Source organism: Triticum aestivum, chromosome 5B (assembly GCF_018294505.1).
Source record: "Triticum aestivum cultivar Chinese Spring chromosome 5B, IWGSC CS RefSeq v2.1, whole genome shotgun sequence".
In the NCBI taxonomy this organism is placed as follows: domain Eukaryota; kingdom Viridiplantae; phylum Streptophyta; class Magnoliopsida; order Poales; family Poaceae; genus Triticum; species Triticum aestivum.
Genome location: NC_057807.1, coordinates 560,496,162 through 560,568,250, shown reverse-complemented (window position 1 = coordinate 560,568,250; position 72,089 = coordinate 560,496,162). Strand labels below are relative to the sequence as shown.

The window sequence follows — 72,089 nt, the reverse complement described above, 5'->3', positions numbered from 1 at the left end:
GTGACAGACTGCTTAACCCCAAGATATGAATGGCAAAGCGATTATAAGATTATAAGAACAGAGCAATTAGAGAGTCCTTAACACCGAGATTCGAATGACAGAGACATCAAAATCATGCTGGGGAAAAACAGGCAAGGAAAGAAATATATACCCTGAGAGGGCGAGGTGGCTAGGGCTAGCCATGGAGGGGTATTTTAGCCCCAGAAAAAAATCGCTCGAATCTTCTGTCTGCGACTGCCTTGGAGATTTTGTGTCTGCTTTCCACCGTCTCGTGGTATCGTTGCTAATCGTCGCCAAAATTTATAAATAGACGGACGCGCGGTGTGTCTATCTCTAGTCAGGGCCGAGCCGACAAAATTGAAGGCCCTATGCGAAACTCTAAAATGGGCCTTATCTCGCTAAAAAATACTACTCCCTCCAATCCAAACTAATTGTCACAGCTTTAGTACAATTATGCACTAAACCAACGACAATTAATTTGGATTCATGGGAGTACATAAATTTATGCATATCTTCTTATGAGAGTTAAATACTCTTTTTTTTATTTTCTTCAAACGCTTTTGGTTACCAGATTCATGCTTTCCAAACGAAGACATGACTTGGATCTTGAAATACTAGGTGCCTAATAATAGATGAAAAGAACAAAAAATAGCTACCAAGATTATAGCAGAACTAAATAGCACGTGGGAATCGAAACTGACAGGCAAGGGTTCACGGGACGGGATCACCGGTTATTGAAGCGACGACGCTTAAAAAATCGGAGATCCGTAGATGGCCTGAAATTTCCTTGGCTTGAGATGAATCAGATCCTTCTTACTGGTTGCCGGCTGCCGATCGCCGTTCATGCCTTCGTTCCTGGTCCTGCCCTCCTGTTCCTTACTCCTGAAAAAGACCTGCAGCGTTGGAACTGAACCGCCTGACCGGAGTCCAGAGATTCGTGAGAAGGAGGACCGGAGGAGCCCTAACCTGCCGCATCGATGGCCGGCAGCGCCTGATGAAAAGAGGAACGGACACTTCGTCTCTTCGCTCGTATTGATCTCGATCGATCGCTGGGTTTTGTTTGAGGGGACGATCGATCGTTGGATGAGGAAGTACGTCTCGATCAATGGCTTCTTCAGGTGCGCCAGAGTCCAGACGCAAGGCAACAATGGCCCAGATCATAGACTGAAGAGGCCCATCTAAAGAATTTGGGGCTCGGGCCTGTCTCTAGTCCAACTCTATTACGACATCGCGGTATCATACATATTCGGAGGAGCGAATCAACCTGTGGTTGAGTTGGTTAGATGGACAGTGGTATTCCCAACCCATCAGGGTTCAAATCTTGGTGCTAAATCTTAAGATGATATGCCGGCTCAGTCTCTCGGAGGTGCTCATAAGGGTAGGGTGCGTGTGTGTGCGTTCATAGGGATGAGTGTATGCGCATGTATATGAACGTTTGTGTCTATACTGATGCTAAAAAAAAACATATCCGGAGGAGAATACTCAGATTAGGACATGGCGCTCCGCTGAGGCGGAGATGAGCCCGGCCAAAACACGGAAACATACGTCGTGTTGGAGAGGAAGACTCACCTGCGACGGCGGCACGCCTGCGGAGCAGGACGACAAGCACGCCGCAACGCCGGCTGCCACCCGGATCTGGGCCAAGCCGAGCCGGCACACGGTCACGGTGGAACGCCGGCTGACCGGCCGCCATTAGCAGTGGCCGCCGCTCCTTCACCGGCCCGTTTGGGGGTGGCGGCTTCGGCTGTTTCGCCATGGAACAGACACGGGCCGAGCTAAGCGCGATTGACACATAAATTTTGCACGGCCCCTTCGATCAGCCCCTGGCTAAAACGTAAAAATAAAATAAAATAATGCACAACATGGAGCCTGAAATTTTTGTGAGAAAAGGAAAATACTTAGTAGTATTTTTCATCTTTACAAAATAACAGAAACAGATGTACATATACTAGTACATATCGAAATGATCTACGTCCCTACACGCTCTCGTTTGATGTTTATTTTCACTCATGGTTACACAGAGAAAAATACAACATGTGGATATGGAAATAGCAAATGGTAGATGCGCAATTTCAAATCCATAGATTTATCTTATTTTTAGTACTGGCTAGAGGTTAAAATATGTTATACTGAAACTTGATGTATGTACTCCCTCCGTTTCTTTAGGAACGGAGGGAGTAGAATGTATCAATATATACATATAGTGATGTAGATTGAAAATACTTGAAAAAAATTAATGCCATTTTTGTTAAAAAAATTCAAAGTTCCGGACATTCCAGGACTCCATGGAGCCCTAGCTCAAAAAAGGCCGCACTCGCCAAAAGTTTGTATGCTGGCATGAAAATAATAGTTCACGTTATTCTTATGGGAAAAACTTACCTTCCGCCGGCCGATCGCACGCGCCCGTCCGCCGGCTCCGTGGCCATTCGATCTACTCCCTCCGTCCGGAAATACTTGTCGGAGAAATGGATGTATCTAGACATATCTTAGTTCTAGATACATTCATTTTTATCGATTTCTTCGACAAGTATTTCCGGACGGAGGGAGTATGTTTTATCAAACGGTCGAGAGCACTCCCGCGTCCGCTGGAGGCGCTTCCATTTCCCGCCACTGGATAACAGAAGGGGGTTTCATCCCGCAACAGCGTGGGCTCATGTGGCTAGGAGTGTGAGCGGCCAGATTTGGGAGGGCGGCGGCGCAAGGCGTTGGGCGACCGGGGCTTATCCAATGCGGTGCCGTCGACGACTGGCTCGGGATCGGCGACGGCCAACGACGACTCAAGCCAGTACGAATCAGAGATCCCTTCCCTCATTTTTCTGGCCGATGTGGCTATGGTGGTACTCCCTTCAATTTCTCCTCTGCGCCTTCCGGCCGCTATGCCGGCGGCTACACGGTGTTCTTTGCGGTGGCGCTTCCCATTGCGGTGATGATTCGATGGCATCGTATGAGAGAGGAAGTTTTTTTTCAGAGAGAAGGGTGAGCGGCAGAGTGTGTTGCAGGGTTTTTGAATTTTTGCACATGGGTGGCCATAGTGTTGCAGAAAGTTCAATTTAGCTAGTGCATGCCGGCGGCGGGCTGATTTTGGGGTGGGTTGGCGGTGGCGCCGCGTGGGGTGCATCTCTGTCGGAGCCAGGGCAAGACTGTGTTGTTTCTGCAACAGGACGCTTGTTGCGGGAAGTAACGAGTGAGCATGCGGTCTTGTTCTGCAACAGAGCGTTTGTTGCGGGAAGTAACGAGTGGGCATGCAGTCTTGTTTCTGCAAGAGCGCTTATTGCGGAAAGTAACGAGTGGGCATGTGGTCTTCTTTCTGCAACAGAGTGCTTGTTGCGGGAAGTAACGAGTGGGCATACACTCTGTTGGAAAAGGCAGTGCCTAGGAGGCACTTAGGCATGCCTAGGCGCTAGGCAATGGCCAAACACCTTGCCTAGGGCATAAATGAAGGTCTAGGCAGGGCAAGCAAGGAATTGCCTACCCAAGCAAAAAATCATGCCACATACTGCACTTATATGCCAAACCGGCTACCCCCTTCGTCCTTAAAAGAGTATACTTCGAACTTTGTTGGAAAGTCAAGCTTTTTTTATGTTTGACCGTAATTATACAATAATAGACCAACATTTATGCCATCAAATTAGTAGCATTAGATTCATGATAAAATATATTTTCGTCGTATACCTATTTGGTGTCACAAGCATTGACATATTTTTGCATAAACTCGGTCAAACTTTGAGATAGTTGACCCTCCAACAAAATTGGAAGTACACTCTTTCAAGGACGGAGGGAGTATAATCCAATGGCAGTAGACGGTTATTAACTTATTTATATGCCCTAAACTAATATCAACACCTATACAATAATCACAAATACACTATGAGTAAAACTATATTACCACCTAGGCCACGCCTAGGGCGCTTAGGCACCGCCTAGGCAGCGAAGGCCAACCGCCTCGCTTACGCCTATCGCTTTTTCCAACCTTGGGCATACATGACGCGGACACTACATCGGACGACTACTAGCTCGGGCATCCAACGACCGTCGAGGCGACGGATAATATCTAAACATCAACCGGCGGACGCGTAGCAGCGCCCTATTCTTATTACTCCACTCAACTCAAATTTCTTTTTTGAAATTTGAGTACCATCGAGAGCAGATGGCTTGGTCATATGGATGTTTGCTATCAAGATCGTTACCGCGGGAAGATTTCAAGATTCAAAATGGAGTTAAGGGAATCTATTGCAACACGCTCGCCTAAATTCGCTTACTGCCCTGTCCACAATTAGGGCCGGGCCATGTATTACGGCAGCAGTGCTTTGACCTAGGCAGCCGCCACCTCCAAAAACCTAAGGTTTTCTGCCTCTTGTCGACGTCGGCGCCGGTCCGTCCGTCTCCGGTGGCCTTAGGGCCATGGAGACGGAGTGGATCTCAGCCCTTGCCGGTGGGAGGGCTCCGTTTTTAGATCTTTTTTCAAGCTTTGTTAGGGTTTGTATCCTGCTCAGGAAGGCGAGACGGTGGCGCCTCCCTGAAGATGGAATAAAGGTCTTCCCGCCTAGCCCCCGTTCCGGTGATGCGTTTAGCATCATCGATGGGCGTGTGAAGGTGTGTCTCCGGCGGATCTGTCTTTGATGGATTTGCTCGGATCTGTTCATCGTTTGTGTTCGTTTGTGTGTCCTCAGGTTGGACCTTTTGATCTACACTCTTCATCTGCGGCGGTTGCTGTTCTGGTGTGTTGGTTCTATGGAGCGTTAGCACGACGACTTTCCGACTGTCTACTACAACAATGTTTGCCCGGCTCCGGCGAGGGAGGGGCGATGACAGCGGCGCGCCTTCGGCTCGCTTCAATGCTTGTAGTCGTCGCTAGGTGCTCTACGAATCTGGATGTAATTTTTTATTATTTTCAGTATTCGTTGTACTATCATGATTGAAGATGAATAGATTAGAAGTTTTTCCCGAAAAAAAAAACTTGCTACACACGTACAATTTGTGTACGACAATCGAAGCACCGCCATCCATCACGTCCATTGAGCCGAGCAGTGTCGTTGGATTACCTGTAGTACGAAAATCAGATCTTACACTATCGTACATGAAGTAGTTTCGTAAACCGACTGTCAGTCGTGAATCAATCTACAGTAATCTTCTTAATGAAACTAGATAACGTCCCGCCCATTGTTGTGAAAATTTATAACAATGAAATTATCAAAAATCTAAACCTGACGCCACGGCAGCTTCCAGCGTGTCAGATTCAGCGCCCCTGGGGTTACCCAGACCAAATCTAAACCTCTTTCGCCAAAAAAAAAAGACCAAATCTAAACCTAAAAGCCTAAGTTTGTCGAGCCGACTGAACATTTTGATTACTTTGTGGATACATTCTACCATCGCGCCAAGTTTGCTGAACCGTAATGTAATTCTGTCTACTTCATTTTGAATGTGAGACACAACACGGGGTACAATAGTGAAAAAAAAAGGAGCAGCTATATGTAAGTCCCCTAAAAATTTATTTTGGGTAAGTCGATTTTTTGGGCCATTAGATTATTGTTTCAATAGTTGTTCTTCTTTCTTCTTCCTCCAGCTTTCTTTACCCCCCACCCATTCCATCTACCACAAAATCGACTTACCTAAATTGTAAATTCAGTCAACTTGCATATAGCTATCGTAAGAAAAAATATACTTATCAGCAATTTATAAACTACAATATGTCTAGAAATGCACACATCTCTATTATTTGTCTTACATTCTTTTTTTCTTCTACTCTCATGGATAACTATATATCTTATGGACAATTTAATGTGCTAATATCATATCATAAAGTCTAGACTAGCTATATATGTGGAGGGATAATCCACATGCCACCTACCCTTCTTGAAGTATCCAACCGACCTGATCCTCTTTTAGTCACCCCCGGCGGCGTCTTCTTCATGTTATCTTCTTTGTAATATGTCTGGTCAGCAATGTCATTTGGGATTGAAAAAAAATACCTTGTCACAAGGGACAACATCCTTTGGACCTAAACGACAACGGCGCGAGTAGTAGATGCAGTTTCTCTCCACCCCTCCGTGCGTGTTTGCTGGCACGTGAACCGCCTTAGAGAATCTCCCGTAAAACAAGGCGTGCTCACCCAAGTTTTTCACCTCCATCCACTTGTGCTTGTAATGTGCATCTGATCCACTGGTACAAATGTCAATGAGCTTGAACACCTTGAAGAAAGGCTCAAGGTTTGGCAACCACGAGTGACTGGATGCCATCGCAAGCTTGCCCTATAGATCGAGGATGTAATTGGAAGAATCCATGAAGTAGCCCCATGAATGGTGTGGTCCATCCTTTGCATGGCTTAGTGGATGTTCCGCAATGATCACTGACGCACCATCCTCATTTACGCCAATGTCAAACTTGACGAGTGTCCCTCCATAGCATAGGCCATAGAGCTCGCCATTGCTGAAGGTGATGTCTACAAGCTCTAGCCAAGGGCATCTGTCCACCCACAGTCCGTGCAACCGACTCTATAGAGCGCAACCCCACAACTAACTGTCATGGCGGCGAGGATACATCTGTTTGAGGTTGGTGTCTCGGAGAACACAATTTTCGAGGCGACGACGTTGCCGCCATGGCCCTTGCCCTGACAGACTATTGTCGTCAGATTCTTGGCAAGCATCGCCTGGGCGCCAGAGAAGAGGTTCGCGATCCCGATGGAGCCCGGCGTGAACGAGAGCGAGAAGACCCAGCCGCCATCGTGCCCGCCCACGATCCGCCTCCCACGAGCTTGCTCAATGGCTGCAAAGCCACGACGGCGCCGTCCTCGAGGCAGTGGAGCCGCCTTATCATGTTGCCGTTGATCGGCGTCTGGAGCAGCCACGGGAGCGGCACGACTAGCGGCACCCCGCGCGCGGCGGCCCGCCACGACCGGTAGACGGCGGCGAAACGTGCTCGGACGCGTGGGGAGGCGACCATGTTGTAGATGATGATGAGGAGGTCGTCCGGGAATGTGGAGGACCAGCACAGTCGGCGCACGACCGTAGCCATGGCTGCGCCCGTGGGCACACGCTTCTTTTCCCGCTCAACGTTGCCGGTGCTGGCCCCCATCCGAGTTGACATCGTTTGACGCCCGCGGGTAGGGTGTGTGTGTGTCTCCTTTTCAGGGGCGGAACCAAAAAATTTGGCCAATGGGTTCACTCATTACCTCACCGTGAGAATTAATTTGGTACGAATTAATTAAGTGTAAAGTTTAATTTCGAACTATATTAGAACAAGAGTCTTTTTGACAAATTCTTACAACAATAGTGTAACAAACAGAATATGATGTTGATAAATTTAAAGCTAAAGAGTGCAAGACATACCAGTTGGATGAAATTATAAAATCACTTATTTTCATTTTATAAACATGGTAGTGCCCAAATAACTTCATAGCTTCATGGTCAGCTTCTCATCTTGCTGAAAATATTGGAAAAATTGACAAGTTAGTTTGACAAATTCAAAGTAAGTACCATCAAGCGAAAGAAGCATGTAAAGCCACTCACACTTAGTGTGTAGCTTTTCGATCTTTCATTATCATGAAAAGATCAAACACGTCATATGGCAGTAATTTATCTGTCAATTGAAAACTTTGGGAGAATGTTTGCAGCAGCGGCATTCGATGTACTGCTTAATTACATCTAACGGATGGCCTAGAAGTGCCAGCATCGTTATCTCAATCAGGTGATCAAATTCTTTTTGAGAAATATTATTGCATACCATAGTATAGACCAATCAAAGTTCAGGGAAAAATAATAAGAAAACTAGGGTAAAAGGTAATACCACGCAGCAGGGACAAAGTGATCTGATTACGTTCAGTTTGGACTTCAATTGCCAACCACCGCCGACGGCCGACTTACTGTTCTTGCCTTGCTGCCGGAGGCTGCCGATCTGGCGCCGCGATGGGGAACATGGAGATGAAACACCGAGGGGCCGGGTTGGGAAACGAACTGGGGGAAATGATAAGCGGCGGCGTGTTGCGTACATGGATGATATGGAATCGTGCGGTCAACTGTCGAGCCTGCTGCGTGGATTGTATCATATGGTATTGGGCTATTTTGTTTTGAGAAATAGCTGTAGGCTTTTTGTTGGGCTATTCATCATGTTATAATAAATTTGCCATGGGCTAAGAGGCTTCTTGCTCGTGCGTACTAGCTTTGATGGGTTCAAGCGTGCATTTGTATTGGGTTCATGCAGGTGAATACGTGTATACATGGGCGTGACGTGCAAAGATCGTTGGGTTCAAGTGAACCCAACGCCTACACGCTGGCTTCGCCACTGCTCCTTTTGCCTGCACGGCTCCCGCGGGTCTGCTGTCTGCGTGGTAGAGTCGGACTGCACAGATAGATACACACCACATGATGTGATCGGTATCTAGTATAGAGAAGATTCAGGACAAGACGACACAACGGAAACAAGGCCCAAAATCGCCAGCAACATGGCCCGCCGCACTCTCTATAAGTTAGTATGCTGGCCTAAAAATAAGGGTAGTGCTACCCATCGGCCGGGTGATGTTTAGAAAACATCCGCCACCTCGGTAACCATTGGATGACGAGCTCGACAAGCGTCTGATTTTCTCTTCATGAGCGTGCACTAGCCTTTGCAACAAGGCTCGTGTTGCGCTCGACACGTTGCAAGACGAGCCTTGTTGCGCTCCCGTCGAACCCTTTTGTTTTCTTTAAAACTAGGCACGTGTTAAAGAAACATAATGAAACAAGGCCCCTGTTGCAGAAAAAGAAACCTTCATTGTTGCCCTTTGCAACAAGAGGCTTGTTGCAATCGCTGAAAAACTTTTTTCTTTTCTTTCTAAAACATGGCCTATGTGGCAGAAACAAAACCAAACAGAGCTTCATTTGCGGAAATATCCTCTTCGCTGATAGAGTGGGGAAGAGTGTGTGTGGGTGCATGGGGTGGGGGCGCTGGGCATGCGGCCGTGACCACGTGAGCCATGGAAGGCTGGCAGAGATTGGCCTCCATGGCCATTGCAGCCATAGTCGAAGCTCAGACTTCCATTGGGGCTACGTCTCCAGAGTAGCACCATACTATGCAATGGTGGGGGCAGGTTTGATTTGGGGAAGATGTTTCAAGTACAGGAGGAAGATGGGTAAATGACAAGGCTGGATGTGTGGATGGTTGGTGGGATACGTGTCTGCACTGAGGTTGTGCCTATACACCATGGACCGCAACAAAAGACGTGTTGCGCTTCATGTGAGCGCAACAACATCCATGTTGCAAAACCGGCTAAGTAAGTCCACAGTTTGTTGTGTGCTGTCCGATCGAACCTCGGTCGGATAGGTGCAAAGACGGCCCATGCGTGCCGAGTAATCCACCGGTTGAGCGGAAGTGTTTTCCTAAAAAGAATAGTTTATGTTACTGTTATTACTCCAATCAACTCAAATTCTGTTTTTGAAGTTTGAGTACCATCGAGAGCGGATGACTTGTCATATGGATGACTGCTATTAAGATCGTTGCCGCAGAAAGACTTCAAGATTCAGAAAGGAGTTAGGGTACATGAATCTGTTGCGACATGCCCGCTTAAATTCGCTTCATGCCTGTCCACAATTATGGCGGGGCCATGTATAAACCGATGAATCTTGCTACACGTACAATTTTTGGATGACAATTGAGCACCGCCACCCATCATGTCCATTGAGTGGAGCAGTATCGTTGGATTGCCCGTTGAGGGAGTCCTGGATTAGTGGGTGTCCGGATGGCCGGACTATGACCTTTGGCCGGACTCCCGGACTATGAAGATACAAGATTGAAGACTCTGTCCTGTGTCCGGATGGGACTTTCCTTGGCGTGGAAGGCAAGCTTGGCGATACTATATGAAGATCTCCTCCCATTGTAACCGACTCTGTGTAACCCTAGCCCTCTCCGGTGTCTATATAAACCAAAGAGTTTTAGTCCGTAGGACGAAAAACAATCATACCATAGGCTAGCTTCTAGGGTTTAGCCTTTCTGATCTCGTGGTAGATCCACTCTTGTACTACCCATATCATCAATATTAATCAAGCAGGAGTAGGGTTTTACCTCCATCGAGAGGGCCCGAACCTGGGTAAAAACATCGTGTCCCTTGTCTCCTGTTACCATCCGCCTAGACGCACAGTTCGGGACCCCCTACCCGAGATCCGCCGGTTTTGACACCGACATTGGTGCTTTCATTGAGAGTTCCTTAGTGTCGTCGCCTTTAGGCCCGATGGCTTCTTCGATCATCAATTACGACGCGGTCCAGGGTGAGACTTTTCTCCCTGGACAGATCTTCGTATTCGGTGGCTTCGCACTGCGGGCCAACTCGCTTGGCCATCTGGAGCAGATCGAAACCTACGCCCCTAGCCATCAGGTCAGGTTCGGAAGTTTAAACTACACGCCCAAAGCGTCGCTCAGGTGCCCGCTCCGACCATTAGCTCGGAGCTGACTGCGCTAGTCGGGGATGGACGGTTGGACGCCACCCCAGGAGCTACAATCACTACGGCGATAGAGCCGAATACCAGCCTAGTCCTTTGCAAGGCCCGTGACTCCAAGATGCCGGATTCTGTTCCGGACTCCGAATCTTCCGCACCCCTTCCGATCGAACCCAATTGGGCTCTGATCATGGAGTTCACCACAGCGGACGTCTTTCAGCACTCGCCCTTTGGCGATATCCTGAATTCACTAAAGTCTCTCTCTTTGTCAGGAGAGCCCTGGCCGAACTACGGTCAGCATGGTTGGGATATGGACGACGAAGAAATTCGAGGCCCACCCACCACCCACTTCATAGCAACTCTCGACGATTTAACCGACATGCTAGACTTTGACTCTGAAGACATCGACGGTATGGACGCCGATGAAGGAGACGACCAGCAACCAGCACCTATAGGGAACTGGAAAGCCACCTCGTCATACGACATATACATGGTGGACACCCCCAAAGCAGGGGATGGCGAGGAAAAAACGGAGGATGACCCCTCCAAGAAGCAACCCAAGCGCCGACGTCAACGGCGCCGCTCTAAGTCCCGCCAAAGCAAAAACGGCGATTCCGGCACCGGAGATAACAACACGCCGGACAGTGCCGAAGATAACCCTCTCTAGCAGGACTCAGTGCAGGAGGACGAAGGAGCCAGCCCTCATGAGAGAGCGGCTGACAGAGAGGTTGAGGACGACAACTATATGCCTCCCTCCGAAGACGAGGCAAGCCTCGACGACGACGAATTCGTCGTGCCAGAGGATCCCGTCGAACAAGAGTGTTTCAAACGCAGGCTTATGGCCACGGCAAGCAGCCTCAAGAAAAAACAGCAGCAGCTTAGAGCTGACCAAGACTTGCTAGCCGACAGATGGACCGAAGTCCTGGCAGCCGAAGAGTATAAACTCGAGAGCCCCTCCAAGAGCTACCCAAAGCGCAGGCTGCTACCCCAACTTGAGGAGGAAGCAACTAAACCTACATCACCAGCGTACGATGCGCCCGATCGGCCACCCCGTGGCCGCGACAGAGAGGCCTTCAGGCCCTCGACCCAAGCCGCACCCCGGCACCACTCAAAACATACCAGAGTACGGGGAGACGCAACCGACCTGCGAGACATATTGGAGAACAAGGAAAGGCAAGCAAGATCGATCTACGGATCGCATGGGCGCCCCGCTTCACGTGACGCTAGCCGTCACGCCGGACAAGATAAGTACGGCCAGGACGAATACAACAGACCAAGCTCATCTGAGCTGCGTCGTGATATAGCCCAATACAGGGGCGCCGCACACCCACTATGCTTCACAGACGAAGTAATGGATCATCAAATCTCCGAAGGTTTTAAACCCGTGAACATCAAATCATACGATGGCACAACAGATCCTGCGGTTTGGATCGAGGATTATCTCCTTCATATCCACATGGCCCGTGGTGATGATCTACATGCCATCAAATACCTCCCTCTCAAGCTTAAAGGACCAGCTCGACATTGGCTTAACAGCCTGCCAGCAGAGTCAATTAGTTGTTGGGAGGACCTGGAATCCGCATTCCTTGACAACTTACAGGGCACTTATGTGCGACCACCAGACGCCGATGACCTAAGCCACATAATCCAGCAGCCAGAGGAATCGGCCAGGCAATTCTGGACACGGTTCCTAACTAAGAAAAATCAAATAGTCGACTGTCCGGACGCCGAGGCCCTTGATGCCTTCAGGCACAACATCCGAGACGAATGGCTTGCCCGACACCTAGGACAGGAAAAGCCAAAATCTATGGCAGCCCTCACGACACTCATGACCCGCTTCTGCGCGGGCGAAGACAGCTGGCTGGCTCGTAGCAATAACATAACCAAGAGCCCTGGTAATTCGGATATCAAGGACAACAATGGCCGGTCACGTCGCAACAAACACAAGCGCCGCATTAACGGCGACAATACTGAGGATACGGCAGTCAACGCCGGATTCAGAGGCTCTAAACCCAGTCAGCGGAAGAAGCCATTCAAAAGAAATCCTCCAGGCCCATCCAACTTAGACGGGATACTCGACCGCTCGTGCCAGATACATGGCACCCCCGAACAACCAGCCAACCACACCAACAGGGATTGTTGGGTGTTCAAGCAGGCAGGCAAATTAAGTGCCGAAACCAGAGACAAGGGGCTGCGTAGCGATGACGAGGAGGAGCCCCGGCCACCGAACAATAGAGGACAGAAGGGATTCCCCCCGCAAGTGCGGACGGTGAAGATGATATATGCAACCCACATCCCCAAAAGGGAGCGGAAGCGTGCTCTTAAGGACGTCTATGCGTTGAAGCCAGTCGCCCCAAAGTTCAACCCATGGTCCTCCTGCCCGATCACTTTTGATCGAAGGGACCACCCCACTAGCATCCGTCACGGCGGATTCGCCGCATTGGTCCTAGACCCAATTATCAACGGATTTCACCTCACCAGAGTCCTAATGAACGGTGGCAGCAGCCTGAACCTGCTTTATCAGGATACAGTGCGAAAAATGGGTATCGATCCCTCAAGGATTAAACCCATAAAGACAACCTTTAAAGGCGTCATACCAGGTGTAGAAGCCAGCTGTACAGGCTCGGTTACACTCGAAGTGGTCTTCGGATCCCCGGATAATTTCCGAAGCGAAGAGCTAATCTTCGACATAGTCCCATTCCGTAGTGGCTATCACGCCCTGCTCGGACGAACCGCATTTGCAAAATTCAATGCGGTGCCGCACTATGCATACCTCAAGCTCAAGATGCCAGGACCTCGCGGAGTCATCACGGTAAATGGAAACACCGAACGCTCTCTCCGAACGGAGGAGCACACGGCGGCCCTGGCGGCGGAAGTATAGAGTAGCCTCTCAAGGCAATCCTTCAACCCAGGTGTCAAACGTCCGGACAATGTCAAGCGAGCCCGAAGTAACCTACAACAAATCCGGCTGGCACGTTCCGAGCAAGCATAGCAGTGCGGCCCCAACCCCAGCCCTCGCCAGACGGTGATATCGGTACCACGCGTACATAATTCGCCTTAGAGATACCATGGGCATAAGGGGAGGGGCACAACTACGGCACGCCCAGAATGCGGCTCAACCACACTAAGGGGCTCCCTATTCCACCGTTTCCTTTTTATACACTTTCAGGACCCAACTATTCGGAAGGCCTGTCCGGCAACACACTCGCCGAACATACGATGCAACAGCCAAGGAGAAAACAAGCCGCGTCAAATGTCCAGGTGGTCTCTATAACGAGCTTAATACCTGTTTTACTTAAAATTCCGCAGCTTGCCCCTGGAGGGGGACATGTCAAATAAACCCATCTCTTGCTTATCGCACTACTTGTATCGTTCTGCTTTCGCAGCAGCCCTTTTTTAATAAACAATACATAGCTCTTATCTATTATTGTACTGATTTATTTTTTATATATACAAATATGTTCAGTCATGACATTCTGCAACCGTACACTTTGGTACGGCCAATACACCAGGGGCTTAAGCACCCCATAACATGGTGTGAGAAGACCGAACACTCTCATGAGTGCGGCACCACGAACTTATAGCTCCGAATCATGTCTTTGGTCAATAGTTGGGTTTGCCCGGCTCCCATGTTTTGGTACCTTACGTTCCGCAATGTTGGCTAAGGTAGCGTTGGGAGAACTACTGCGATTGTGCCCCAGTTGAGCTGGGTTAACACCTTAGTGGAGAAAGCTAAAACTGACAGTCATGATAGTGCAAGAGACCGGCCGCTGTTCGCGAGGTTTTTCGAGTCCTTAAAGACTTATGCCGCTTAGAGCGAGGAAACGGACTTATCCGGCCTAGGCGTGGATAGCGCCCCGAACTCGGTCTTTCGAATACTAGGGGCTTCGCCGAAATTTAAAATTATAAAATTATATGGCCAAGTGAGAGTGATAAAGCATTATAAGTCCGATGGCCTGGTTCGTTGTGCTGAGCGCCTCCCTAGATGGACCCAAGAATGAGAACAAGAGCGCTCAGGTTTATCCCGAACACCCCAGCACTCGTGGCATGGGGGTCGAAGCCGACGACTTGCATCTCTCAGATTTGATAAACGGCCGCACAGAAGGTAATATTTTAAATTAACAAGCGTTGCTTAACGCATATGAACAAAGTTTTCAGCGTATAGGATAACAGATGCGAGTCTACTCAAAAATTACATCTTTGGAGCATTCGTCCGCTATACGGCGAGCACCCTTCAGGATGCCCTTATAATATATCTCGGGCGTGCGATACTCCTTGCCCGGCGGTGGCGCGTCCGTCAAAAGCTTCTCAGCGTCCAGCTTGCCCCAGTGCACTTTAGCATGGGCAAGGGCCCGACGGGCACCTTCGATACAAACGGAGCGCTTGACGACCTCAATCCACGGACACGCGTCCACCAGCCGCCGCACCAGACCGAAGTAGCTCCCAGGCATGGCTTCTCCAGGCCACAGCCGAGCTATGAGGCCCTTCATGGCCTGTTCGGCCACCTTGTGGAGCTCGACCAGCTGCTTCAGCTGATCGCTCAGGGGCACCGGATGTTCGGCCTCAGCATACTAAGACCAGAACACTTTCTCCATCGAGCTCCCCTCTTCGGCTCGGTAGTATGCGGCGGCATCAGACACACTACGGGGCAGATTGGCGAACGCTCCTGGAGAGCTCCAGATTCGGGTAAGTAGCAGATAATTAACTTTTATATTCTTGCTTTGCATAAAGAATGCCTTACCCGTCTCTATCTTCTTCATCGCCTCGATCTCCTGGAGGGCCTTCTGGGCTTCGGCCTTAGCGTTTTTGGCACTCTCAAGAGCCAGGGCGAGCTCGGACTCTCGAGTCTTCGAGTCATGCTCCAAACTCTCATGTTTTTCTACGAGAGCCTGGAGCTCTTGCCGCACCTCCGCCACCCGCGCCTCCTGCTTCTCTCGCTCGGTGCGCTCCAGGGCCGCACTGTTTTCGGCCTTGGAGACCGCCTCCTTCAGGGTCACCACCTCGGCTGTGGCCCCTACAACATTTAAGTTGGTCCTATCATTATTTGCAACCAAGTATTTCTATATACATTTATATGCGGTATTACATACCCTCCTTGTCCTCGAGCTGCTTCTTGGCACGGCCGAGCTCGTTCTCGGACCGCTCGAGATTCTCCTTCAAGGCATTGACCTCCGCAGTCAGTGCGGCAGAGGTCAGCAGCACAGCCTGCATTCCCATATTGACATATTTTTATTAAACTCCCCCGTATATCTTTTTAGATCCTCAGCTTGGCTTTTCTTTCCGAACGCCGAACTGAGCATCAGGGGCTACTGTCTATGCGGTAACATTTTTTATATGTCTTTTAACACATACCTCAAAGCCTGTTAACAGGCTTGTACAGGCTTCTGTCAGCCCGCTCTTGGCGGACTGAACCTTCCGAATCACCGCACTCATAACAATGTGGTGTTCCTCGTCGATGGAGGCGCCGTTAAGCACCTCTAGCAAATTGTCCGGTGCCTCCGGATGGACGGGGGTCGCCGGCGTCGTAGGCTTGCCCTTCTTATGAAGGCGCCGCCTATTGGACTCTGGAACCATTGATGGTTCCGGAGCAGTGTCCGGCCCGGGGCCGGACTCAGATCCCTCCGGGGTTTACCCCCTTCGGGCCTGGAGTCCGGGAGATCGCCTTGCGGCACCTCTAGGACCACCTCCTCCTGGTTTAGCCCCTTTCGGGATTCCACCTCGGCGTCGTCCGCAGGGAGCAGGGAGGAGGCCGTCGGGAGCGAAGCGCTATTCACGTCCGACGAATTCAGGGAGCCGCTCGACGAATCGCCGAGCTGAGCTCTGGGCGGACTGCATAATTAAATTCGGCGTCAGAAAATGCCAAATAACGGAGAAGCGCCATAAGTTATTCGAATATCCGGATGCTTATGATTTTGCCAGGGGCTTGACCCTGGATGGCCATTCCTCCCCGCCGTCTTCGGCATCGGAGGCGTAGTCCGGCAGAAGGGTCTTCCCCTTCTTGGACCCTCCGGCCTCCCCAGTTGGGGCGGCCTTTCTTTTCTTTCCTCCCCCCGTTGGAGGGGGAGAGGCTTCTTCTTCTTCTTCTTCCACCTCCTCGTCTTCGGAGGCGGAGGGTGCGTCGGGGTTGTCGAGCGAATGCGACACCGCCAGGCGCCGGGAACTCTTTCGGGTCCTCGTGGCCTTCTTCTTGGCCTTCTTCTCCGGCACCACGTGGGGTGCCGGAACCAGCAGCCCTGTCAATCGGGCGTCTGCTGGGTCTTATGGTAAGGGAGCCGGACAGTTCATCTGCCCGGATGTCTCCAACCAGTTCTGTCACAAGAGAGGGAGTTTAGATCCCACATGGGGTCAGACTATGAAAGACGAGAATCCCGTAAAGGGTAGAGTAGCTTACCTCGCTGGCCTGGCGCCGCGAGCTAAATCCGTGATCTTCGGTAGCGGATGTGGGTGCCTCAGCACCCTTAAACAGCACCTTCCAGGCATCTTCATACGAAGTGTCGAAAAGCCCGCTCAAGGTTTGGTGCCGTGCCGGATCGAACTCCCACAATTTGAAGGACCGTTGTTGGCATGTGAGGATAAGGCGGATAAGCATGACCTGGATTACGTTGACAAGCTTGAGGTTCTTGTTCACCAGCTTTTGGATGCAGGTTTGAAGTCCGGTCAGCTCTTCCAAATCCCCCCACGTTAGGCCTGTCTCTTTCCAGGAGGTGAGCCGTGTGGGGAAGCCGAATCGGAATTCGGGGACCGCCGCCCATTTGGGATCGCGCGGCTCGGTGATGTAGAACCACCCCGACTGCCACCCCTTTATTGTTTCCACGAAGGAGCCTTCGAGCCATAGGACGTTGGCCATCCGGCCCACCATGGCGCCTCCGCACTCCGTTTGGCGGCCGCCCACTACCTTCGGCTTGACATTGAAGGTCTTCAGCCATAAGCCGAAGTGGGGCTGGATGCAGAGGAAGGCCTCGCACACGACGATGAACGCCGAGATGTTGAGGACGAAGTTCGGAGCCAGATCGTGGAAGTCCAGGCCATAGTAGAACATGAGCCCCCGGACAAACGGGTGAAGAGGAAAACCCAGTCCGCGGAGGAAATGGGGAAGAAAAACGACCCTCTCATGGGGCCTGGGGGTGGGGATGAGTTGCTCCACATCTGGAAGCCGGTGCGCGATGTCGTCAGACAAGTATCTGGCCTTCCTCAGCTTTTTGATTTGCCCCTCCGTGACGGAGGAGGCCATCCATCTACCTCCCTCTCCGGACATGATCAGAGAAGGTTGAGGTGGGAAGTGCGGGCTTGGGCATTGGAGCTCGAGCGCGCAGGGACGAATAAGCGAAGGAGGAAGAAGGCGTGAATGGAAAGGGCGGCTTCTTATCCCCTTATATGGGCGGCCAAAACTACGAGCCCCCACCGGCCTAATAAAACTCGCTTATCTCCCAAGCGCCACGGTTAATGGCGCGGTTGGGTTACCCACGCCCGTATTGATGAAAATCCTGGAATAAGGGGACACGATCTCTGCTTTGACAAGACGTGCCAAGGAAACCGCCTCGCTAAGCGCGCTAAGGTGGAACGGTAAAATGAATAAAAGCCTGGCCGTGGCGTGATGTCACGCTGCGGAATACGTCAACAGATTAGATTGGTGCAAATGTTATTCTCTCTATGGTGGCATGTGGAACTTATTTTGCAGAGCCGGACACTATTCTGGTGTTCAACATCTTCTACGAAGTATTCGGGGGAGGAACCTGCCTTGCAATGCCGAAGAAAACTTGCACGCCGGACTCGTCGTCATTGAAGCCTGGTTCAGGGGCTACTGAGGGAGTCCTGGATTAGGGGGTGTCCGGATGGCCGGACTATGACCTTTGGCCGGACTCCCGGACTATGAAGATACAAGATTGAGGACTCCGTCCCGTGTCCGGATGGGACTTTCCTTGGCGTGGAAGGCAAGCTTGGCGATACGATATGAAGATCTCCTCCCATTGTAACCGACTCTGTGTAACCCTATCCCTCTCCGGTGTCTATATAAACCGAAGAGTTTTAGTCCGTAGGATGAAAAACAATCATACCATAGGCTAGCTTCTAGGGTTTAGCCTCTCTGATCTCGTGGTAGATCCACTCTTGTACTATCCATATCATCAATATTAATCAAACAGGAGTAGGGTTTTACCTCCATCGAGAGGGCCCGAACCTGGGTAAAAACATCGTGTCCCTTGTCTCCTGTTACCATCCGCCTAGACGCACAGTTCAGGACCCCCTACCCGAGATCCGCCGGTTTTGACACCGACACCCGTAGTATGAAAATCAGATCTTAGACTACAGTGATGACAGTGGCTTCTCAATGAAACTAGATAGCGTGCCATGGGTGGTTGTGAGAATCCATAGCAATGAAATTATCGAAAATCTAAACCTGAGGCCACAGCAGCTTCCAGCGGGTCGGATGCGGACCCTTTGGGGTTATCTAGACCAAGTCTAAAGCTGAAAACCTAAGTTTGGGGAGCCGATTGAACATTTTGATTACATTGTACCCTCACGCCAAATTTGTTGAACCGTAATGTAATTTTCTCCCACTGTAGAAGATAAGTGGACTTGGTTATAGGATGCGAAAGGAGAATACACGGCCAGGTCAGTTTATAATGCACATTTTTGTGCTGCGATTAAGTGCAACACAGCCTGCAGCATATGGAAGTCTTGTGCACCGCTGAAAATTAAACTCTTCTTATGGCTTGTCGTCAGAGGTCATGTTTGGACTGATGACCGCCTCGCGGAACGTGGCTTGACTCATAAGAATGCATGTTGTTTTGCCATAATTCTAAGAAAATGTTCGACATCTTTTCACAGGATGGACGGTCGTTCAAGGATTGATGGCTGAGTGCAAGGTCAACAATTCAAGGATATAAGAGGAAGTCCCTAAACTCGTTAGTGCGTCTGATCATATGGAAAATTTGGCGTGAGAGAAACGGAAGGGTGTTTGACAATCGATTCACGGCTTTGCAAAGTGTCATCGATCAGATCAAAGCGCAAAGGCTAGGCAGTGGGAGACTGGGAAGTGGCAAGCTCAGGACGACTGATTCTTCTTTAGTTGATAGTAGTGTTGATCGTCTTGTTGAGTTCGGGAGTCATCATATCTTGTTCTGTTTTTTCGGTTGCTTGTTGCTTTGATTTGCTGGACTTGCAGATTGTTGTACTAGTCGTGTTGTATTTCATCTCTATCTTTAATGTAATACATGCAGCTCTCCTCATGGTTCAAAAAAAAAAAGTGTGAGGCACAACACAGGCGCAATAGTAAGGCTGGTTGTAATGGAGAGTATCATATACTAGTATCATGCATATGATACTAGTGTATGATACTGCCTCCCTAATGCATTGCATCATATATTAGTATCATGTAGCACTTCATTGTATCATATGATACTCAACCCTCTCTTTCTTAATTTAATTCTGTGACACCTCATCAAAATTGCCTAGTTGGCATGCATGATACTAGTTATGATACTACCATTACGACCAGCCTAAAAGAAAACTATTTGTTAGCAATTTATAAGACTGCAATATGTCTATAAAATGCACACATCTCTATTGTTTGCCTTACATTTCTTCTTTTCTTCTACTCCCATGGATAACTATATGTTCTTACAGACAATTGTCTATAAAATGCACACATCTCTATTGTTTGCCTGACATTTCTTCTTTTCTTCTACTCCCATGGATACCTATATGTTCTTACGGACAATTTAATGTGCTAATATCATAAAGTCTAGCCAACTACTCTCTCCGTTCCAAATTACTCGTCGTGGTTTTAGTTCAAATTTTGAACTAAAACCTCGACGAGTAATTTGGAACGGAGGGAGTATATATGTGGAGGGATAATCCACATGCCAGGAAATGCACCACCCTTGTTGAGGTACCCTACCGACCTGATCCTCTTTAAGCCACTCCCGGCTACGTCTTCCTTCATATCGTCTTCCTTGTAGTATGTCTGGTCATCGATGTCATTTGGGATTGTCAAGAATGCCTTGCCACCAAGGACGGCATCATTCGGACCTAAACGACAATGCCGTGAGCAGTAGATGCAATTCCTCTCGACTCCTCCGTGCATGTTTGCTGGCACGTGAACCACCTTAGAGAATTTGTTTCTCAAAAACAAGGCGTGCTCACCCAAGCTTGTCAGCTCCATCCACTTGTACTCGTAATGTGCGTCCGATTCACCGTTGCAGGTGTCAATGAGCTTGAACACCTTGAAGAAAGGCTCAAGGTTTGGCAACCACGTGCGAAGGGATGCCATCGCAAGCTTGCCCTGCAGATCGAAGATGTAATCAGCATAATCTATGTGGTAGTCCCATGACGGGTGCGGTAGATCCTTTGCATGGCTTAGCTGATGTTCGGCGATGAACATGGGTGCACCGTCGTCTTCATTCGCACCAATGTTGTACTTGATGAGTGTCCCTCCATCGCATAAGCCATAGAGCTCGCCGTTGCTGAAGGTGATGTCGACAAGTGTTGCACTTGGACATCCTCGTACCGTCCACCCACGGTCCGTGCAACCGAGTCTGCAGAGCGCGACACCGCAATTAAGTGTCATGGCAGCGAGGATACAACTGTTTGAGGTTGGCGGCTCGGAGAATACAACTTTGAAGGCGACCACGTGACCATGGGCCTGGCCCTCACAGACTATCGTCGTCTGTTTCTTGGCAAGCATCCACTCGGCGCCAGAGAAGAGGTTCGCGATCCTGATGGAGGACAACGTGAACGAAACGGCCCAGCCACCGTCGTGCCCGCCGACGAGCCATGTCCCCAGCCCCACAGGCTTGCTCAAGGCCACGACGGTGCCGTCCTCGGGGCAGTGGAGGCGCTTTAACCTGCTGTCGTCGTGCGGCGACAGTAGCAGCCACGGGAGCGGCGCGACCGGTGGCACGCCACGACCGGCAGACGGTGGCGGAACGTGCTCGGCCGCGCGGGGAGGCTACCATGCCATAGATGACAATGAGGAGGTCGTCCTGGAACTCCGAGGACCAGCACCTCCGGCGCACCGCCGTAGTAGCCATGGCTGCAGTCGTGATTACGCGCTTCATTTCCTGTTCATCGTTGGCCGCCGTCGACATCGTTCGACGCCCGCGGGCTTGCACAGGTCGATAGTCCGTGTCTCCTTTGGGGCCAATTGCTCATGTGCGACGTTTTTGATGTAAATTGGCTTGAGTGCGACGTTGTTCGAGCGAATGGCTGTGGTGTGACACATTTGAGCAGGTAAATAGCCCAGGGCCACATGGGGTGTTAAATGTGGTTAAATTGGTCGTCAACCAAGCCCATTTATGTTAGGACATGTGGGTCCAACTTAATTGCTCCTCAAAACAGCTGAACGTGCCTTGCCGCCCGATCGTGCCGGGCCCGCCACTCTGCCCCCTTTCCCCCCCTTCTTCTCCGGTGGCGGCGGATCTTGTGTTCTCGGTGGCGGCGGCGGAGCCCTCGTTCTCAACGGCGGCGGAGCCTTCGTCCTCAAAAAATGGTGAGTGAGAACCCTAGTCCCCCTCCCGTTCCTCTCTCGGCCCCGTAGATCTCAGCTTATTTCCTCTGTTTTCGCTTGTTGAATCGATAGGTTGTTAGGGGAGCCCGTGGGCATATTGAGATGGAGCCGCCAGATTCAACTTCGAATAGGTAATGCGCCTCTCTCCGATCCAATTTTGCATGCAATTAGGGCCTAGTCTGCTCTTTCTCACGGGCTCACACTGTCCGCCACTGACAGAGGGGATGCTGCCGCTCGGACCTTCGAATTGACGGTCAATTTCTCTCCATCAAAGGCAAAATTAGTTGATGGTAGCATTCAAAACATTGATAGAAACACAATTGTTAAATGGGAGGTTGAGTTTACAGAGATTGATCCACAAGTTCTACAGAACAAGGGAGAGAAGGCAGTGAAGAAATGGGTGGAAAAAATTGGGGAGAATGTTGTTTGGGGTCCAGAGCAAGAAGTATCACTGTTGCAGTTTGATGATTGGAAAGGAGAGTATGTGAGAATGGAAGATGGTGAATAGATTGTTGATGAAATCGATCGGCAAAACGGCTGGACAAGCAAACGATCTAATTTTTTTGCTGAGCTGGTTGATCTGAATATTTTTTCGAAGATTGGATATGTGCCATCACAATTGGTTGCGCAGATGGTAGATGATGATTGGGCTACACAGAGGCCATTGATTCCCATGTGTACTAAACTTGCAGTAATAGCCGAAGAGGGACAGGTGACTGGAACTGAAACTGAAACTACAGCAACTGTTGATTAGAATGTAGTTGAATTAGATGAGCCTACTGATTTGATCATTGCACCAATGCCTGACATTGAGATGGGCAAACTTTTTGGCATTCCAGTCGATGATAGAGATAAGCAGGAGGGGGCGAATCTAGTTTGTCTGCTAATGCTGATGAAGATGTAGATGGACAATTGATGGAACAAGCTGTAGATGAAGTAGATGATGCACATGATGATGAGCTGGTGCATGTGTATGACAAAGAAAACCCTGTCATTGAAGTAGGCAAGTTGTTCCCAAGCATTAAGGAGTTTATGATGTGTTTCAAGACTTATGCAGTGAAACATGAGTTTGATGCCAAGACTGTTTGAACTGATAGAAAGAAGTTTTATGCGAGGTGCAGAGGATTTGATGGTAGTGTCAAGCCTTACAAGTGGTACATATCTGCTAGACTGCGACCTGATGAAAGTACTATCAGGGTTAACCAAATCCCCAATCAACATACTTGTATTACAAGTTCACAGAGAGTATCAACCATGACATCAAAACTTTGGGTTGCAGAAAAGATCACCCCAATTTTAGCCAAAACACCAAACACTACTACCAAGAAACTCAAAGTAGACTTGGAAAAGATGTACCTCATTAAACTGAAACATACCACAGTGTGGAAGGCAAAACAAAGGACAATGAAAATTTTATATGGTGATTGGGCAAATACATTTAGGATGCTTTACAACTTCAAAGCAGAGGTGGAAAAGAGGTCACCTGGTAGTGTTGTGGAGATAAATACAGAGGTATCAGCCAAAGGTGATGTCAAGTTCTCCAAGGTTTTTATGGCTTTGAAGCCTTGCATAGATGGCTTCAAAGCAGGGTGTCGTCCATATTTAAGCATAGACTCATCATTTTTGGCAGACAAGTGGAATGGTCAGTTGGCAGCATGCAATGCTCTAGATGGACACAACTGGATGTTTCCTATTGTTGTTGGCTTGTTTCAGTCAGAAACAGAGGCTTCATGGACATGGTTCATGATCCAGTTGAAAAGATGCCTAGGGCCAGTGTCACATTTGGCTATACACATAGATGCATGTAAGGGGCTTGAAAATTCAGTGAAAAATGTCTTCCCACATGCTGAGCAGAGGGAGTGCTTTGGTCATTTGTGGATGAATTTGATCAAAAAATTTAGAGGAGAAGAATTTGGGCGCATGTGGCCAGCAGCAAGATCTTACACTAGACAAACACACAAATATCATCTTGATAAGATAATGGCAGCATGTGATGAGTTTGGTCCATGGCTGAACACCTACCATTCTTTGTTATGGTACAGGTCAGCATTCAACACTGCCATCAAGTGTGACCACATCAACAACAATTTGGCAGAGAGTTTCAACAACAAGGTGAAGGAGTTAAAAGATTTGCCTGTGCATGACATGGTTGACCAAATCAGGATCATGCTCATGCAGTTGTGGGAATTGAGAAGAAGGATAGGTGATTGTCTGCAAGGTGATAAGCTTCCAGCAGTGGTACAACAGGTGGTCAATAGGAGCAGAAGTCTTTCACATTTGTTTGTTGAAAAATCTTCACCTTGGGGTGCTGAAGTTAGAGATAACAAAACTGGAAGGAGACATGTTGTTAACACTGAATTCCATGATTGCACTTGCCTCGAGTAGCAACACACTAGTAAACCATGTGAGCATGCCATTCTTTTCTTAGCATCCCAACCGAAGATAAACATGCACCCATATCTGCATGAATATTATTCAGTAGCAAGATTCAAAGTTGCATATGCTACTCCAATTCCAGCACTTACAGATCAGTCTCAGTGGCCTGAAGTGGACATTGAATTTTCCATGTGTCCTCCCTTGACGAAAAGAAAGGCTGGCAGGCCTAAACAGAGTAGATTCAAGGCATGGTTTGAGAAAGGTGGGAGTAGTAAGAAGGGAAAGAAAGATGAAAAGCCAAAAAGGGCCAAAAAAAGGTAACAAAAACAGATGCAAGTTGTGCCAGAAACTTGTGCAGAGAGTGGGATCTGTCAAATGCCGTTACACTCCTGATAAGCCAAAGTATGTTCTTGTTTACTTGTCTGTGTTTTAATTTGGTGCTTTTTTCCAATTACTATATCTATAACATTTTCTGCACAGGAGGAAGCGAGCAAGTCAGCCCCTTGTTGTTGAACAGTGTTGGCCAACAAAAAAAGCAAGAGTCAATGATGGTAGAAAGAAGAGAAGTGTGCCTGAGCCTGAGCAGACTGAAGAAAATCCTGCTGCAGTCAACATTCAGACTGAAGAAACTGATGTGGAGGTGCACACCGAAGAAACTGAACCTGAGCGTGTCGAGGTTCAAACTGAAGAAACTGAACCTGAGCGTGTCGAGGTTCAGACTAAAGAAACCCATGTTGAGGTAAACACCAAAGAAACTGAAACTAGTGTCAACATTGAGACTGAAGACACTGATCACGAGGGTATTGGCGAGGTGTTGAAAAGACCAGTGAAGAAAACCAAGATGATCAGTGAACTTGTGTGTGTAGTAGAACCAAAAATAAGAAGGGCTAAGGCGAAGAAGGGCACACGACGTGGTAGGAAGAAGTAGAACAGAGAACAGTTTAAAAATTTGGGGCATGTAATAATATTTGTAACTTGGTGCGTACTGGTAGTCACTATGTATCCCCATATTTCTATTCGAACTTGTTTGTTTAAACCAGCCAAATAAAATTTAAATTTGAATTCAAATTTAAATTTAAATTTGGGCTATTGATGTTTTAGTGCTATCTAAAGTACCTCAACTGAAATATGTTTGCTTGCTGATCATTCCGAGCCCTTTTGGTAAGTTGAACTCATAGTCATGAAAAGTGTGTTTCAAATGACCTCCAAAGATAGGGTAAACGGCCTCATATTTAAGCAAGTTTTTTTGGCACCTTGTCTAAACCAGCCAAATAATTTTTCTACACATCTATTCTACCTATATAGTGTAAATCTAAAGTCTCACTATTTATTGAATTAATTTTCTATTATTTTCTTTTATTTTTGAAAAAACAAGGTTTAATAGAAAATTATATATAAAACAAGTTTAAAACATGAAAATGAGAAAAGTAAGTTCAGATCTTTCTTAGTCAATCCAAAATGAAGTTTTGGTAAGATTTTCACACTTTTCATTTTCAAAACCCCACCTACTCTCGGGTGCCCACTACTCTCTCCCTTGAACTCCATACTACATTGTTTGAGGAATGACAATTTTGTGAAGGATTTTTCGTAAAAATGTATGTAAACCATATTTATATTTTTTTTTCTCATTACTATACGACATAATAAGACTATGTGCGCAAGTTTTATATTTTTTTTATTTTTTTTTGAATTAGTTATGCTCAACCCTAATCAGTCAAAACCTCTCAAAACCCCTCAAAACCCCTCTCAAAACCCCGCACACTACCTGGTCGTCAATCGTTGTGCGTGGACGGTTGAGATCAGGCGCTAGGGTTAGCTACAGTGTGCAGCAATCCGCATGAGACACGCTGATTGGTTGACGCGGTGGGGTTTGGATCAGCCTCTCTCGTTGGGGCATCAGGACCGTTCATTTGAATCCAACGACAAGAGTTGACGCGGTGCATGGACCAAGCCTACGCAGTGCCCTTTCCATCGTTGCATGCGTGCCCGTGCCTACCCGCAGCATGCATGCCCACCCGCAGAACTACGCCCGTGTGTTGCATGCATGCCTCGACATAGCCCTGCTCCGCCACCCCTATCGACGCAGTAAGCTGTCGCATGCCTACCATTAGAACCGATGCAGCATCGCATCAAAGCATGCACCCGGCCACAATGCAGCAGCCCGATGAAGACAACCAAAAAGCCAACGCTGCATGGCATGGTGTGCACGCTTCAAGCTTCCTAGTTGCGATGGCTCCACAACTAAGTCCTTTCACGAGGACATCTGACGTGACAATTTCACGACAAGACCAGTTGTTTTATAGCTCATTGAGCTAATACTATTTCAAGAATATTATTTCAGGAAAGCTCAATGAATGGCATGACATGGATGATGAAAGTGGATCCCTCAAAATACTAAGGACAAAGGATTGGCTCAAGCTCGAAAGCTCAAGACTCTTCATTTTACATTTTAGTGATCCAAGATCACATGTGCATGGCGTGCTCCTCTTTGAGGACGCAATACTGGCATGGGGTATCGATGTGGGTATCGATGCAGTTCAAATGGCGTGCTGCCCGTTACAAGATGGGTAAAAGAAGGCGTCCATTATTGTCACGTCTCCCATCGACCGAACCTTGCCCTCTAGCCAGGCCCTAGCAAGATGAGCAAATTAATGGGCTACGGCATGCATGCACGGGCGGCACACGCAAAGAACCCGGGGAAGGCGTGTCCCCTTGACCCACGACGGCACAGACGCGTGCGTGAGCCCATCCCCCTTGACCCGCGACCGGTGGCACAGAAGCGTCACAGTCCGTTTCCCACGGACACGCTCGTGTACACACTTTCATGGGGCGCCACCAAACGCCGCCCGCCCATTAATTCTAGGGTTTCGACGGGGTGAAACCACGTCGCACTTGGGCTATTTAAGCCGGGCACTATCATCCTCTCCCTCCTCATCCATCATACCCCATCCTCTGCCTCCTCTGCCCTTCTTCTTCCTTCTTCTCCATCAAACCCGACCGAGCCCTCGAGCCACCCCGCCACCATGCAGTACGACGCCCCACCTACCGCTTCCCCCCAACCGTGCCGGAAAGGCTCTACCCGGTCGGAGTGTATCTAGAGAGAACCCTTAGGGTTTGGGCGATCTCGAGGTGGAGGGGCGCAAGGGAGTTAACGAAGTTCTTCCTTGCGGCCGGCTTCCGCCACCTCCCCCGCGGCTCTCCTCGGATGTACCATGTTGAGGAGGTCAACCACAACGGCGTTGTGGTTGGGCTCCTCGCCACGTTCACTAACCCTTTCGATGCTTTCCATCTCCTCGGGCGAGCGTATTGGGTTGGTTGTGAGTTCATAGCTTTCACCACCTACAATATCTTCACCGACTTCCAGAGCATCTACCCCAACAACGACGTTATGCACACGCTCCCGTACCCCATCAACAACGGGGAGGAGTGAAGGGCGGCGCCCGGAGGAGCGAGGTGGCGCTGTTCCCCGGGAGGAGGAGGAGAAGAAGAGCCCGAAGAAGAACCCGCGTTTGGTGCCCCCCCATGTATCTAGCTTATCGTATTAGTTTTTTTTAAGTAGTAATCGTTATGCTACTATTATTAAGTTGTATTAGTATTTTAAGTTGTAAGGCTATCATGGAGTTGTAAGGCTATCGTGGAACTATGGGTTGCAATCGTTATGCTACTATATATATTGTGTGTTTCGTGCTATTATTTGAAGATTGCTATGGGTTGTTCTTGCTTATTATTTGTGTATTGCTATGGGTTGCTACGAGCCCGGGTTGCTACACCTCAATCTCACCACACACACCATCTTCAAAATATTGGTCAAACCATGGACATGCAACTAGGAGCCGCATGCAAACCCACTATGGACATGCAACTAGGAAATGCAAACTAATTTACTTCATGCAACTCATTTAGTTCATGAAACCGTAGACATGCATAAAAACAATTAACACTTGGTTTTATTGCATCAAAAAATGATCCATCACAAAATTTAGTGCAAGAAAAAAGGCCAAAGTAAAAACAAGTAACATTTTATTTGCTGAAGTTAGAGGTGGGCTGGTGCCGCTACGCAGGTGTGTTGGTGCCCCTACGCAGGCGGGCTGGTCTCTATTTTGGGCATGGTTATTTTCTCAGGGCCCATTTTCTCACGGCCCAACATCTATTCGGCAGCCCAGTTTTGTTTTTTTACTAGAAACTGAATTTGGGTGTGTACTCTGTTAACTGAAGAACAAAAACAGAGGAAACAGAGCATGAACACTGAATAGGGCCCCTGAGAATATCATTACAATAATTCAAGCAAGTTTTGCTTCACACGAATTCAAGTTCATCTAACAAATGATCCCTGGCTAACTCAAACTACTGGGCACCCCTGAAACTAGCTGACTAACTAACTGAAACTATAACAAATTCTAGCGATTGATGAACATCAAGTAAAATAAACCCATAGCAATGACACAACCATAAAATGCTCCAGCCATCATATTTGCTTGCTGCTTCAAATTGATCAGATGCTTTAGTTGCTTGCCGATTTTCTTCAATTCACACTTCAGTTCTGCACTGTGCATCATCGGATCGGCTCTGTCCGCCAAATTGGGGGCTTGTTCCACGGCAAGCCGCCCCCCAAAATTGAGCTCTTGGGTTGGGGTTGATCCCTCCAATTTCAACCTTTCAACATATTCATCGAGCCACTCAAAATGCCCATATTTCTTCAGAACCTGAAAACAGGGGGCTGGCGGCGCATGAATCCTAGATCCACCACCCAGATCCACCGCCCTAATTCGAGGAAAAAAGAAAGAAATTGGGAGAAATTAGACCACAGAATTGGTCAAGAACACAGATCTAACCTGCCCCGGCTGTGGCTTGCTCAAACATTTCACAAACTCGCGCCCACGGTTGCCATTTTCTTCCCTCACACAAGTCAAACGCTTGAGAGGCTCCATGCGCGGGCAATCGGGGCATCTTGTCAACGGCAGTGGACCGTACTGCGTCCATGATTGGCGGGTGACTAAAGTCAAGCTAGACATCACTCGCCGGCGGCGCGCTTCGTTGCCGGAGCAGAGGAAGAAGAAGGTGGGAAAGGAAAGGGGCAGGGCAAGCAATGGAGGGGGGCGGGCTGGCTCGGGTCGGGGCACGCTGATGAGCACGGGCATGCTTGTGTGGATAAGTTGTGGGTCCCACCCGCATGCGAGTAACTGGTGGGTCCCGCGTGTCATAACTCAAATCGCTAACCCTCGTGTTTTTCATTTCACGGTTAAACAGAGCCATGTCGCATTGAAGCTATTTACACGCTTAAATGTGTCGCATCACAGCCATTCATTCAAACTACATCGCACTCCTTCTAATTCGCATGAAAAACGTCGCACAGGAGCTATTGGCCCGTCTCCTTTGTCTGCACGGCTGCAGGCCTGCGTGGTAGAGCCGGACTGCACAGATAGACACACGCCTCATGATGTGATCGGGCCATATAAATCTAGCCTAGAGATTCACGACAAGTACACGAGGCAGCGGGAACCAGGCCGAAAATCGGCAGCAACATGGCCTGCCGCCTCGCCCTCACCAGGGTACGTACTTCTTCCTTATCTCCAGCAAGCAAACATAAATATAGCCTTGTTCGTCCAATTTCACCGGGCTTTTGGTTCCTTTGGTATGCACCTGATGGCTTACCAATGCTGCCTGAAACCACGACGCACTGTCCTCCGGCGTCTCTTTCAGACTGATTTTGGGGCTGGCAGCCATAAGATTATGTTCTCCTGTCGTCTTGATTTCTGCGCGTGTTTCTGTTGCAGGCTGCGAGGCGGGTTTACGGTGCGGCGGCTGCTGTTCCTTCCTCCAGGGTATCTGCTGCAAAAACCATTGGCGCAGGTATGTAGACCTAGAGCTTCAAATCGATATACTTGTGTGGCAACTGCCAACTACCCGACAGACAGCGAGAAGATTAGCATGGCCCCTGGGAAAGGATGACAGGCAGAAGAAAAAAAGAACTAGTATTGTTTTCAGTTACCTGCATCCTGTTGGTTGGCTGCGGCCATTGCCATGGAGGAACTGATAATATAGGCTTCCTTCTGTAAAACTTATGATACACTTGGTGCATGCTTGGTGCAGGCGGAAACATACAGAGGAGATACGGAACAAGGCCTGCTCTTCGGAGAGCACAGGGGGTCGTGCAGGACTTCGAAGCCAAGAATCCGACGCAGTCTCCAGCTCTCTCCGACTACATAAAAGCCCTAGTCACCCTTGAGCTGCACACTGGAGGTTTCTTTCGCTGCCATTCTTCTTTTTGATTGATCCCACGCGTAACGTAACCGATGCGCATTTTGCTCCGCAACTTGCTTTGTTTACCTGCAGGCGAGTCATCATCGTTTGACACGGCGTTCAAAGACCAGTTGATCAAGGAGCTTTGGCCTACCTTGCGGACCATTGCGGCCACTGGCCTTGTGATCTACTACGGTAATGGTCTGGCTGACAGACTGGTTAAGCAGGGCACATTCGACCGATTGGATGACGTGAATGACGTGTCCATGAAACCAACCACGAGATTCAGTCATGTCAAGGGAGTCGACGAAGCCAAGGCTGAGCTCGAGGACATTGTTTAGTACCTGAAAAATCCCAAGGTGAGAGCGACACGTCGCCATCATCAGCTAGCAAACCCCTGCATGCAGGCAGCCTGGCTGGTGAAGTCAATTCAACTTTCCTTCTTTACTTTCTTGATGTTGATTCTATCATTGCTTGATTTCGCAGTATTTCACGCGCCTTGGTGGCAAGCTTCCAAAGGGCGTTCTGCTTTCTGGCCCACCAGGCACAGGGAAGACCATGTTGGCGAGGGCTGTGGCCGGGGAAGCCGGCGTCCCGTTCTTCGCGTGCAGCGGCAGCGAATTCGACGAGAAGTATGTGGGTGTTGGGGCTCAAAGAGTGAGAGAACTCTTCAGTGCAGCAAAAAGGTGATCCCCTTGCATAATATTCATCGATGAGATCGACGCCATTGCCGGTAGCTGGAACTCAGACATTTCAGAGTCGCGGAGCCAGACCCTGAACCAGCTGCTTGTTGAGATGGATGGCTTCAAGCAAAATGACGGGATCATTGTTCTCGGGGCGACCAACTTCCCCCAATCGCTGGACAAGGCTGCTAATAGACCTGGGCATTTTGACCGTCATGTCCAGGTTCCTAGTCCAGATGTCGAGGGTCGACGACAGATCCTCAAGGCTTGTATGGCAAAGGTACATACTCTGTCCAAAAAGATAAGGCGTCTTTGTAGTATTGACTGCAAGACTTTGACCTTTCTCTATGATGCTTCTTTTCAGGTCAAAGCCAAGGGTGTGAATCTGATGACCATTGAGAGGGGGACACCGGGATTCTCAGGTGCAGACCTTACAAATTTGGTGAATGACGCTGCCCTGAAGGCTGCCAAGGATAAGGCAGAAGCTGTTACAATGGATCACATTGAATATGCCAAGGACAAGATCATGATGGGCAGCGAGCGAAAATCGGCAGTGTTACCTGATAATTGCAGGCAGATGACTGCGTACCATGAGGGAGGGAGGGCCCTTGTTGCTATCCACACGGACGGTGCTCACACAATCCACAAGGCTACCATTGTCCCGAGGGGGAACACTCTCGGCATGGTGACGCAGTTGCCGGAGGAAGAAGATGTGTACAAAGTCTCAAGAAGAAGATGCTGGCCAAATTGGACATACTCATGGGAGGCAGGGTGGCTGAGGAGCTTATATTTGGAGAGAGCGAGGTGAGCTCTGGCGCCGTGTCTGATCTAAGCGAGGCGACTAAACTGGCCAAAGATATGGTCACCAAGTATGGTATGAGCGAGCTGGTCGGTCTTGTTTCCTGCGGCAACGACAGTGATGGTGGTGGCGGGAGGAAGGCAGCGACTGCGAGTGGGCATACGATGGCTCTGGCCGATGAGGAGGTGAGAGAATTGCTTGGCAAGGCTTACAAGAACGCGAAGAAGATAGTCACGGCGCATAGCAAGGAGCTTCATGTGCTAGCCAATGCCCTTCTCGAGCACGGAACTCTCACCGGAGACCAGATAAATGAACTTGTATTGTCAACTAATTAAATGAGAAAACAACAGAGACGCAAAACAGTTTTGTCCTAACAAGTTGTTTCTTCTTCTTTTGATCCTTTAGCTGCATGCCAACAAATGCAAAGGAGATGTACGATCTGGATGTCTCTGACTTTTTGTTTCAGACAAGTCTGAAGTGTTTTGCACTTTTGCATATTGGTGTGTTTGAAACTTTGAATCATAAAAAAAACTGCTGCTATGGATCTCAAACATGAATTTGACCCCCCCCCCCACACACACACACCCTCCCCTTCGCCCTCTGAGATTTGTATTTCAGAGTTGAATAGGATTTCTGTGACTGAGCATAAGGATAAATAATTGCAATTTCAGTCCTAGCTACATACATTTTCCCAGCTGCAAAAGCCTGTATAAAGATATCATTAGGTGCTTTGCATAAACGTACCATGTGTTTGTAACTATACCTGCTAACCTATGTCAGCTTGTGCAAAATAATTCTTACCGAGTTATTCAGCTTGGTGAGAGCGAGGTGACTGCTGGTGCATTGGCTGATCTAAGCCAGGCGAAGCACTGGCAATAGTCATGGTCACCAGGTATGCTATGAGTGGGTGGGTCGGCCTTGTTTCCTACGACGACGACGATTGTGGTGGCGGCAGGGGAGGATCTAGTGGGGGTGCCATGTGTATTATAGGTGCAAAAAAAATTACCTACTAGTCTTTTAGTATAATCTTCTGTGTGTTATAAATTCCAGGGTTTTAACAGTTGTCTTCTCGCAAAAAAAAAAGGTTTTAACAGTTGTCGGCAGAGTCAAGAAACACCTCCTTCACCCTAAAAGGTGAGAGGCCAAATAGTTCTGACCTAAGGAGATTATTATCTTTTTAAGTTTTTATTATGTATGACTTTTGTTTATTAAGTCTGAAGAGAATGATGTGTTTTGAATCAGTGCAACCTCCTGCATTTTTGTATCTAAAACACGAATGTACACCATGGATTTTATTATTAGAATTTCTGTGATTGAGCACAAGGGTATATAAATGCAATTTCAGATCAAAAGCTATGTAAGAATATCATAAGTTACTTGCATAAACGTAGCATGTGTTTGCAACTATACCTGTAACCTACGTCAGACTGCAAAAAAAAAAAAATCCCAGCGAATTCTTTCATCTTGGTGAGAGTGTAGCACCTCATTCGTTTCGCAATGAGCTTTTCTTCCCATCAGGAACTTCTCAATATTAACACTTCTGACCACAGCTTCTACAGCAGTGTGACTGCAGCGTACGTGCTGCAGATGGGCCTCAGATTCGACCATGGCGCAAAAACAGCAGCTGCCGGTTGTTCAGGTCAGCACATTTTGCTCACAAAAATGCCCCAAGTATATACGATTAAGCCACAGTTCTAGCTGAGATGCAGGGAAGCAGCTCTACCTTGACATCTCCAGCAATCCCACGGTTTCAGCAGAGATGGAACAGCTCGAGACGTGTGACGCTTAATCGCAAAGTGATGCGTGGCTGGAGTTGGACATCATCAAGCATAATCGTATGCTACATGTTCACAGCTTCTGTTCAGTGGAATGACACAGCTTCTGTTCAGTGGAATGCCACTGTACCCTTTACTGTAATCCTCTCATTCCTCTGATCCCAACTGCCAGACACCAGTTTCAACCTCAGCTGCAAGAATGGCCAAACTGTTCCGCTGACCCTTCTAAGGTTTGTACTCCCAATATATCACCTATGTCTACCAGTAGTCTCTGCAAGAGCACGAACCTTGATCAAAACGATGAAAATGAGTCGGATCTCTGACAATTATTCCCCTGTTTTCCCTTGCTGATAGCAACTTCAGTGTTTCATGGCTTTCCCAGGATATCCTCTGGTTCTTCATAATTGTTACAGGAGCAGCAGATGGCAAACTGGACAGCCCAAGAGCCACCGCCAGCAGTTCACCATGTCTGGCGAGTGAGGTCTCGCCATCCTTTCTGCTCTGGAATCCTAATTCCCAAATGTCCGTTCCACCACGCTCAGTCTTCTGTTTCACACTGACCAGCAATTCTTCTAATCTGGCATGAACTGCATTATTGTGTGGGCAGGAGTTATTTCCATCAGTAAAATGATGGATGGATCCCCCAAACTCGGCCCAACTAATCCCGGCTTCCTTACTCATGCCTCGCTCTCTCATCAGGCCTCTCGTCTTCATAGCCAATGAGATTTTGCCGGCACCCATGTAGAGGTTGTACAGCACCACATATGAAGTAACAGCGAAGGGCTCGAGTTCCATTAATTTCTCTCCGGTTTTTATACCCCTCTCTTTGTCCCCATGGATTCTGCATGCACGCAACAGTGCATGCCAAAGTATTGGGTCATTTTCTGATCCAGACCCCATTATGAAATCTTCAGCCTCAGATATCTTACCAACACGGCCAAGGAGGTCAACTACGCAAGCTTTGTGCTTCGTATTTGGGGAACAGCCATAATCTGATAGCATGCTCTCATAGTGCCTGCATTACAAAAAGACAGATACTTGATGAATTGTGAACATTGTTGAGAAATTGGATAGAAGTGCCAGGAATAGAGGAGACCTCCCTATTTCTAACGTTCCTTTAAAGCACATTATTCAATTAGCATCATACACTTAAGTTCTGAGCATACATAATTTTGTGCAGGAAGGGTATGTCAAACTTGAACCCTCCACCTTTTGCATCCGGGCTTGGGACCGGCATTGGCGGTGTTACTTCATGTCTGATGATCACACCAGTCCATGGACATTGGTAATTAGGAAAGGTATAAATATAGTTCACATGAGAAACTGAACGCAAGCTACATTTCCAATCTGGAGGGTAGGTACGATATCACAATATAAGTAACCCCTAGGTTTGGCGCAAGTAAATAGCTAATTTAACATGTCTTTTTGGTGCAAGAATGTGGGGCATTTGGCAAATCGATTTTTGGAGCTAGACTTGGCTATGTTGCATTGCACAACACAATTCCCAGACTATCATATCTCCCTTGCTATGGCATATACTTTCTGTGTAGGATGAGTTGAATATTGAACGCTTAATGTATATTAGAAAGGTCCTTAATAAGTTGCTACTAGCATATATAATACACATGAGGATACTAAAAATTCACAGGAGGAAGACAAAGCACTTTTTGAGAAACAACAAAACAGGCAGATCAATCATTACTTTGCAAGAGTATGTACCTGAAACCTTCCTCTGCCAGCCCCTGCTGGCTGCAAGCAATGAGAACGGCAAGCAAAGCATTATCATTTATCACGACACCACAATCCTTCATCTTCTCCAGGAGCACTAGAGCCTCGCCTTCATGGCCATGGACTGCGTAGCTCAAAATCATTGCAGACCATGAGAATATATCCAGACATGTAATCAGCTCGAATGTCTTCTTTGAAGCCTCAACATCACCTATATTCCTATACATAGAAATCTGAGAATTGCCGCACACAGTGAACTGAGCGAGTCCAGATTTGACCGTATAACAGTGTATCTGCTTACAGGTTGCTGGTAGACTCAGAGCAGCACAAGCATTCATCACACTCGATAAGGTGAACTGGTCTGGCTCTTTTCCAACAGAAAGAAACTCTAGGAACAGGCCTAGTGCCTTCTCAAAATTCTCATCATGCACGAATGCTGTAATCATGGATGTCCATGTGACGACATCTTGCCTGGGAGTCATCTGGAAGCATCTCAGACTGTCACTTACTGACCGTGCTTGGGAGTACAAGTTGATCAGCGCATTTGCTATGAACTCATCGTCCTGAAACCCATTGAATATAACATGAGCGTGTATCAGCCTCCCACAGTGCACCGCATTGGTCAAATTGCAGACTTCGAGCACACTCTTGAAAGTAAACCTGGACAGTTTTACACCCATCCGGAGCAAGTCTGAGAAAAGCCTGACAGCTTCGATTCTAATCTCAGGGCAAGGGTCATTACCTAAGCGAGCGAAGCCCGCGATCATGGCACCGTAAACCACTGCATTCTGATTCGGGGTGCAGTCAAACACCTTGATCGCCTCCTCAAGTCCACCGTTCTTGGCATACATGTCCACCATGGCACTCCCGACGAACATATCCAAGTCCAAACCAACCTTAACCACGCAGCCATGCAGCATCCTCCGGACATCCTCGGAGCCCTGGAGCTCGGAGCAAGCCTTGAGGATCCCACCCAAGGCAAAGCTATCCAGCTTCACCCCTGACCGGTGCATCCAGACGAGCACGTGCACGGCCACCTCCGGCCACCCCATGCACACGTACGCTGACAGCAGCAGGTTCCAAGACGCCTCGTCCCGCTCCTCAGCCCGGTCGAACACCAGCCTCACGTCATCAATCATCCCGCACTTGGCATACATGTCAATGACGGAGTTGGTCAGGAACGCGTCCTGCGCAAGCCCACTCACCACGGCCAGCCCGTGCGCCGCCCGGCCGTGCCTCCAGTCCCCAGCCCTGCCGCACGCCGCCAGGACCGCGGCGTAGGTGAACCTGTCCGCCCGGACGCCGCCGCCCCGCGCGTCCCGGAAGGCGGTGCGCGCGAGGCGCGCGGAGGACCCGCCCTGGCTGGAGTAGCCCGCGATGAGGGTGTTCCAGGACACGGCGTCCCGGCGCGGCATTCCGTCGAACAGGAAGCGGGCGTGCCGCATGTCGCCGCCGCGGCAGTAGGCGGCGAGGAGGTTGTTGCGGAGGAAGAGGCCCGGATGGAAGCCGGCGCGGAGCATGTGGGAGTGGGTCAGCCTGGCCAACGGCAGCGACCGCGCCCTCGACGCGGCCCGGAGGAGGCCCGCGTAGGCCGACGGGTCCAGGGGAGGGGCCCGGCGGCGAGGTGGTGGCGGAGCCTCCGCAGGAGGGACGCGGCGACGGGGCGGCGGCGGCGTTTGGGATGGGGGCGGGGGCGGGGACGGCTGCTGCCGGAGAAGACGGTGGCTGGGTCTCCGGTGCGGGAGCAGCATCGGTCGTGTGACGCTGACAGCTGGGCCCCCATCTCACTCACTCGAGAGACATTTTATTAACAGCCTCCAAACTACTGTGGAATCACACCAGGGTTAAAACGATTTACATTAAGCTCGCAGCTACGAGCTAAGAGCATCTCTAGCGGACCTCGTAACACTGCGAACCTTAAACCCCCGGATAAGGATCGAGAAAACCGCGGTTTAAAGACCGAAATCGGCTGCGGTGGAACAGAGCCCGCAAACCCGAGCGGTAAAAGAGAATATTCTCCGAGATCCTCGCCGCGCCGCCCATCCTCGCCACGCCGCTCGTCCGCCCGCTCGTGCGCGCTCGCCTGCGCCACGCCGCTCAGATTGCTGACCCATGCCCGCCAACCGCCTGCCACACGCGCGGCGCCGTGAGAAATTGGATGGGGCACTCTCGAGCTGGTTGGGATTGAGGCGAGGAAACGTAAAGAGAAGGCCAGACTTCGCTGGAGCCACAAGAGATTGATGGTTGGAGCCCTCTGGTACGGACGGCGGCGCGCGTGAAGAGCGGAGAATTTCGGCCAGTTCCGGCCAGTTTGTGGCCTGTATACTGCCCTCCAAACAGTATAAATATAGGTTTAAGGCTCACGTTTTCGGTGGCCTGTAAATTGTTTACGATTCAGCGAACATTTACAGGGTCTGTTCTGAACACAAATTTGATCCAAAACCATAAATCCACTGAAATTTTACAGGTTTGGCGTTTTTAAGGTGTCTACTAGAGATGCTCTAACTTATGTTACACATGGCAACTATAAGATTCTTGTCACACATGGCAACTTTTGTTTATTTTTCTTACGGTCAATTTCAAAGCACTATTCTACCAAAACATGGCAATTTTTTGAATTTTGTTATTTTAGTATGCATCTCTATGATTTTCAATACATGTGGCAAAAAAACCATTGAAATATATTTTTAACACGAAAAATTCAGAAATTTAATTTTGGTTACTTTGGAAAATTTTATTTTTGAACATGCAAAGTTTGTGTGAACAGAACCATTTTATGTATTTTTCTGTGTTCTGTATCTTTTCTCATTGTCTTTTTTTTTTGGTTTTGGACATTTTTTTGTGCAACACTAGGCTAATGGGTTGTACGTGGCCTTTTTTTCAGCTTGGGCCGGTTGGGTTTGTACATAATAAGTTAGGCTAATAGCGACAGCGAATATGATGGGCTAGAACGGGAATGACGGGGGTGGTTAGAGTTGATTGGCTAAGATTTGGTTAAGTGACGGATTTTAGCCCCGAACAGAGCAATGGTAGACTCATAGGCAGTTTACGGGGGATTGACGGGGTGGTTAGAGTTGATTGGCTGAGATTTGGTTAAGTGAGGCTAGCCCACCGGTGAAAATCATAGGGGCCAATTAAAGTAGGGCACGCAGACGGGTCCATAAAACCTCGTTGTTTCTTTCCGTATGTGTAGTATTATCTCCGTGAACGTATTCGTTCGATCGGATCGATTGATACAACCTAACGATTCGTTCGGTGTGGGAGCTCTCAGACTGACAGTCAGGTGAATATAGCTATTATAGCGGTCTGCCGAGAGCATGATGTCAAATTTATGGGAGCTTGACACTAGTAGAAAAAGGCCCATTTGTCTCGGTTCCAGAACCGGGACTAAAGGGTCGGGACTAAAACCCAATACCTTTAGTCCCGGTTCGCTTACGAACCGGGACAGATGGTGCTTCACGTGGCCGCTGCGGCGAGCCCAGGCATAAGGGCCTTTAGTCCCGGTTGGTAACACCAACCGGGACCAATAAGCATCCATGCGTCAGGAGCTCAGGGGTTTCATATATTGTGTTAGCTAGCTAATAGAGAAAAGTGACCTTTCTTATCTCCGTGCTTGGTCGACGCTGCGTACTATATGTATATAGAGGACTCGACACGCTAGCTAGTAAGCAAATGAAGGAAACCATTAAGTACACAAGATCGTCATGAACATATACAGAGAGAAGTGATCGACCTCCTCCTTCTCCGAGAGATTGGTCGAACAACAAGTTTTTGTATATCTGTCCGATGCTACTAGCTACATATATAAAATATAAGATCTCTTACAATCCCTAACATCTGAAGTCAAGTGCCACACGGTATTCTCCGACTTTATTGATGATGTGGTCAAGAAAGAATCCCGCCAATTCCTCTTAAATTGCTTTTATGCGATCACGTGGTAGGATTTCATCCTGCAGCTGCCAGATCTAATTTAAAGAAGGGGGTCAATACATGTGTATGAATGAAACTCAACACAAATGATGGTAATAAAATAAAATTGTGAATATTTTTGCTTACACACTTCATATTGTTTTCAGAGTAGCCCCGCTTATTAGAGGCCGTCGTGTTGTAGATGAACTCGCAAACGTAGTATCCACAGAAATCATTTCCGGCTTCCTGCCACAAGCACTTTCCGAGAAATAGAGGTCAATCAAACTAATAAGCAAGCACATGATAAATGGTATTGAGGAAAATAGCTAGAATCAATGGGAGATGAACAGAACTAGGTAGTAGTACTTACTTTCGGGAGTTTAAATCGCAGCTCGGTCGGCAGTCCCGGAGAAATTATGGTGAACTCTTTCCAAACCCTGCCAGACAAAGAAAATAATTACTTGATATCAGGAAATGAACAAAGTTGCTGATATGGTGCGATAATGATCGATTGAACTTACTTCTCGAGCATTCGAGTCATGTCCGCATACTCCTCAGGATCTTTTCATCTGGAGTCTAAGACGGTTACTTCTCCCCGCTCAAGCTTAATCTCTAGGAGAATAAAGTGGAAACTGTGCACGCATGCATAACTCATCAGTTACAATACTATAACCTCGAGTAATAAGGGAAACCGAATGTGCAGAAGACAGTAACACTCGCTGGAAGTTGTGAGGAAAGAGTATTTTATCTTTGCTTTGATTTTTGAGCAACGATTGTAGCAAGTTGTCCTCGGTTTCTGAGACATTGTGTTTAACCGTCCATTCATGTATGACATTTGGGTTAATAAACCCAATGTCATAGATTTGTTTTTTTCACCATTCAACGATCTTCAATCTGCATAATATAGTGAGGATAATTATATATACATGCAATGAAAGAGCTGAGCTATATATAGAGACTTAATTAGAGAAAGTAGTACTTACAGACAGTAGCAAGCCACGAGTGATTTGTCAAGGGCCTTTAGATTGTAGAACTGGAAAAACTCGTCAAATCAACAGTTAACAGTTCTTGTCCAACGAAGTCGTGGTCATCTTTAATTCTCATCGTCAAAGCATCCTTCACAGACTCGCTGCAGGTTTTCATGTACCATTGATGGAATCTTCGCATCATCGTTGTTAGAGGAGGACTTCCATCTTTGACGAGAGGCTTCCCGTACTGGTATCTGAATTCGTCCACCTCCATTGTATCAAAATGTGCATCGTCGGGCAGGTAATCACCAGGATTGACACCGGGCAGCATCCCCGGCAGATTTGCGACGATATCGCTAGACACCTTGAGCGGGGGGCACGATTGGTTCGCCTGTTCGCCGAGCTGGGGAATTTTTTCCCACTTCTTTGTTCTTCTAACCTTTTGTCACTTGAAGTAGTTCCCGATCGGAGCGCTTCTTGCGCTGCCTTTTTAAGAGCATGGACATGGTTGTCACCCGGCGGAGGCGGTGGTGGTCGCTTAAGGGCATCCAAAGTGCGCTTCAATTTCACCGGATCTATCTTCTCCTCCGGAGGTGGATGTTTCTTTGCAAAAAAAGTCCTCCACTTGGGCTTTACAGATCTTCGTGTTTTCCTCCTCGGTCATCTCGTATGGTAACTTCTCTAGAGGCTTGAGAGATGGACCGAATATGTATTGCCTCCCGCCTCTGGCTGTACTGCTAGACGTCGGAGTGGCGGCGTCTCACTTCCATTGCTGCTAACGAGTAGTAGAAGGAGGCGGAGTGCTCCGACGCGCCAGAGCAGCCGGACCGGTGGCTTCTATCTTCCACCGTTGCTGACGGGGCGGAGGAGGAGGCGGGATGCTCAGACGCGCCGGAGCAGGAGGAGAAGGAGGCGGAGTGCCGCCCTCACGCACCGGAGCAGCCGGAGAAGGAGGCGGAGTGCCCTGATCACTCACCGAAGGAGGAGGAGGAGGCGGAGTGCCCTGACTAGCTGGAGGAGGAGGAGGAGGAGGAGGAGGCGTCCCATTCGGAAGCTTGATGTGCTCCTTCCGCCATAGACATGGAGTCTTCAGAGCAAGACCCAGCTGAGTATCCCCTTCACCTGTAGGGTGGTCAAGCTCGAGCTCCTCAAATCTCTTCATTACTTCATCCACCATCACAACAGCATAGCCTTGTGGAATCGGACAAGTTGTGTTGGGTTGAGGAGGTGCAACAGAGCCGATAGCCGCCTTGACTTTGAGGTGCTACCATTGCGTCATAAGCCGGCAATGTGGAGCCTCCGTGATAGCATCCACGAGGTAGCTAGGAGTCGTGAAGTCAGGCTGCTGAACAAGCTCGGTGGAAGCCATGCTGCTTCTCCGCTGAGATGGCGGGGTAGCTTATGGGGTAGCTCCGGCACCTCGCTGGCTCTCAACTTGTTCCTCTAGCTTTCGTACCCTTGCATTCAGCTTCTGCAGTTCGGTCTGCTCCAGTTTCCTCTTCCTCTTCCGGGTTTTGTAACCGCCTGCGCCGGGAAACCCAACCTTTCACGCAACAGAGCCTGGCGTGCCTCATGTTCATCCAAGGTGGTTAGGATTCCCGAGGGCCTCGGTGAGCTCGTCATTCTCTCTGACGGGAACGAACGTCCCTTTCCGCGCTGCGGCGATACACTTCTGAAGCTTCTTGACGGGTGTTGCAAGTTGCTCATCCGTCCAAACGCACTTCCCTGTTTCAGGGTCCAAGGTTCCCCCAACCCTGAAGAACCAAGTCCTTGAACAGTCTGGCAAGTTCAATGTCTCTGGTTCGACCCCTTTAGCAAGTAGGTCTTGCTCAGCCTTGTCCCACAGCCGGGCTTTGAGGTATCCACCTGACCTCGTGCGATGGTGAAACTTCTTCTTTGCAACATTGTTCTTGTTTGTCTCTGACATCTTTTTAGTCCTGTCTGATGTCTTGTAAGCCACAAATGCGTGCCAGTGATCTCTTATCTTCACAAATCGGCCGGTGAATTCTGAAGTCTTCCCTTTGTCGACATACGTTGATTTCAACTCATTCTTCCACCTCCTGAATAGATCTGCCATCTTCTTAAAGCATGAGCCTTGACCAATGGCTCTATAACTGGCTTATCCGGATCCTCCTCTAGCAGTAGGGTGAAATTTGCCTTCAGCGCTGTCCAAAGATCATCTTTTTGTCTATCGTTGACATAAGGAACTTGAGGGTCTGTGTTCTTGCGTTGATTCCATAGCTGGATGCTGATCGGGATCATGTCCCTAACAATAGCCCCGCACTGAGCAGAAAATGCTTCCTTAGTCCGCCTGGGTTCAATCGCTTGGCCATCGTTCGCGATTGTTGTGATCGTGAACCTTTCATCCTGGCGTAACCTTTTCTTTGGGCCTCGTCTTGTTACTGAAGTTTGGCTCAATCCAGAGGGCTATAAAAGAAGAAAGAAGAGTTAATATGTGTACATACCAAAACAATTAATACATCAATTAGCCAGTCAGCACAGGCTTAATTAATATATATACCTCGTCGGACTTTGCAACACCTCCCTCCTCCGTTCGGCCACCGGAGCTGTTATCACAGCCATCATGATCATGTCCTTCATCCTCCATTGTTCGATCACCGGAGCCTTCACCCTCTCCTTCCAGACCATCGGTGTCGTTGAGATATGACATGACATCACCTCCATCGAGGATTATGTCCCCCAACATCTGATCTGTTTCCAAGTCTCAGTGCTCCATAGTTCCTGCAAATATTACAACATGGCAATTAATATACAAACATGACAGATGGATATATTAGTGGCAAACATAGACCTAGCTAGCTCGATGCTTCTATTGTTTGGGGTGGCCTCGACAACGCTTCTAGGGTTTGGTCGGGCGAGAGGGGGTAGGAGACCGACAATGTTTCTTTTCTAGGGCTTGGGTGTCCTCAAGAGTTGGTCGAGCGAGAGGGGGTTGATTGACATCCCCCTCTCTACCCCTCGGTGATCCTCGACCCCTCGGCGACCCTCGACCCTCTACCCTAGTTCCCGGCCCTCGACCGCTCGACGATCCTCGACACCCTCATTCCCGATAAAAAATAAGAAGAGGAAGAAGAAGAAAAAAAAAGAGGATAAGAACAAGGAATAGGGAAGAAGAAGAAAAAATAGAAGAAGGAAAAAAAAAGAGGAGAAGAAGCTTATTTTTTTAGAGCCGCTCTAAAATGCTAATGGGGGAGGGGGGTATATCGACAGCGACGACATACATACATGGAAAAAAATGTTATCGGGGAGGGGGTATATCGACCCCCCTCATGTCGAAGTTATCGGGGAGGGGTATATCGACAATGACATATACATACATGGAAAAATGTTAATGGGGAGGGGGTATATCGACCCCCCCTCCCTCATGTCGAAGTTATTGGGGAGGGGCTATATCGACAACGACATACATATAGCCACATACATATAAAGAAATTGTATGAACATCCATACATACATAGCCACATAAATACATGGAAAAAATGCTATGAACAAAAATAATACATATAGCCACATAGCCGCAAGGTTAAGTTGCTTTTTCATGCATGAAAATGCCATAAACAAATTTTTTTGGATTTTTCTGATAATTTTTCATATATAATTTATTTCATTTGGAGTTATAGATTATTTTCTATGATTTTTCAAAGTTTGCAATATTTTTTGAAATTTATAAATCATTTATGATTTAGCTAAAATCCCAGGGTTGACCCAGGTCAAACCAGACTAGTGGGATCCACTAGTGAGTGACCCAGAGCTAATCCCGGTCAAACCTGACGTTGACTAGGGTTTGACCTTGCTGTCGGGACCGTTGTCAGTCCCTAAAGGCCTCGCCACATCGGCTCTCGTCAAAGCTCGGCCGGCGGCAACTGTCGGTGTACAAAAGTAGGGGCTCCCCTTTTGACCCCTTTACTTGTGCATGGGCAATCAGAGCCGCGCCCACGACCAAACTGAGCAGGGCAGGGAAGGAGGCCAGAGCACGAGACAAACAAGGCAACGCCAAGACCCAAAGACTACGAAGAGCAAAGGGGCGAGGTAGACTCCCCCGGCAAGGCCCTTGCCGGGGCCGTCTCTGCGGCCCCAGCAAGAACCTTGCCGGGGCAGCTTTCCCAACACCAACAGAGTGAGCCACCCTTGAGCCTAAGGGTTCCAAGCGCTGCCAACAACTACATTGGGAGCAAGGCTCAGGAGGCACCTCTGTGGCGGCATGCAGATCTTCGTCAAGATCATAAACACACGAGATCAGATAAGGATCATATTGTATTGTTGCCATCGAGGATAACAAGATGTTGTTTTTATCACATTGCATGAATTTATCCCTCTACATCATGTCATCTTGCCACTACTAGGGAAAACCTTATACACAGAAATTTAGCAACAGCGCGGGTCAAAAAAGCGCGCTAGTGCTATATAGCAGTGGCGATTTAAGAGAAACCGCGCTACAGATACAAACTTAATAGTAGCGCTGGTAGTCGCGAAAGCGCTACTACTAATATTCCCATTGGCAGAATGATAGGCTACGCATAGCAGTAGCGGGCTTAGATGAAACGCGCTACCGCTAGGGCATAATTAGCAACGCATTTCCAGGGAAGAGCGCTACTACTAACGGAAATAAAATAAGATGAAAAACAAATATAAAAGTAAATGAAAATGAAAGAAATAGAAAAAGGAGAAAGGAAAAAATAAAATGTAAAGCAAAATAAACGAAAAAGCAAAAAATCGGAGGAAGGCATAGCAGCAGCGTGTGTTTGTAAGAGGCGCTATAGCTAACGTAGCTGCAGCACATGTCCTAGACCCCCGCTATAGAAACAGAAAAGGAAATTAAAAAAGGAAGAAATTTACATAGCTATAGCAGCAGCGCTTTTTGCAAAAACCGCTATAGCTATCTTAGAGATAGCGCGTTTTGCGAAACGCGCTACCGCTAAGTTTGACTTAACCAAAAAACCGTTTCCCCCCGGCCACTTCTCCCCCAAATCCCTCAACCCACCCCGCGCGCCGCCGTCTCCCCGATTCCCCGTCGCCCCACTTCGCCGCTGACGTCGACGCCACCAGAGCCGTGCGCCGTCGACGACACCGGAGCCGCCCCCAACGCCACGAAGCCGCGCGGCCTCGTCAACGCCACCGGAGCCGCCGTCGACGCCATCTTCCTCGCCGTCACCGGAGACGCCCCTGCCTCCCTCGCCGTCACCGGAGATGCCCCTGCCTCCCTCGCCGTCACCGGAGACGCCCCTACCTCCCTCGCCACCACTGCCTCCGTCGCCACCACCGGAGCCATCATCTGTAAGCCCCCACCTGTCCTCTCTCTCTCTCATGCATAGGTTAGCCAGTTTAATTAGGTTAACTATCTAGGTTAGGGCAAAAATTTAGTTAGGGCTTTGACAGAGAAGTAGTTAGGTTAACTAGTTTAATTAGGTTAATTATCTAGGTTAGTGCAAAAACTTAGTTAGGGCTTTGACAGAGAACTAGTCAGGTTAACTAGTTTAATTAGGTTAATTAGTGCAAAAATTTATTTTAGGCTTTGATAGAGAACTAGCCGCGTTAACTAGTTTAATTAGGGTTAATTATCTAGGTAAACTAGATTAACTAACTAGGTTAAATAGGTAGGTTAATTAGGTTCGTTGGATTAATAAGCTAGGTTAAGTAGATTGGCAAAGGTTTTTGATTTTTGAAAAGACCACTATTTTTCAAGGAAAAGAATTTAGGCAAATTTTATTTTTCATTGAAGTGGTCATGTTATATCTTTTCATTGAAGTTGTTCGATTGTGCCCAAGTGGCTTTGTTGTTTCCAGGGAATGATGCTGAGTGGCCTATGTGTTGCCGGAATGTTGATTCATTTCTGTTCCGGCAAATTTCAGGTTCTCGATTTGTCCACTTTTTAGCAAAGGTCATGCCGAAATTTCCCGTGAATTTCGGCATGACTTGTGCTACAAACTAGGACATATCGAGTGCCCAGGATTTGCCGCACCAGGAAGGAGTCAACATTCCTGCAAAACAATAGTCCTTTTTTATGTCATTATTCATTTTATTAGGTCTAGAATTAATTGACTAGATTTAATCATAGGAAACATGGCTAGCAACGATGAAGGACAGGGTTCTGGTGATTGCGACGACGTCTACCGGGCGGTAGACGAATTTTTTAGCCTTACCGATGATTAACAGATGTTGTTGCTGGGCGCACCGGTGGCATCGGGGACTAAGACCGACACGCAGACCGGTGCTGAGACCGACACGCAGACCGGTGCTGAGACTGAGACCGGCGCTGAGATTCAGACCAGCATCGAGACCGACGCTGAGACCGGTGCTGCGTCGGGGAGCGGAGCCAGTGTAGAACCGAAAGCAAAGAGGCAACGAGTTCCTAACAAACTCATGACTACTAGACTGGTGGACGATGGCAATTTTGAGCCAAAGGCGCCCGAGGAAGCGCGCGCGTGCTACGGCAATCAAATAGGCTGCATCATACGGACAACCGCCACCATCAACGATGAGAATCTAAAGAAGATAGAAAATATGAGGAGCTCCCTCCTAAAGAAGTTTCACCAGATATTCTTGTTCCCGGGCCGGAATGAGAAGGATTATGAAGATCCAGACAAGGATCCGGCAATGAAGAAGATAAAGAAACACGCCATGACCAAGTTTAGCAACGCGTTGGCCGCCTGGAAAAATCGAGTGAAAGCAAAGATCAACGATGGGGAACCCTACTCCGAGATTGTAAAGGATAGTCCGACAATCACGGAAGAGCAGTTTCAAATATTCAAGGAGGCTTGCGAGGCCGAAGGTACCAAAGAAAAGTCTAAGTACATGAAGGGGCTTCAAAAGAGGAACATTGGGACCCACCACCTCGGAAGTTGTGGTTACAGGGGAAAGAGGTCCAAATGGGCCAAGGAGGACGCAGAAGCCGCGAGTCTGGGCATCCCAGACCCCTTGGAGGATTTCACCGTCCCGCAGGAGCATGACGTCCTGAGGGCCCGGCACCGTTGGGACCCAGTGAAGAAGGTTTACGAGACAACACCGGTCATTACGGAGTTCATGAGATTGCTGGTAATTTTAGTTTCTGATCAATTCGACTGCACATGTTAGTCATATTTGTAAATGATCCTTGTGCCTTTTGCAGAGAGAGCAGCACCGGATTGCGGCCGAAAGCGACTCGCCGTCTGAGGCATTGGCGAGGCCCAAGTGGGACACTCCATTCAACCGGGCGTTAAACATATTGAAACAACAACCGGTGGATACTCGACCGTCGTATGGACGCGTGCACGGTGTCGGAGACGGCGCACGTGGAAGAAGTACTACCGTGAGACCACGGAGGAGAAAAAGGAAAGACGGAGGTTAACTGAAGAAAGCATCGACAAGAAGGTTGAGATTGCGGTTGAGAAGAAATCATCTCAGACAGTCGCAACAGCGGTAGCTGCCGCAAAACAGGCAATTGCAGATATATCTACTTCCTTGGTGACGGGCGTTTACACTTGGACAAGGCAAAATCCAGAAAAAATGCAGAGGACTTTCCCCTTGCTGACTTCTTGGCTGCACCTGCTCCCGCACCGGCTCCCGCACCTGCTCCCGCACCGGCTCCCACACCTACTCCCGCACCGGCTCCCGCACCTGCTCCCGCACCGGCTCCCGCATCGGACGTGCTCGGTGGTGCCTCCTCTTTGGCTAAGCTCGACGCCCTCACGGTATCTGCCACACCGGCCCCCTTCAATATAAATGTATAATCTCCCGTTTTCGTTGCCTTTCGGATGTCTCACGTCGCAGACTTTTCTTTGCAGGCCGATGAAACCCCGTGCACCATATTGTACACCATCGGCGAACAGAAGGTGGACGTGGGGAAGGGGACGATAATGGAGCCGAAGGAACCATTGTTCCACAGCCGGTCGATCCCCCCGAACGTCTTCAAGGTTTCCGTGGCCAGTGTCAAACCGGGCCACGAGAATTTGCCTCCTCTAATACTAGTGGGGGATGACGACGAGTCCCCGCGGCGGCTTGGTGATTGTTGCAATGGGTGGGTCCTATTGTGGCCAAAGAGTCTGCTTCGTCTGGAGGCGGTCGGGAGCACACCCACGAGCACGCAGCCTCAGCAAGGTATGAACATCAACATCCCACCTACCCAATTAGCGTCGGGTGTCGGGTTGGGTGATAGCGGACGGGGTAAGCAGGTGGCTCCATTAGTCGATGATGACGTCGCCATGGATGAGGATGAGGATGACAATGGCGCTGAACAGTATGTCTATACTGGCGCCTCCTCAGGGTTTGAGCATCATGAGTCGGTGCCTGAATTACCGTCTCAACGTATTATTGACGACCATCCGGTGGTAAAGAAGCCTAGGAAGAGAGCGAGGAAAGGCAAAAAAGCTGATTCTATGATCCAGCCGCCTCAGCAGCCTCGGCTTCAGGACCGTGTAGATATCCCCGATGCTGATAAATGGCATATCCCCGGTCGACCAATCCTACTTGAAACAGCGCTACGGGCCAGATTCGGCGATCTAAGGAGACTTCATGACGATGTGTTGCGGGTAGAGAAAGGCCTCATCGCCTCGAAAGATCCAGGATACCCACTCTACGTGGTTAACATTCCGCGGCAAATGTCGTACGTCGACGGCTTCCCCACGGATAAGTTCTTCCTCCGATTCGATTACATATTCGACATGTTTCACGTGAAGAAGCTGGATTTTACGTTTGTCCGCCTTTATGCCTTGCACATGAACTACATCATTGGGGTTGAGCAGATACGTTTTATCTATGTCGCTGACCCGTACTACATGCACGAGGGCTTCTTGGGAGTCTGTGCACAACATCGTGAATACGCGAGGGATTACATCGTCAGTTTCATGCTCGCCAATAAGGACAAGGAGGCGATTCTCGTGCCTTATCATCCCGTGTAAGTCATCCACGCTGCTATCCTTCCTTCGATTTCAATAATTCATTTGCACGGTGGAGGCTAATTAATTTGAGGTGTACTTATTTTGCGCAGCGGCGGGTGTGCCGTCCTCATCATCCTCTACCCCCGATTCTCCCACGCTCTTTACTTGGACTCGTCGAAGAACATTCACAAAAAGGATTACACCCACATCAAAGATGTTCTCGACAGTGCTATGTTTTACTACCAAGCAAGGGGTGGAGAGGTTAGGGACAAGAAGAGAAGGGGCGGTAGGGCCGCCTTCAGCCATAAGACCGACTTCTGCTGCATCCAGCAACCGAACGATTCTCTTAATGATGGATTCTATGTCCTACACCACATGCTGGACTACAGACGGGATCACCAGAACCTTCACATGGCACCTAGATCTGGCGATGCCCATATTCTGCAATGGGCAAAGGACATAGGAGATATCGAGGATCATCGACTTCGAGCTGAGTTCTATAACATCTAGCGCGAACTTGCCAAAATCATCATGAATGAGGTCGTCGGAAAAGCAGGGATGTTCCATGCAGAAGGACAAATGTCGCAGGAAGACGTCCGAACATGGATAGCCTCTCAGCATCTCGACATGAAGCCTTTCACTACGCTTGATGACTATCTCCCTGACATGGATGGATGGCACGACATGATGGAGTGATTGTCGATATATGACAATGTGTCTGTTTAGTCCATACTTTCTTTTATGACAAAACATTGAGTTATGCACGATGAAACTTTATTTGTGATGTAATTAAACCGTCCTCCTCCTCGACTAGCAAAAATCACTCTAGTTAGGTCATTTTGGGTATGATGAACTTTGTTATTTATGCTTATGATATGTTGTTTCTATTTTTGCCAAGTCTGTCTCTTTCTGTTGCTCAACTATATATGTTGCATATCATCGACTCATGTGACGATGCAGGTGCATAGATCATAGATGGCGAAGAAGTGCTACGCCAGGAGTATATATACGACAAGTGGCCGGAGTGTCAGGCCCAGGTGTACCGATTTTTGGTTTCCGAGCGACACGTAGTACTTAGTTTAGGTTCACGCTAATGCGAGAGAGGGATACGAACTCATGTACTCAAAGTGATAGCTATTCTCGCGTATATCATTGTTTAGATGGATGACGATGTATTTGCAAGTAATCGAGACTTGTATCGCTATTTTCGAGATTGACGACGAGAGACCACTTTGTGTTGGATGATGATTATGATCATGACATGATTTGATGAGACTAATTGTATGTATATGCTATGATTACATTTGTATGTGGATGATATGCTAAAGATTATTGTATAAAGCCTATTCAAATACAAAACAAATAAAAAACAAATATGCAGGAAAAAAAAACTAATAAAACTAGTAGTAGTGAGGGGGGGGGGGAATTTAGCAGTAGCGCCGACTTACCAGTAGCGCTTCCTGCTGAAAAGCACTGCAAATAATATCAGTAGCGCCGTTTTCCAAAGAGCGCTACAGCTATTCATCAGTAACAGTAGCGTGGGTCAATAGGCGCTACTGCTATACGTTAGCTGTAGCGCCTTATTAGTAGCGCCAGTACCCGCGCTACCGAGAGGGCCAAAACCCGCGCTGCTGCTAGGCTTTTCCCTAGTAGTGTGCTTAAGGCGTTACTCTGTTTTTATGAACTTAATACTCTAGATGCATGCTGGATAGCGGTCGATGAGTGGAGTAATAGTAGTAGATGCAGGCAGGAGTCAGTCTACTTGTCTCGGACGTGATGCCTATATACATGATCATACCTAAATATTCTCATAACTATGCTCAATTCTGTCAATTGCTCAACAGTAATTTGTTCACCCACCGTAAAATACTTATGCTCTTGAGAGAAGCCACTAGTGAAACCTATGGCCCCGGGTCTATCTTCATCATATTAATCTTCCAACACTTAGTTATTTCCTTTGCTTTTATTTTACTTTGCATCTTTATCATAAAAATATCAAAAATATATCCTATCATATCTATCAGATCTCACTCTCGTAAGTGACCGTGTAGGGATTGACAACCCCTTGTCGCGTTGGTTGTGAGGATTTATTTGTTTTGTGTGGGTGCGATGGACTCGCGCGTGGCCTCCTACTGGATTGATACCTTGGTTCTCAAAAACTGAGGGAAACACTTATGCTACTTTGTTACATCACCCTTTCCTCTTCAAGGGAAAACCAACGCAATGCTCAAGAGGTAGCAAGAAGGATTTCTGGCGCCGTTGCCGGGGAGGTCTACGCAAAAGTCAACATACCAAGTACCCATCACAAACCCTTATCTCCCGCATTACATTATTTGCCATTTGCCTCTCTTTTTCCTCTCCCCCACTTCACCCTTGCCATTTTATTCGCCCTCTCTTTTTGTTCGCCTCTTTTTTGCTTGATTTTTGTTTGCTCGTGTGTTGGATTGCTTGTTTGTCACGATGGCTCAAGATAATATGAAATTGTGTGACTTTACCAATACCAACAATAATGATTTCCTTAGCACTCCGATTTCTCCTCTTACCGATACTGAATCTTGTGAAATCAATGCTGCTTTGTTGAATCTTGTCATGAAAGATCAATTCGCCGGCCTTCCTAGTGAAGATGTCGCTACTCATCTAAATAGCTTCGTTGATTTGTGTAATATGCAAAAGAAGAAAGATGTGGACAATGATATTGTTAAATTAAAGCTATTTCCCTTTTCGCTTAGAGATCGTGCTAAAGCTTGGTTTTCGTCTTTGCCTAATAATAGTATTGATTCTTGGAATAAGTGCAAAGATGCTTTTATCTCTAAGTATTTTCCTCCCGCTAAGATCATCTCTCTTAGAAACGATATTATGAATTTTAAGCAACTTAATCATGAACATGTTGCACAAGCTTGGGAGAGGATGAAATTAATGATACGTAATTGCCCTACTCATGGTTTGAATTTGTGGATGATTATGCAAATTTTTTATGCCGGATTGAATTTTGCTTCTAGAAATCTTTTGGATTCGGCCGCGGGAGGCACTTTTTTGGAAATCAATTTAGGAGAAGCTACTAAACTCCTAGATAATATTATGGTTAATTATTCTCAATGGCACACTGAAAGATCTACTAATAGAAAAGTGCATACGATAGAAGAAATTAATGTTTTGAGTGGAAATATGGATGAACTTATGAAATTATTTTCTACTAATAGTGTTTCTTCTGATCATAATGATATGCCTTTGTCTACTTTGATTGAGAATGATAATGAATCTATGGATGTGAATTTTGTTGGTAGGAATAATTTTGGTAATAATGCGTATAGAGGAAACTTTAATCCTAGGCCTTATCCTAGCAATTCCTCTACTAATTATGGTAATTCCTACAACAATTCTTATGGAAATTTTAATAAGATGCCCTCTGAATTTGAGACTAGTGTTAAAGATTTTATGAATTCACAAAAGAATTTCAATGCTTTGCTTGAAGAGAAATTGCTTAAAGTTGATGAGTTGGCTAGGAACGTTGATAGAATTTCTCTTGATGTTGATTCTTTAAAACTTATATCTATTCCTCCTAAGAATGATATCAATGAGTCTCTCAAAGCCATGAGAATTTTCATTGATGAGTGCAAATAAAGAACCGCTAGGATGCGTGCTAAGAAAGATTGCTTTATGAAAGCGTGTTCTTCAAATTTCTATGAAAATAAAGATGAAGATCTAAAAGTTATTGATGTGTCCCCTATTAAATCTTTGTTTTTCAATATGAATATTTATAATGAGGGGACTGAATATGATCCACCTTTACCTAGAAGGTGTTCCAAAAATTCGGAGTTTTTAGATCTTGATGCTAAAATTGATAAAAGTGGGATTGAAGAAATCAAAACATTAGATGTTAATAAACCCACTATTTTTTATTTCAAGGAATTTAATTATGATAATTGCTCTTTGATAGATTGTATTTCCTTGTTGCAATCCGTGCTAAATTCTCCTCATGCTTATAGTCAAAATAAAGCTTTTACCAAACATATCATTGATGCTTTGATGCAATCTTATGAAGAGAAGCTTGAGTTAAAAGTTTCTATCCCTAGAAAACTTTATGTTGAGTGAGAACCTGCTATTAAAATTAATATTAAGGATCATGAGTTCTATGCTTTATTTGATTTGGGTGCTAGTGTTTCCACTACTCCCAAAACTTTGTGCGATTTGCTAGGTTTCCGTGATTTTGATGATTGCTCTTTAAACTTGCACCTTGCGGATTCCAGTATTAAGAAACCTATGGGAAGAATTAATGATGTTATTATTGTTGCAAATAGGAACCATGTGCCCGTAGATTTTATCGTTCTTGATATAGATTACAATCCTTCATGTCCTATTATTCTTGGTAGACCTTTCCTTAGAACGATTGGTGCAATTATTCATATGAAGGAAGGGAATATTATATTCCAATTTCCATTAAAGAAAGGCATGGAACACTTCCCTAGGAAGAAAGTTAAATTACCATATGAATCTATTATGAGATCCACTTATGGATTGCCCACCAAAGATGACAATACCTAGATCTATCCTTGCTTTTATGCCTAGCTAGGGGCGTTAAACGATAGCGCTTGTTGGGAGGCAACCCAATTTTATTTTTAGTTTTTTGCTTTTTGCTTCTGTTTAGGAATAAATATTTGTTCTAGCCTCTGGTTAGATGTGTTTTTATATTTTAATTAGTGTTTGTGCCAAGTTAAACCTATAGGATCTTCTTGGATGATAGTTATTTGATCTTGCAGAAATTTCCAGAAACTTTCTGTTCACAAAAATAATTGTTAAAAATCACCAGAACGTGATAAAATATTGATTCCAATTGCTTCTGATCAATAAACAAATTTTATAGTCCGTCCTATTTTGGCTGATATTTTGGAGTTTCATAAGTTTGCGTTAGTTAAATATTACTACAGACTGTTCTGTTTTTGACAGATTCTGTTTTTCGTGTGTTGTTTGCTTATTTTGATGAATCTATGGCTAGTAAAATAGTTTATAAACCATATAGAAGTTGGAATACAGGAGGTTTAACACCAATATAAATAAATAATGAGTTCATTACAGTACCTTGAAGTGGTCTTTTGTTTCTTTTTCGCTAACGGAGCTCACGAGATTTTCTGCTAAGTTTTGTGTTGTGAAGTTTTAAAGTTTTGGGTGAAAGATTTGATGGATTATGGAACAAGGAGGGGCAAGAGCCTAAGCTTGGGGATGCCTGTTGCACCCCCAAGATAATGTAAGGACACCATAAAGCCAAAGCTTGGGGATGCCCAGGAAGGCATCCCCTCTTTCGTCTACTTCCATCTGTAACTTTACTTGGAGCTATATTTTTATTCACCACATGGTATGTGTTTTGCTTGGAGCATCTTGTACTATTTGAGTCTTTATTTGTTATTTTACCACAATCATCTTTGCTGTACACACCTTTTGAGAGAGACACACATGATTCGGAAATTACTAGAATACTCTTTGTGCTTCACTTATATCTTTTGAACTATATAGTTTTGCTCTAGTGCTTCACTTATATCTTTTAGAGCATGGTGGTGGATTTGTTTTATAGAAACCATTGATCTCTCATGCTTCACTTAGATTATTTTGAGAGTCTTAAAATAGCATGTCAATTTTCTTTAATTAATATCATGAGAAAATTGATGCTTGATAATTGTTTTGAGATATAAAGGTGGTAATATCATAGTTGTGCTAGTTGAGTAATTGTGGAATTGAAAAATACATGTGTTGGAGTTTGTGATTCCCGTAGCATGCACGTATGGTGAACCGTTATGTAACAAAGTCGGAGCATGAAGTATTTGTTGATTGTCTTCCTTTGTGTGGCGGTCGGGATCGCGCGATGGTTAACTCCTACGAACCCTTCCCTAGGAGCATGCGAAGTAGTACTTTGCTTCGAGGGCTAATAAATTTTTGCAATAAGTATATGAGTTCTTTATGACTAATGTGAGCCCATGGATTATATGCACACTTACCTTTCCGCAATTTTCTAGCCTCTTCGGTACCGCGCATTGACCTTTCTCACCTTGAGAGTTGGTGCAAACTTCGCCGGTGCATCCAAACCCCGTGATATGATACGCTCTTTCACACATAAACCTCCTTATATCTTCCTCAAAACAGCCACCATACCTACCTATCATGGCATTTCCATAGCCATTCCGAGATATATTGCCATGCAACTTTCCACCGTTTCATTTGTCATGACATACTCCACCATTGTCATATTGCTTTGCATGATCATGTAGTTGACATTGTATTTGTGGCAAAGCCACCATTCATAATTCTTTCATACATGTCGCTCTTGATTCATTGCATATCCCGGTACACTGCCAGAGGCATTCATATAGAGTCATATTTTGTTCTAAGTGTTGAGTTGTAATTCATGAGTTGTAAGTAAATAAAAGTGTGATGATCATCATTATTAGAGCATTGTCCCAAGTGAGGAAAGAATGATGGCGACTATGATTCCCCCACAAGTCGGGATGAGACTCCGGACTAAAAAGAAAAGAGGCCATAAAAAAAGAGAAAAGGCCCAAATAAAAAAATGAGAGAAAAAGAGAGAAGGGACAATGTTATTATCATTTTACCACACTTGTGCTTCAAAGTAGCACTGTGATCTTCATGATAGAGAGTCTCTCATTTTGTCACTTTCATATACTAGTGGGAAATTTCATTATAGAACTTGGCTTGTATATTCCAATGATGGGCTTCCTCAAAATGCCCGAGGCCTTCGTGAGCAAGCAAGTTGGATGCACACCCACTTAGTTTATTTTTGAGCTTTCCATACACTTATAGCTCTAGTGCATCCGTTGCATGCAATCCCTACTCCTCGCATTAACATCAATTGATGGGCATCTCCATAGCCCGTTGATTAGCCTCATTGATGTGAGACTTTCTCCTTTTTTGTCTTCCCACATAACCCCTACCATTATACCTTATTCCACCATAGTGCTATATCCATGGCTTGCGCTCATGTATTGCGTAAGAGTTGAAAAAGCTGAAGCGCGTCAAAAGTATGAACCAATTGCTTGGCTAAAACCGGGGTTGTACATGATATGAATATTATGTGTGGGGAAGATTGAGCATACCAGACTATATGATTTTGTAGGGATAACTTGCTTTGGCTATGTTATTTTGATAAGACATAATTGCTTAGTTAGTATGCTTGAAATATTATTATTTTTATGTCAACATTAAAATTTTATCTTGAATCATATCAAATCTGAACATTCATGCCACAACTAAGAAGAATTACATTGAAATTATGCGAAGTAGCACTCCACATCAAAAATTCTGTTTTTATCATTTACCTACTCGAGGACGAGCATGAATTAAGCTTGGGGATGCTTGATACGTCTCCAACGTATCTATAATTTTTGATTGCTCCATGCTATATTATCTACTGTTTTGGACATTATTGGGCTTTATTATTCACTTTTATATTATTTTTGGGACTAACCTATTAACCGGAGGCCCAGCCCAGAATTGCTATTTTTTGCCTATTTCAGAGTTTCGCAGAAAAAGAATATCAAACGAAGTCCAACCGCAATGAAACCTTCGGGAATGTGATTTTTGGAACGAACAAGATCCAGTAGACTTGGACCCTATGTCAAGAAATAAAGGAGGAGGCCACAAGGTAGGGGGGCGCGCTAACCCCCCCCCCCCCAGGGCGCGCCCTCCACCCTCGTGGGCCCCCTGTTGCTCCACCGACGTACTCCTTCCTCCTATATATACCTACGTACCCCCAAACGATCAGATACAGAGCCAAAAACCTAATTCCACCGCCGCAACCTTCTGTACCCACGAGATCCCATCTAGGGGCCTGTTCCGGAGCTCCACCGGAGGGGGCATCGATCATGGAGGGCTTCTACATCATCACCATAACCCCTTCGATGAAGTGTGAGTAGTTTACCTCAGACCTTCGGGTCCATAGTTATTAGCTAGATGGCTTCTTCTCTCTTTTTGGATCTCAATACAATGTTCTCCCCTCTCTCGTGGAGATCTATTCGATGTAATCTTCTTTTGCGGTGTGTTTGTTGAGACCGATGAATTGTGGGTTTATGATCAAGTTTATCTATGAACAATATTTGAATCTTCTGAATTCTTCTATGTATGATTGGTTATATTTGCAAGTCTCTTCGAATTATCAATTTGGTTTGGCCTACTAGATTGATCTTTCTTGCAATGGGAGAAGTGGTTCAATCTTGCGGTGTCCTTTCCTAGTGACAGTAGGGGCAGCAAGGCACGTATTGTATTGTTGCCATCGAGGATAACAAGATGGGGTTTTTATCATATTGCATGAATTTATCCCTCTACATCATGTCGTCTTGCTTAAGGCGTTACTCTGTTTTTATGAACTTAATACTCTAGATGCATGCTGGATAGCGGTCGATGAGTGGAGTAATAGTAGTAGATGCAGGCAGGAGTCGGTCTACTTGTCTCGAACGTGATGCCTATATACATGATCATACCTAGATATTCTCATAACTATGCTCAATTCTGTCAATTGCTCAACAGTAATTTATTCACCCACTGTAAAATACTTATGCTCTTGAGAGAAGCCACTAGTGAAACCTATGCCCCCCGGGTCTATCTTCATCATATTAATCTTCCAACACTTAGTTATTTACTTTGCTTTTTTACTTTGCTTTTATTTTACTTTGCATCTTTATCATAAAAATACCAAAAAAATATCCTATCATATCTATCAGATCTCACTCTCGTAAGTGACCGTGTAGGGATTGACAACCCCTTATCGTGTTGGTTGCGAGGATTTATTTGTTTTGTGTAGGTGTGAGGGACTCGCGCGTAGCCTCCTACTAGATTGATACCTTGGTTCTCAAAAACTGAGGGAAATACTTACGCTACTTTGCTGCATCACCCTTTCCTCTTCAAGGGAAAACCAACGCAGTGCTCAAGAGGTAGCACTCAATCCCTTCAAACAATTCCTCTCTCCTGACCAATTTCGGTCTGGGGGCTCCACTTACTGGGCCCTTTCCCCCGCGCTGTCGGTGGCTTTGAGTACTTGTAGGTTGCAATCAACAAGTTCACAAAGTGTCCGGAGGTGGAGACAGTGAGGAAGGTCACAGCGCAGTCAACCGTCAAGTTCTTCAAGGGGCTAGTCTGCCGTTTTGGTGTGCCAAACATAGTCATCACCGACAACGACACGTAGTTCACAAGCCACACTTTCGTGCAGTATATCCAAGACCTCGGCAGCAAGGTCTATTTTGCTTCCATGGCACACCCACGGAGCAACGGCCAAGCGGAGAGGGCAAATGCTGAAGTACTGCGAGGCCTGAGGACCAAGACTTTTGACAGGCTGCACCAGAGCGGAAGGTGCTGGATTGATGAGTTGCCTATAGTTATTTGGTCGATCAGAACAACACCGAACCGAGCCATCGGCCAAACACCCTTTGCCCTAGTATATGGGGCAGAAGCAGTTCTCCCCATGGAACTCACATACGGGTCACCTCGAGTGCTCGCTTATGACGAGATTGAGCAAGAGCAGTTGCGGCAAGATGAAGCAACACTCCTCGAGGAAGATCGTCTTCGGGTGACTGTGAGAGCAGCGCGCTGATAATCCCCAAGTGCAGGGAATCATTGTAGAGATTTCCAAAGGTGGAAGTGATAAGTATGGAGTGTCGAACCCACAAGGAGCTAAAGGTAATATTAATATTCTCTCAAGCCCTATCTGCCACTGATACGACTCTACGTACACCGAACGTTTGCTTCCAACTAGAAATGAGAAATAAAACTACGTTGTGGGTATGAAGAGGATAACTTTATATGATATGGGGAGAGCTAAAATATAAAAGTAAGTGTTGTTATCATAAAGTTAGAATATATTACTAAATATTATAAATAGCGAGTGTGGAATAATGGTGGATCGGTGTGCGGAATCGTCCTAGGCAATTGTTAACAAGACCGATAATCACTATTGCAGTTTCATAGTAGGGAGAGGCATAAGCTAACATACTTTCTCTACTTGGATCATATGCACTTATGATTGGAACTCTAGCAAGCATCCGCAGCTACTAAAGATCATTAAGGTAAAACCCAAACATAGCATTAAAGCATCAAGTCCTCTTTATTCCCATACGCACCAATCCCTCTTACTCGGGTTTGTGTTTCAGTCACTCACCAACCCACTATAAGCGAATCATGAACGTATTGCAACACCCTACAACAGGAATCCCTCACGCTTGCGTGACACGGAGGGCACCATAGGAAAACACCAAAGTAAAACATACAACTCATACCAATCTAGATCATCAATCAACCCAAAGACAAAAGATATCTATCAAAACAACATAGGATGGCAACACAACATTGGATCATAATATGTAGCATAAAGCACCATGTTCAAGTAGGGATTACAGCGGGGTGCAGGAGAGTGGACCGCGTAAAAGAGATGAGGATGGTGATGATGATGGTGATGTTGATGAGGACGATCACCGTGGCAATGATTCCCCTCCCGATGGCACTCCGACGCCACCGAAAGAGAGGAGGAGAGGTTCTCCCCCTTGTGCTTCCTCCTCCATGGCCTCCACCCTCTGGTCCTTGGCCTTCATGGTGATGATGGCCCCTCCAGGATACTCCTCCATGGCCACCGGTGATGATGGCCCCCTCCGACAGGGTGTCGGAGAGGGCCTAGATTGACTTCTCGTGGCTATAGAGGGTTGCGGCGATGGAACTTCCGATCTAGGTTTCTTTCTGGAAGTTTGGGTATATATAGAAGAGTTTTGCATTGATTTCACATCAGGGGGGTCTCTGGGCTGTCCACGAAGCAGGGGGCGCGCCCTAGGGACATGGGCGCGCCCCCCACCCTCGTGGGCAGCCCGGGACTCTTCTGGCCTGCTTCTGGTACTCCGTGGGCTTCTTCTGGTCCAAAAATGATCTCCGTCAAGTGGCACGTCAATTGGACTCCGTTTAGTTTTCCTTTTCTGCGATACTCTAGAACAAGGAGAAAACAGAAACTGGCACTGGGCTCTAGGTTAATAGGTTAGTCCCAAAAATCATATAAGATATCATATAAATGCATATAAAACATCCTAGAGGGATACTATAATAGCATGAATACTTCATAAATTATAGATACGTTGGAGACGTATCAGCATCCCCAAGCTTAATTCCTGCTCGTCCTCGAGTAGGTAAATGATAAAATAAATAATTTATGAAGTGTGAATGCTAGCAAGTGCTTAAGTTTGATCAATGATAATTCCAATCACTTTTTCTAGCATCATTACATGTCATAACAGTATCTCATCTCATAAAACTTCTCATGATAAAGTAACAAGCTAATCACATGTTAAAGTATAGATCATAAACTTTCTTGAAACTAACAAACAATATTCTCAGTTATCAAAAAATTGCAATTCATCTTATTTTCAGGAAGAGTCTATGTCAGAGCTTTGATTTAGCAAACTCCACTTACTCAACTATCATTTAGTCTTTCACAATTCCTAACACTCACACAATACTTGTGGTTATGGAGTTTTAATCGGACACGGAGAAAGATAGGGGCTTATGGTTTCGCCTCCCAACCTTTTACCTCGAGGGTAATGTCAACAATAATAGCTCATGCTAACTTACATCCAATTATATATATATATATATATATATATATATATATATATATATCAGGATCTTTCCAACACCCTGTGCTTGCCAAAGGATAAAATGTAAAAAGGAAAGGTGAAGATCACCATGACTCTTGCATAAGGTAGAAGATAATGATAAAAGATAGGCCCTTCGCAGAGGGAAGTAGAGGTTGCCATGCGCTTTCAGGGTTGGATGCACAAAATCTTAATGCGAAAGAACATCACTTTATATTGCCCCTTGTGATATGAACCTTTATTATGCAGTCCGTCGCTTTTATTTCTTCCACATCAGAAGATCGTATAAAGCTTATTTCCTCCACACCAATCAATCATACATATTTAGAGAGCAATTTTTATTGCTTGCACCGATGACAACTTACTTGAAGGATCTTACTAAATTCATAGGTAGATATGGTGGACTCTCATGGAAAAACTGGTTTAAGGGTTTTGGGAAGCACAAGTAGTATCTCTACTTGGTGCAAAGAATTTGGCTAGCATGAGGGGGAAAGGCAAGCTCAACATGTTGGATGATCCATGACAATATACTTTATTTCAGATATAAGAAAACATAACCCATTACATTGTGTTCCTTGTCCAACATCAACTCTTTAGCATTTCATATTTTAATGAGTGCTCCCAATCATAAAAGATGTCCAAGATAGTATATTTATATGTGAAACCTCTCTTCCTTCAATATTCTTTCATGAATTGTTCAAGTGACCAATTCTACGTTTGCTAACTTTCAATAAGTTTACTACCTATACTTATTATGTGTGAAGTCATTACTCCCCATGTTATAAGTATATGAAACATATATAAATTCAGATTTATGACATTCGATTCATTCAACCATTTACTCATAGGATATACATGAAGCACGTGAGCAAATGACAAACTACTCCAAAAAGATACGAGTGAAGAACACTGAGTAGTCAAATAATTAACTAGCCATGGGAGGATTATGTTTCACTCAATATTTCATATCCAATGATTTTATTCAAACAACAAGTAAAATTGAAAATACGCTCCAAGCAAAACACATATCATGTGGTGAATAAAAATATTGCTCCGAGTAAGGTATACCGATAGTTTTGAAGACGAAAGAGGGGATGCCTTCCGGGGCATCCCCAACCTTAGGCGCTTGAGTCTTCCTTGAATATTACCTTGGGGTGACTTGGGAATCCCCAAGCTTAGGGTCTTTCCACTCCTTATTCTCCTCATATCGGTATCTCACCCAAAGCTTGAAAACTTCAATCACACAAAACTTAACGTAACTTCGTGAGATAGGTTAGTATGAGAAAGAGCAAACCATTCACTTTGATACTATCAAAGACAAGGTTCATAATTGTTCTCACACAATTACTACTGTACCATATCATTTCTACAATTTATATTGAGGAATATAAGCCATAGAAACTAGAAAACAAGCAAACTATGCAATGAAAACAGAATCTGTCAGAAACAGAACAGTCTGTAATGATCTGAACAATAACCATACTTCTGCTACTCCACAAATTATGAAATAAATTGGTGGACGTGATAAATTTGTCTATTAATCTTATTCAAAAGGAATCAACTCAATATCACTCTTCTGTAAAAAATGACATCTATTCTCGTGAGCACAAAGTTTCTGTTTTTTACAGCAAGATCACATTAGCTTTCACCCAAGTCTTCCCAAAGGTCTTACTTGGCACTTTATTAAAACAAAAGCTATAAAACATGATTACTACAGTAGCTTAATCATTTAAACACACAAAAACAGTAAGGGTAAATATTGGGTTGTCTCCCAACAAGTGCTTTTCTTTAATGCCTTTTAGCTAGGCATGATGATTTCAATGATGCTCACATAATAAACAAGAATTGAAACACAAAGAGAGTATCTTGAAGAATATGACTAGCACATTTAATTCTAACCCACATCCTATGCGTTGGGATTTTGTGAGCACACAACTTATGGGAACAAGAATCAACTATCATAGGAAGGCAAAACAAGTATAACTTCAAAACTTTAAGCACATAGAGAGGTAACTTGATATTATTGCAACTCCTGCAAGCATGTATTCCTCCCTCATAATAATTTTCAGTAGTATCATGGATAGCAACTTTGTTCTCATACTCAATTGGGACCTCTTCCTAAATAGTGGAATCATTACTAGCTAAAGTTGACACTCTTCCAAATCCACTTCCATAAATATCACACTAAGATTCAACATCCGCCAAAATAGTGGGATCACTAATTCCTAAAGTTGACACTCTTCCAAACCCACTTTAAATGATAGTATTATTCATAATCCAAAATATATAAGTGAAGTTCATGGAGCATTCTACAAGTAACCAATATCCAAGCTCAAAATGTATAAGTGAAGCACATGAAGCATTCTATAAAACCATACTCAAAAAGATTTAAGTGAAGCACAAAGAGTAATCCTATAAGGTCATACTTAAAAGATATAAGTGAAGCTCATGAAGTATTCTATAAATTGATGAAGGGACATCTCACCCTAGCATGGTTCTTAAAGAAAAAGAAAAACACAAAAGACACAAATCATGTGAACAAAACAAAAACCAAGGTATACCGATAATTGTTGCAGAAGAAAGATGGGATGCCAACCTGGGCATCCCCAAGCTTATATGCTTGACTATCCTTGGAATATTTACTTGGGGTACCTTGGGCATCCCCAATCTTGAACTCTTTCCTCTCTTTATTCTTCTCACATCGGTAACTCCTCGTTCTTTGAACACTTCATCCACAAAAACTTAACAAAAACTTTGTGAGATCCGTTAGTATAACAAAGCAAATCACTACTATAAGTACAGTTGAAAACCAATTCATATTTTGTTTTTGCATTATACCTACTTTAATACAACTTTTCCATGGCTTAATCCACTGATAGAAATCAATAGTTTCATCAAAACGAGCAATCAATGCATCAAAAACAGAATCTGTCTTAAACAAGACAGTCTGTAGTAATCTGGAAGTTTAGCAAACTTCTGTAACTCCTAAAATTATGAACTAAATTTTAAAATTTGAAATATTTGTACAGAAGTAATGTGCAAAAAGTTTCAGACCCATTTAACTTTCCAGTAAAAAAATGTAAATTCATGCACTACAGCCTAAGTTTCTGTTTTTGTTCTGCACAAAGTAAACAAGCAATCTAATCATCCTAGAACCAAAGCTTGGCACATTATTTTTATAATACAATGGATAAATTCAAGGGGATAATTATTTACAGAGAAACTTCCATGAAAAATTCTACATTGTTTCCATGAGCATGAACACGAGTGCTCAAGGTCGACCCTCACTTCTTCAATGCATAACTTTCCAATCGCTTCTCTTTTTGAAAAACTTTTTTAGGCATGAAAGGCAAGTAAATTTTTTGTATTTTCATTTTTTAATTTTTTTTTGTATGTTTCACCCACAACTAAACAGAAACAAAAAGGAAAAAAATACTTAGTAAAGAAAGCAAACAAGCACACACGAGAATATCAACCCCACGCTATTGCTCCCCGGCAACGGCGCAGAAAAGAGCTTGATAATCCCCAAGTGCAGGGAATCATTGTAGAAATTTCCAAAGGTGGAAGTGATAAGTATGGAGTGTCGAACCCACAAGGAGCTAAAGGTAATATTAATATTCTCTCAAGCCCTATCTGCCACTGATACGACTCTACGTACACCGAACGTTTGCTTCCAACTAGAAACGAGAAATAAAAACTACGTTGTGGGTATGAAGAGGATAACTTTGTATGATATCGGAGAGCTAAAATATAAAAGTAAGTGCTGTTATCATAAAGTTAGAATATATTACTAAATATTATAAATAGCGAGTGTGGAATAATGGTGGATCGGTGTGCGGAATCGTCCTAGGCAATTGTTAACAAGACCGATAATCACTATTGCAGTTTCATAGTAGGGAGAGGCATAAGCTAACATACTTTCTCTACTTGGATCATATGCACTTATGATTGGAACTCTAGCAAGCATCCGCAGCTACTAAAGATCATTAAGGTAAAACCCAAACATAGCATTAAAGCATCAAGTCCTCTTTATTCCCATACGCACCAATCCCTCTTACTCGGGTTTGTGTTTCAGTCACTCACCAACCCACTATAAGCGAATCATGAACGTATTGCAACACCCTACAACAGGAATCCCTCACGCTTGCGCGACACGGAGGGCACCATAGGAAAACACCAAAGTAAAACATACAACTCATACCAATCTAGATCATCAATCAACCCAAAGACAAAAGATATCTACTCAAAACAACATAGGATGGCAACACAACATTGGATCATAATATGTAGCATAAAGCACCATGTTCAAGTAGGGATTACAGCGGGGTGCGGGAGAGTGGACCGCGTAAAAGAGATGAGGATGGTGATGATGATGGTGATGTTGATGAAGACGATCACCGTGGCAATGATTCCCCTCCCGATGGCACTCCGGCGCCACCGGAAGAGAGGAGGAGAGGTTCTCCCCCTTGTGCTTCCTCCTCCATGGCCTCCACCCTCTGGTCCTTGGCCTTCATGGTGATGATGGCCCCTCCGGGATACTCCTCCATGGCCACCGGTGATGATGGCCCCCTCCGACAGGGTGTCGGAGAGGGCCTAGATTGACTTCTCATGGCTATAGAGGCTTGCGGCGACGGAACTTCCGAGCTAGGTTTCTTTCTAGAAGAGTTTTGCATTGATTTCACGTCAGGGGGGTCTGCGGGCTGTCCACGAGGCAGGGGGCGCGCGCCCCACCCTCGTGGGCAGCCCAGGACTCTTCTGGCCTGCTTCTGGTACTCCGTGGGCTTCTTCTGGTCCAAAAATGATCTCCGTCAAGTGGCACGTCAATTGGACTCCATTTAGTTTTCCTTTTCTGCGATACTCTAAAACAAGGAAAAAACAGAAACTAGCACTAGGCTCTAGGTTAATAGGTTAGTCCCAAAAATCATATAAGATATCATATAAATGCATATAAAACATCCTAGAGGGATAGTATAATAGCATGAATACTTCATAAATTAGAGATATGTTGGAGACGTATCACATGCTACCAGCAAGCCTTGCGCCGCTATCATAGCCACAAGGTTCATGCCCGAAGCTTTGAGGAAGGCTGTCGGTGTCAAAATCGGTGTATCTCGGGTAGGGGGTCCCAAACTATGCATCTAAGGTAGATGGTAACAGGAGGTGGGGGACACGATGTTTACCCAGGTTTGGGCCCTCTCAATGGAGGTAATACCCTACTTCCTGCTTGATTGATCTTGATGATATGGGTATTACAAGAGTTGATCTACCACGAGATCGTAGAAACCCTAGAAGCTAGCCTATGGTATGATTGTTGTTGTCCTTCGGACTAAACCCTCCGGTTTATATACACACCGGAGGGGGCTAGGGTTACACAGAGTCGGTTACAAGGGAGGAGATCTACATATCCATATTGCCAAGCTTGCCTTCCACGCCAAGGAGAGTCCCATCCGGACACGGGACGAAGTCTTCAATCTTGTATCTTCATAGCCCAATAGTCCGGCCAAAGGATATAGTCCCTCAGTAGCCGAATCCAGGACTCCCTAATCCAGGACTCCCTCAGTAGCCCCTGAATCAGGCTTCAATGACGATGAGTCCGGCGCGCAGATTGTCTTCGACATTGCTAGGCGGGTTCCTCCTCCGAATATTCCTTAGAAGATTTTGAACACAAGGATAGTGTCCAGCTCTGCAAAACAAATTCCACACACCACCGTAGAGAGGATAATATTTCCACAAATCTAATCTGCTGACACATTCGGCAGCATGACATCATACCACGGCCCGGTCATTATTCGAACCATTTTTCCCAACCAGCTACTGCACACATGGCAAGGCGGTTTTCTTGGCACATCTTGTCGAAGCAGAGATCATGTCCCCTTATCACGGGATTCTCATCAATACGGGTGTGGGTAACCCAACCGCGCCATCAATTACGGTGCTTGGGGAATAAGCGGTTTTACCCAGCAAGTGGGGAGGTGCAGAATCCCTGCTGCCTTTATAAGGGGATTGATACGTCTTCGTCGTATCTACTTTTCCAAACACTTTTACCCTTGTTTTGGACTCTAACTTGTATAATTTGAATGGAACTAACCCGGACTGACGCTGTTTTCAACAGAATTGCCATGGTGTTGTTTTTGTGCAGAAAATAAAGATTCTCGGAATGTCCTGAAACTCCATGGAACACCTTAGAAAAAATAAAGAAAAATCCTCGCAAAAGATTAAGACCAGGGGGCCCACACCTTGCTCACGAGGGTGAGGGGTGCCCCCCTACCTCGTGGGCCCCCTGGTGGCCCTCCGACGCCAACTCCAACTCCATATATTGGCTTTCGGGGAGAAAATAATCAGAGAGAAGAAATCATCGCGTTTTACGATACGGAGCCGCTGCCAAGCCCTAATCTCTCTTGGGAGGGCTGATCTGGAGTCCGTTCGGGGCTCCGGAGAGGGGGATTCGCCGTCCTCGTCATCATCAACCATCCTCCATCACCATTTTCATGATGCTCGCCGCCGTGCATGAGTAATTCCATCGTAGGCTTGCTGGACGGTGATGGGTTGGATGAGATTTATCATGTAATCGAGTTAGTTTTTTTAGGGTTTGATCCCTAGTATGCACTATGTTCTGAGATTGATGTTGCTATGACTTTGCTATGCTTAATGCTTGTCACTAGGGCCCGAGTGCCATGATTTCAGATCTGAAACTATTATGTTTTCATGAATATATGTGAGTTCTTGATCCTATCTTGCAAGTCTATAGTCGCCTACTATGTGTTATGATCCGGCAACCCCGAAGTGACAATAACGGGACCACTCCCGGTGATGACCATAGTTTGAGGAGTTCATGTATTCACTATGTGCTAATGCTTTGTTCCGGTTCTCTATTAAAAGGAGGCCTTAATATCCCTTAGTTTCCAATAGGACCCCGCTGCCACGGGAGGGTAGGACAAAAGATGTCATGCAAGTTCTTTTCCATAAGCATGTATGACTATATTCGGAATACATGCCTACATTACATTGATGAACTGGAGCTAGTTCTGTGTCACCCTATGTTATGACTGTTACATGATGAACCACATCCGGCATAATTATCCATCATTGATCCGGTGCCTACGAGTTTTCCATATACTGGCTCTCTTATTTACTTTTCCGTTGTTACTGTTACAATCACTACAAAATACCAAAAACATTACTTTTGCTGTCTTTACTTTTGTTACCGTCACCACCACTATCATATTACTTTGCTACTAAACACTTTGTTGCAGATACTAAGTTTCCAGGTGTGGTTGAATTGACAACTCAGCTGCTAATACTTGACAATATTCTTTGGCTCCCCTTGTGTCGAATCAACAAATTTGGGTTGAATACTCTAACCTCGAAAACTGTTGCGATCCCCTATACTTGTGGGTTATCAAGACCTTTTTCTGGCGCCGTTGCCGGGGAGCATAGCTCTATTCTTTGAGTCACTTGGGATTTATATCTGCTGGACACTATGAAGAACTTGAAAGACACTAAGACCAAGATTTTGCCCTCAACTACGAGGGGAGGTAAGGAACTGCCATCTAGCTCTACACTAGATTCTCCTTCTGTTATAAGTAAGCTTGCGATGCCTAAACCTGCTACCGCTATAAATTCAGATATGTCGCATGTTATTGATGATGCCACTTCTATGCTTGATACTACTGTGCCCCTTGGTGAATTTCTTGATGAGCAAATTGCTAGGTCTAAAGAAAGAGAAATTATTGCACCTGAATAGAATGATGAGAGTGATGATGAAAATATGCCTCCTATTCCTGAAGGTTATCTTTTTGATGCAAAATCTTCTGCCGCTATTTTTGCTTGCCAGGATAGATATGAAATTAAGAGGTTGCTAATTAAATGGGGTAAAGAATCTCTTAGAGATAGAATGAGACCCGACCCTGCTTTTGCCACTTCACCTATTTGTGTTCTCAATAAGGATTATTATGATTTTTCTGTTGATCCAGATATAATTACTTTGGTTGAATCTGATCCTTTCTATGGCTATGAATCTGAAACTGTTGTGGCACATCTTACTAAGTTAAATGATATAGCTTCCCTTTTTACTAATAATGAGAGATCGCGCTGTCTTTATTACTCAAAATATTTCCATTCTCGTTAAAGGGTGATGCTAAGATATGGTATAATTCTCTTGATCCTGGTTGTGTGCAAAGTCCCCAGGATATGATTTATTACTTCTCTGCTAAATATTTCCCTGCTCATAAGAAACAAGCTGCTTTGAGGGAAATATACAATTTTGTGCAAATTGAAGAAGAGAGTCTCCCACAGGCTTGCGGGAGGCTTCTCAAGTTACTTAATGCTTTGCCTGATCATCCTCTTAAGAAACCTGAAATATTTGATATCTTTTATAATGGACTAACTGATGCTTCCAAAGATTACCTGGATAGTTGTGCTGGTTCTCTTTTCAGGGAAAGAACATCGGATGACGCTGAAATTCTATCGAATAATATGTTGGCTAATGAAAATAATTGGGCACCTCCCGAGCTACCTCCTGAGCCAGTTCCTGAGCCAATTACTGAGCCTATTCCTAAACCAACTCCGAAGAAGAGAGGTGTTCTATTTCTCAGTCCTGAAGATATGCAAGAGGCTAAGAAATCTATGAAAGAAAAAGGTATTAAAGCCAAAGATGTTAAGAATTTACCTCCTATTGAAGAAATACACGGTCTTAATTTACCGCCTGTTGAAGAAGTATATGATCTCAGTTACTTATTTACTGAAGAACCTCCTGATATCCCGACACAGGTAGTAAAGGTAAATTCTCTCTATAGATATGATAAAGTTGAAGTCCCTCCTACTAAAATTGCTGGTCAGTGCTTGGATGAGTTTGATAACTTTATGTTTAAGCAAGATGACTTTAATGCTTATTTTGGTAGACCATTAAAACAAGATGCCTATATGATTAAATGCTTGGGTGATTATGTTGGAAATATGCCCTAGAGGCAATAATAAAACGATTATTATTATATTTCCTTGTTCATGATAATTGTCTTTTATTCATGCTATAATTGTATTATCCAGAAATCGTAATACACACATGAATACATAGACCACAATACGTCCCTAGTAAGCCTCTAGGTGACTAGCTCGTTGGTCAACAAATAGTCATGGTTTCCTGACTATGGACATTAGATGTCATTGACAACGGGATCACGTCATTAGGAGAATGACGTGATGGACAAGACCCAATCCTAAGCATAGCACAAGATCGTGTAGTTCGTTTTGCTAGAGCTTTTTCAATGTCAAGTATCTCTTCCTTAGACCATGAGATCGTGTAACTCCCGGATACCGTAAGAGTGCTTTGGGTGTACCAAACGTCACAATGTAATTGGGTGACTATAAAGGTGCACTACAGGTATCTCCGAAAGTGTCTGTTGGGTTGACACGGGTCGAGAGTGGGATTTGTCACTCCGTATGACGGAGAGGTATCTCTGGGCCTACTCGGTAATGCATCATCATAATGAGCTCAAAGTGACCAAGTGTCTGGTCACGGGATCATGCATTACGGCACGAGTAAAGTGACTTGCCGGTAACGAGACTGAACGAGGTATTGGGATACCGATGATCGAGTCTCGGGCAAGTAACATACCGTCTGACAAAGGGAATAGTATACGGGGTTGCATGAACCCTCGACATCGTGGTTCATCCGATGAGATCATCGAGGAGTATGTAGGAACCAACATGGGTAACCAGATCCCGCTGTTGGTTTTTGACCAGAGAGCCGTCTCGGTCATGTCTGCATGTCTCCCGAACCCGTAGGGTCTACACACTTAAGGTTCGGTGACGCTAGGGTTGTATGAATATGAGTATGCAGCAAACCGAATGTTGTTCGGAGTCCCGGATGAGATCCCGGACGTCACGAGGAGTTCCGGAATGGTCCGGAGGTAAAGAATTATATATAGGAAGTGATGTTTCGGCCATCGGGAAAGTTTCGGGGTCACCCGGTATTGTACTGGGACCACCGGAAGGGTCCCGGGGGTCCACCGGGTGGGCCCACCCATCCTGGAGGGCCCCAAGGGCCAAAGTGGGGAGGGGAACCAGCCCATAGTGGGCTGGTGCACCCCCCTTGGCCCACCCCCTGCGCCTAGGGTTGAAACCCTAGGGTGGGGGGGGGGGGGCGCCCCACTTGGCTTGGGGGGTACTCCACCCCCCTTGGCCGCCGCCCCCTTGGGAGATTGGATCTCCCAGGGCCGGTGCCCCCCTGGGGGCCTATATAAAGGGAGGGGGGAGGGGGCAGCCGCACCCTGAAGTTCTGGCGCCTCCCTCCCCCTGCTACACTTCCTCCTCCTCCGTCATGTGCTTGGCGAAGCTACTGTTCCACCACCACCACGCCGTTGTGCTGCTGCTGGAGCTATCATCATCAACCTCTCCTTCCCCTTGTTGGATCAAGATGGAGGAGACGTCACGCTGACCGTACGTGTGTTGAACGCGGAGGTGCCGTCCGTTTGGCGCTAGGATCTCCGGTGATAGGATCACGACGAGAACGACTACTTCAACCCCGTTCTTTTGAACGCTTCCGCGTGATCTACAAAGTGGTATGTAGATGCAATCTCTCTCCCATGACTCGTTGCTTAGATGAACTCATAGATGGATCTTGGTGAAACCGTAGGAAAAATTTTAATTTTCTGCAACGTTCCCCAACAGTGGCATCGTGAGCTAGGTCTATGCGTAGTTCTCTATTGCACGAGTAGAACACAATTTTGTTGTGGGCGTAGATCTTGTCAACTTGCTTGCCGCTACTAGTCTTATCTTGCTTCAGCGGTATTGTGGGATGAAGCGGCCCGGACCAACCTTACACGTACGCTTACGTGAGACTGGTTCCACCGACTGACATGCACTAGTTGCATAAGGTGGCTGGCGGGTGTCTGTCTCTCCCACTTTAGTTGGAGCGGATTCGATGAAAAGTGTCCTTATGAAGGGTAAATAGAAGTTGACAAGATCACGTTGTGGTTATTCGTAGGTAAGAAAATGTTCTTGCTAGAAACCAATTGCAGCCACGTAAAATATGCAACAACAGTTAGAGGACGTCTAACTTGTTTTTGCAGCAATTTTCATGTGATGTGATATGGCCAGAAGTTGTGATGAATGATGAATGACATATTGTGATGTATGAGATCATGTTCTTGTAATAGGAATCACGACTTGCATGTCGATGAATATGACAACCGGCAGGAGCCA

At 46.3% G+C, this 72,089-nt stretch overlaps 2 protein-coding genes, 1 long non-coding RNA gene and 1 pseudogene across 3 annotated transcripts; 2 read left to right on the top strand and 2 right to left on the bottom strand.

Annotated features, from left to right (window-relative positions):
* Positions 1-718: 718 nt before the first annotated feature.
* Positions 719-1,170, bottom strand: LOC123116925 (uncharacterized). Its single transcript, XR_006457235.1, has 2 exons — positions 967-1,170; positions 719-893 (listed from the first exon to the last, which is right to left on the bottom strand). It is a non-coding gene; the product is annotated as an uncharacterized lncRNA (long non-coding RNA).
* A 28,168-nt stretch (positions 1,171-29,338) lies between these two features.
* LOC123113224 (uncharacterized) lies at positions 29,339-30,371 on the top strand. The gene is made up of 2 exons (XM_044534409.1): positions 29,339-29,834; positions 30,060-30,371. Exons 1-2 carry the CDS (start codon positions 29,410-29,412, stop codon positions 30,232-30,234), a joined length of 600 nt encoding a protein of 199 aa, XP_044390344.1. The 5' UTR covers positions 29,339-29,409; the 3' UTR covers positions 30,235-30,371.
* Positions 30,363-32,607, top strand: LOC123115025 (ATP-dependent zinc metalloprotease FTSH 4, mitochondrial-like; annotated as a pseudogene).
* A 9-nt stretch (positions 32,608-32,616) lies between these two features.
* On the bottom strand, positions 32,617-37,306 carry LOC123113223 (pentatricopeptide repeat-containing protein At3g13880). The gene is made up of 2 exons (XM_044534408.1): positions 35,502-37,306; positions 32,617-34,797 (listed from the first exon to the last, which is right to left on the bottom strand). Exons 1-2 carry the CDS (start codon positions 37,259-37,261, stop codon positions 34,041-34,043), a joined length of 2,517 nt encoding a protein of 838 aa, XP_044390343.1. The 5' UTR covers positions 37,262-37,306; the 3' UTR covers positions 32,617-34,040.
* Positions 37,307-72,089: the final 34,783 nt, after the last annotated feature.

Excerpts from the sequence above, each read along its gene's own strand:
- LOC123113224 (XM_044534409.1), top strand. The coding sequence starts at position 29,410 with ATGAGCACGGGCATGCTTGTGTGGATAAGTTGTGGGTCCCACCCGCAT. Across the intron at positions 29,835-30,059 it reads GCCGCCTCGCCCTCACCAGG|GCTGCGAGGCGGGTTTACGG; the intron begins GTACGTACTTCT and ends TTTCTGTTGCAG.
- LOC123113223 (XM_044534408.1), bottom strand. The coding sequence starts at position 37,261 with ATGCTGCTCCCGCACCGGAGACCCAGCCACCGTCTTCTCCGGCAGCAG. Across the intron at positions 34,798-35,501 it reads CTGGCAGAGGAAGGTTTCAG|GCACTATGAGAGCATGCTAT; the intron begins GTACATACTCTT and ends TTTGTAATGCAG.